This window comes from Megascapheus bottae, chromosome 8, assembly GCF_031878675.1.
Source record: "Megascapheus bottae isolate mThoBot1 chromosome 8, mThoBot2.hap1, whole genome shotgun sequence".
NCBI lineage: Eukaryota > Metazoa > Chordata > Mammalia > Rodentia > Geomyidae > Megascapheus > Megascapheus bottae.
The window spans coordinates 30093225-30165313 of record NC_143516.1 but is presented as its reverse complement, the minus strand read 5'-3'; positions in this window follow the sequence as shown (position 1 = coordinate 30165313).

Sequence of the window (72089 nt, the reverse complement as noted above, 5' to 3'; positions counted from 1 at the left end):
CTCATTTATTCTCTTCCCACACACATTATGTCAAATGCAGTGGCTTGTTTTGTATAGTTAGGTTCAGGGCATTACTCTTCTTTTCCATTCATGGGAGACAGACCTCTTTCAATGTATAATTAATCTTTCCACTGCAGGTCTGAATTTTCCCTATGCAGTGGTTTTTAGAATATTCACATGTGATTATTAGATAAATGTTCACCTCTCACAGTAGAATGTAATTTCTAGGGTACCAATTATTTTGATCTATTTCTAATTCCATTGAATCTCTATGATTTCACAGGTAGTTTAGCACATACTAAGTGCTCAATAAATATCTGTTAACTAAACAAATGAAAATGCTAACACCCTCCAAAGTATGTGACTGTGTAGTGTAAAATCCTTTAGAATCTATTATTATGGTACTCTGGCTCTCAAAATAATTTGAATGATGAATGAAGATGTTCTTGAGGAAAATATATAATTTAACATCATGTTTGAATTCATGGGCTTCCGTAGATAAGTGTTCATTGTCAGAGAAAAGTATTCTTCATACAGTTGAATGAATTGAGACGTATCCTTGGATAAAAGTGGAGACTAGTTCTCATTATTTACAATTCCTAAGTTCATTTTGATAGCTAAAACCTACATTCGTTTTTTGATATTTGTTTAGACAATTTTTCCTTCTCATTTTGGCAACAAAAGGGAATCAGGTTGTTCAAAAAAACTCAATGCACTTCCCAGACATTGCATAAGCCAGAAGAAGGCTCTTTCTGGGTTCATTTTTGGGTTGGTCCACATCTCCCTACTTTGTTGTAGAATTTAGTTGGAATTTTCTGCTTCTGCAAAGCAAGTCAAAACCCAATTGTTCTAAGAACTCTTAAGGTTGGGACTATTTCTCTGTTCATGTGGCAGAAATGCTTCCCTCTGCCCACAAAGAAATGTCAAATAAGACTAGAGGGATAGACAAGAGTAATTCCATTTTTATTTGTTTTATGCCAGTTCTTCAAAGGATGAATTTATAATGTCAGCCCTAAACACAAACTACATATGTAATAACAAATTTTCTAGTAGCCCTCTAAAATGTAAGAAAAGTGATGTCAACAAGGTATTTTATTTACCTCACATAATAAAAGTAGATCGTTTCAAAATGTAATTAATAAGAAAAGTTATTGCAATATTGTGTATTCTTTTTCTGCACCAAGTCTCGGATATCTGTAAGTGTTAAGTGTACAATTTTTGAGTACAAAGTTGACACATTTTAAGAGTTGAGTAGCCGTAATGTGGGTGATATACAATTACATTGGACAATGTAATTCTAGAATATTCTTTTCTGATTTTTTTTCCATTAAATCCAAATAGATGCTCCACATTTGCTTCTGTTTTAGCCACTGGTATTTTATTAAAGAACCAACTGTGAAACATTGAAAATATTTTAATACACTTAATAATTACGGGCTATTCCAAAGCTTCATTTGTCTCCAGGGCCCTCCTACAGCTTTGTTGGGGAGTGTGGACTCAGGTCTTGATCTTGTTGCATCTATCATTATGCTATCCTGTCCAGTGAAGTGTGGCCAGAGCATGAGGAGAACTCTTCTTTGTGTTCAGCACAGCTCAAACTGACCCAGATCTCATTTCCACAGCCCTTTAAAGATGTGCTCAAGTTTATTTCTGGCTTTGTTGTTGTTTCCTTACTCAGGATGACTCTAAATATCCTTCCAGGCAAAGCACCCATAAATATTAGCATACATTATAATGTTTTTAAATAAGATTTTAATAAACAAATCTAACAAATTTGTAAAGAACTGATGAACCAATCCATGTTATTTTGATGACTATGTACATCATCTTGCTTTTCATGTGCAATAAATCATGCATATTATAGCCTGCAGACTGACACGAACATTGGGTAATTTTCTTGATTTTTCAAACTATGCTCCGTAGATCAAATCTGCTGCAAAGCCTTGTACCAGGGAACTGGATAAAGGGTGGTAAGTATGAAAGCTCTTGCCTGCCCTTTTCCATCCTAACTTAACTCCCATCTTCAATTGTTTGCCTTTCCATTCCTTTGGGCAATATCTGGTAGAGATAAATGGTTTGGGTGCCATTTTTTTTTTTGTAAGAAAACCAGCAACCTAGAGGAATTGTCTCTGTTTTGAATCAATCTGGATCTTTTGTGTGTGTGATTTTCACATTGAATTTTCATCCTACCATCTGTGCTGAGCTGTACATTTTTTTTTCCCTTAGAGATTTACCAAGACTAAGGGCTTTCCTTGTGCAATTTCTCAAAGAAAAGCCTTTCAGTACCACATCTTCAATCTCATTTTTATTGTTTTCTGTTTATTAAAATAATATACTCATATTATAGGAAAATTAAAATATAACTAAACAGAAGAAAGAAGAAATTAAAAATCATCAACATGGAGGAATGGTGTTAATAATATGATTTATTTCTTTGTGCACTTTAGTATATATATTGTAAACCAAATTGGAATCACATTTTATGTGGTTTTCATCATTATGATTTTTATCTTGATCTCATTAAAGTTTAATTGGTCTTAGTTTTAGCATTCTTAATTCTGTGTATCAGAGAGAGAGAAAGGAAGACAGACAGAGAGAGACAGAGAGAAGAGAAGGAGAAAGGAAAAAGGAGAAAGAAGAGTAGGAGAGAGACAGGGAAAGAGAAGAAGAGAGAAATTTTGAAAATATATACTGGTATACATACATAAATATATATATATTTTTTGAAAATGAATACTAAATAGCTTCTGTCAAATTAACAGAAGGAAAAGTATACATTTCATCAAGCTTTAGAAGAAATTGTGTCAGTCTTAACTAAAAGAGACAACGAAAAGATAAAATTAAGAGATACAAGAATTTATAAGTCAGTTTAAGCAAGAAGTAGAAAAGATTATTCAGTGAAAATAAGGACTATGGGGCCAGGAGTTTGGCCTATGGTAGAGGGCTTGCTTAGCATGCACAATTCAATTCCTCAGTACCACATACATAGAAAAGCCAGCAGTAGTGCTGGCTCTGCCACTTGAATCATAGTTTCATTTCCTGCTTTTTCTGAGTATTTGGTACCAGGGAATCGAACCCAGGGCTTTGTGCATACTAGGTGAGCACTTTACCACTAGGCTATGCTCCCAGTCTGAGGATTCCTTATTTTTATGCATTTGGTGAGAATGCAGAAGAATATGGTGGCTCAGAGCCGATCAATTCATTGTAGTCAGAGACAAGAGAAACAGAGAGGAGAGGCTGGAACAAGATATAACCCTAAAGGTAAGCCCCTGGTGATCTCCCTCAAACTAAACCCTGTCCCTAAAAGGTTTTTATCACCTCTCGATAAGGTCAGCAATTCATGACTCGAATAATGGACTGATCCACTGATGTCAGACCTTTCAAACACTGGATCTGCTCCTGCCTGCTTTTAAAACATGAGGCTTTGCTTGGAGTGTATGCCATAACAAGGTTGAATGTATTATACGTGTAAGAAGAATACAAATAATTATGGTGTTTTAATCTGATCACATGAAGTGTCTATGGATTTATGATTTTCTTATTGCCAGCCAAATGTAGCAAAACAGAGTCTGCATAATTCTCAATGAATTAATTAATGAATTTATTAACTAATGAATCTTCCATCTTGTTTGCCAAAAATTTTCCTCTTTTCTCCTTTCCATTGCCATGCCACAGTGTGAAGGTCTTGACTTTCCAGAGGCTGTCAGGTTCTAAGGGGGTCAATATGCCATTTCTTTGGCTAAGAACCTCAAGTGAGGTTACAGACAATAGAAAATATATCAGCTATCTTAAGAGCCTTTCAGATGATTTGTATTCAACTATGGGGATATTTACAAATTCTAAGTGCTCCAAGCAAAATAATATGGCCATAACTACTGTGACCTGTCTGAATTATTGACCTATAGCTTCCATGAGAAAAATAAGAACTTAAAAAGATTATTACGTGTCATTAAAATTTTTGATGTAGTTGTGATATAGCAATAGAAATAGAATATCTTTCACAGTCAACGTGGCTAATTACAAACGTGATTGCAATGTCTATGGAAAAGTCTTGTCAATTTCAAATTCCACATTTCTTATGCTTTCTTTTTTTAAATATTTTTTATTGTATTTAATAAAAGGGTTACATGATATTTGCCAGATAGAAGGTGCATTATTTTGACTATAGTCAAGCAAGGTACCTCATGACCATAATCTCACCTAATCAAGAACCAGTAACCAGAAACATCCGAGTTGAAGGCCAGCCCAAGTAAGAAGTTAATTAGTAAGCTGGGCTTGGTATGCCCTTGGTGATCCAACTAAGCAAAGTGTGCTATGTAGGAATATCTATGTCTAAAGCTCTTCTCAGGCAAAAAAATGGGGACAATACTTTCAAAGCAACTAAAGTAAGAGTTCTGGGATTCGTGGATGAAGTGGTATAATACCTGCCTATGAAGTATAAGTTCTAAACTCAGACTCCAGTATAGCCAAAAAGAATCTTTATCTATATCTATATCTCTATCTATAATCTTACCCCTAGTTCTATACAACTCTCTTCTATATAACTCTGATATTTTCTTATTGTTCTTAAGATGAAACTAATGTTAACTCTTCCGCCTACCTCTGCAGTCTCTTACAGTTTCATATCCTAGCCCTGCAAATGCATTCATCTGTCCTACCTGGCTTCCATAGTTCTATTTTTAAATTTTTCTTTGATAAGTATATTCCTTTTATTCTTTCCGCATTTCAAATATTAGATTATTGCTTTAATCTTCTTGGTTCTTCAAGCGTCTTATGTATTCCCTTCTTTTGTTTACCAGAATAAGTTGCTTATTCTTGCCAGAAAAACCAGGACCTGGGACAAGGACAATTACAAAGCATGGAGGGAACTTGGGTTCGGGGCTCTACCAGGAAAGGAGTTAAGGACTTTGGCATATAGAGTAAATGTCTACCAAGTCAGATCTTGCCCAGTGTGGGACTAGTTAAGGAGGAAGAAGACCCTGATCAGCAACTGATTATCAGGAATAAGGCCTACCCTGTTTGTATTCCTCTAACCACAGTGATTGTGCTTTGCATAAGGCTGTCTTCTAAGACTCAAGGACATAGCTGAGCAAAGTATCTCTACATCTCAGATCTCTCCCAGGACAGAGTAATACATAAGCAAACCCTAATCCTTCTAACTTTGAAGCAGAGAGAGATCTAAAGCTCAATAACCCTCTCCCCTCTATTTATAATGAAATATATCAGTGAGTAATTTGGAAGCGTCAAAGCAAACAGAAAAGAGTCAAAACAATAAGGGTGGAAGGCTGGGACACCATGAACCACTTAAGTTCACCAACGTATTTCTTACTTACACTACCTTTCTCAAACCTTCAAGTGAGGTCAGAGCTCTGCTATCATAATATCAAGTGTCTCCTCGGAAGTCACCAACACATTTTAATTATGCATATCTTCCATAGTTCTTAACTGGCTAACTGCTTTGTTTATTCAGTATCAACTTTTGATAGTATATTATTTTTCCTAGTATTCAATGAACTGCTGTGAAAATCTAATATAGATATTGTATTCTAACTCACTGTAATAGTTCATTTATTCTATTTTCATTTTAAAATTTACCTATTTTGGGTAAAAGGTTAAGAGAAAAGTGTTAACTCTTCCATTAACTGTGTGTGTGTGTGTGTGTGTGTGTGTGTGTGTGTGTGTTAACTTTTTCCCCTACTTAACTGTAGGGAAAAATTAAATTTTAACAAGTTTATTTTATTTTATAAAATGTTTTAACTTTTAAAATTAAAATATTGGCTTATAATTTGCTGCTGTGAACTGAAGTTGATCACAAGTGTAACTCTGTTATAGATTATATATTTTTAACCAAAAACGTTTCTTGACAGATAAATGCTTTCTCTTTTTCAAATAATCTTTCCATCTCTGAAGTGTCAAGGTAATGTGCATTTCCTAGCTGACTTTACTGTCTTACCTCTTCCTGTCTTGTTCTGTTTCAGGATAACAAGACCTAATTCTCACTGACATTAAATTCATTTCTCCAGCTGGAGCCTCTGGAGTGCTGGAATTCATCACTACATCCAGCTAATTTCCTCGGTTTTAAATATCTCTTGGTTACCATAATCAAAATAAGAAAACAACATTGGTACATTATTGCTAATTAAAGCTCACATTATATTCATATTTCATGAGCTTTTTAGCAATACCACTTTTCCACTCTAAATTCCAGTTAGGGTACCATATTATACTTCATTGTGTCTCCTTAGTTTCTCAGTCATCCTCTGGTTCGTATGATCTTGATAGTTTTACAGAGCACTGGGAAGTATTTTGTAGACTGTCCTCAGTTTGTATTTGTCTGGAAGTTAGATTGGAGGCATGACTTATTACTGGTGGTGTTAATCTTTATCACCAAAGAACCATTGGCCAGTTTTGATTTTCTGTTGTCAGTATGTATAGAGGGATTAACAGTTACATTCATCAGGTAGTAAGTGCATTACTTCTCACATATTGATACCCCCTCTTATGTTTTTGTCCCCATTTCCCTCCCCTCCACACCCTCCAACCATCTTTTTCCCCCCTTCCCTTCCTTATTTCAAATAAACAAATAAACACATATACAATAGAGCAGGTAACAATTCCGATACAGTAACAATATGAGATTAACCGTAAGTCCATTTGGCCAGTTTTTCTAGTCTGGAGTTTGTTCTTCCTTATCTGCTTCTTTCATAGTCTGTCGTTTGAAAGAAATCATTAAAAAGCAGCCCATAATTATGATTGGGAGAGATTAACCACCACCTCCTTGAAAGGAAATGTATTTTTCACATACACACTTGTATTTTGAGATTTCTTTAATTTTTACTTGACTGTCTAGCCTCTCCACATTTTTGTTGACTCATATTATTTTATTTTTAGTACTCTGCTTCTATAGATGGATTTTTAAAGTGTCCCTATTTATCTTTTATCAATGGATTTCTTTTTTCTTTCTTTTTAAATTTTTTTATTGTAATTAATAGAAGGGTTACATTATATTTCCCAGATAGAAGGTACATTTCTTTTTTTTATTGTAATTAATAAAAGGGTTACATGATATTTGCCAGATAGAAGGTGCATTAATTCACATACATTGATACCCTTTCACATGTCTTGACCCATTACCCTCCCCTCCGCCCCCCCCCCCCGTCTTGGTTTTCCCCCCTTCCCTATCAAATTTCAAATAACCAAATACAAATAAATTCAATATATCAGATAACAAAGTGAGATACAATATGAGATATCCAAGGGAGAAGGTACATTTCTTAACAATCATTGCTACCCCTTCTCATGTTTTTGTCCCCATTTCCCTTCCCCACCCCCTCCCAACTTCTTTTCTCCCATTCCGTATCCTATTTCAAATAAACATATGTACAATAGATCAAAGGATTTCTAAAGACACTTCAACTAATTTCTAAGGGATGCTGCTTGCTTCTAAGTTATTCATCAGAAACACAGACCCTGACATAGCTCATCAGCTCTGGGAGTGGCAGCAAGTTGGTTTGTGTATTAGTGGAACATGCCAGTTGTCTTTTGCTTGACAGTTAAATTCTCTGTGTGCCAAAGGCCTATTTCACATATCACTGAAGTGGAAAGAAGTACTTTTTAAACCTCTTCTGGCAGAGAGAGTCATTCCTAAGCTAAGAAGGTGACCTGAAAAAGAAATCTCTTATTTTATAATACCATAGTCTTTTGGGTTCAAATTTTAATAACCGCCATTTGTGAACTTGTTGTTATTCTGAGTGCTTTATATGGAACATCTCATTTTATCTTCCCAGCTTTCCTAGAGATAAGCTTTGCTTCCATTTTACATAAGACAAAATCAAAGTTCAGTGAAACATTATCTGGTCACTTAGGAAATGGCAGACAGAAAAATTCACTTTGCTTCTAAACTGTCCTCAGTTTCCCCAAAAGAAAGCCAGTCCCTGAAAGTATGATCTTATGTTTCCTGCCCTTCCAGAAGCTTGTCCAAATGTTGTTTATTTAGGTTCATAGTCAAATAGGCTGTTGTAAGTACCCTCCTTTTCCTACCTAAGAGGCATGAAATCAGGAAAATGTTGTCAATGCGCATTGAAGTAGACAAAGTGAAAGTAGACAACAGTAGAGAAGTCACACTGTGAAGTTAACAGGAAAGAAGAAAGCCTACCTTAGATGATTCCAACTCTATAAACATTACATCAACCCCGATCTACATCGATTCTTGGGGAGATACTTGTGTAAACTAAGTGTTGAATATCTACACACAGGAACTCTAATGTCATGATCAATATTTTAAAAGTTGATATTGATAAGAATGCAAGTGTATAGCACATGAGGTTTATCAAGAAAACAAGGAGTATAGTACAGAGAGCTATTTACATTGGCATATACAAACCAAGCATTGCCCCTGAGTTAGTGAATCAGTTGCAAGAGTATTTTTTTAGCCAGAAAACTGTAAGTTTCAAAACACTAAATGAATTTCATACAATTTTCAACTTGCCACATGTCTATAAGTGAGATATTTTATAATTAGTCTACTGATTTATATACTTATAGACACTTCACAGGCCTTTCAAAAGATTACCAAACATTAGCCTGACATGTTGATATTTCTAATATTATTATCTTAATAACTGACTACATAAAGTGATTACAGGATTGCCTACTTTTGATTAGTTCAATTAATGTCTGTAAAACACAAGTTTTGTTGGAAAGATCAAAAGACCCAATTTTTTTTCTAAACTTGACATTTAGTACTCAAAGTATGTCCAAACTTAACCTATAAAATGCATTTGAAGCTAAAAGGTTATAGCATTTTTAATCATAACTATATATACACATATACATATATTATCATTTATCTAGTGAAGTAATTTGAAACTTGGTATTTGTTGAAATGGACATTCAGGCACATATTATCTAATATGGTAGACTTACAAGTTACACCAAGTTTCTTCCATGCAGTTTTTCTCATTCTGCACAGTTTGTGAGTAGAGTTCTAACAGGGACTGGTATTACTAAGATACTTTAAATCTTGGTGTACCAATCTTCAAAGTTTGTGAGGCTTGTTTATGAAGGTAGATAAACAAGCACTGTATTTAGATTACAGATTCTGATGTTAAACTCAGCCTTAGGCGTTTTTATTATGTCTCAAATTGCCACAAATCAAAAAAGATAAATCTTTATGAGATTGTAGTTATTTCTTGTAAGACACTTGCTAGTAAAAATTGTTCCCCACTTTCATTTATTTTTACTTTTAGTTTAAAAGCTAAAGCCAAGCCAGTAAGGGGAAGACAAGATGAGTAACATCAAATCAAGGTAAACAGTGCGTTAGTAAGGGACAGTGTTATGAAACACACCAGAAAGATCACTATCATGCCTACCAACTCCACTCTCCCTGCTCCCATCAAAAAAACATCTTGCTTCACTTGTCTTAGGGAGACTTGCTCTGTGAAATAGATACCACGAAAGGAAATATTTTTGCACACTTGTCTTCCAAACATGTGTTTCATATGAAATGTGTTTCTTTTACTCATTTCCAGCTGATAGAAATATGAAAGATATTCAGGAGGTCTTGACCAAACATTGAGTTGTTTTCTTTAATTGATACTATACTACAGGTTAAAGAGAAAAACCTCAAGGTTCCAGTTTGATAAATATAGACTTTTTGAGCTTATGCCTGTGTTATACAAGTCAAAGTCCCTTAAAGTGTTTATTGTTGTTGTTTTGCAGGTACTGGGGCTTGAACTCAGGGCCTTGATAATCTATGAAACTGGTACTCTACCCCTTAAGTCTTTGCTTCACTTTCAGCTTTTTATTGGAGATAAGAGTCTCTGAGTTTCTGCCCAGGCTGGATTTGCACTATGATCTCAGCCACCAGAGTAACTAGAACTAGAAACACGAGTCATTAGTTTTGAGATTTAAACTCATGAAAATGTTGTGAAAGTTTCCTTCTCTGCCTTATTTTAATCTTAAAATGATTATAAGGTATTTATAAAGACTTCTTTGTCATTTGTTTAAAGATAACATTTTGGCATCTTATTTTAGTACCAGCTGACCTAAGAGCTTGTTAAGTAAGTCTTCAAATAGTGATTCTTTAAAATAGCTCAAAAACTATGAAAAGGGTTAGAAGAAGAAAAAAAATATCCAGCATTTAAATATTTTTATTCTAGTGAATTCTGAAAAAATAAAATAGCTTCATCCCTCTTAACTAAAGCACTGTGTCTCTAAGCTCAATGTTATCTTAATGAGTAAAACCAAGTGAACAAATCAGTAATATAACACAGGGACAAAATTCAAGAATGAGTAAAAAAAATAGTTGTTATGAATAGAGTACTTTTTTTTTTTTTGTTGGTCATGGGGCTTGAACTCTGGGCCTGGGTGCTGTCCCTGAGCTCTTCAGCTGAAAGCTACTGCGCTACTTCTGAGCCTTGGCATTGTCCCTGAGCTCTTCAACTCAAAGCCACTGCCCTAACCTTGAGCCGCAGAGCCACTTCTAGTTTTCTAGAGGATAATTGAAGATAAGAGTCTCAGGTCCTTTTGTGCTCAGGCTGCCTTTGAATTGCAATCCTCAGATCTCAGCCTCCTGAGTAGTTAGGATTACAGGTGTGAGCCACAGTACCAGGCTTGGGTAGAGTACTTTTAAAACAGAAAATTAAATGTATAAATCATGGTAGGTTTAAACCATTTCCACTATATCTGACTTGAAATGAAACTATCTAATGTGCACAATGTTCTTGTTACTATTTAGTTAAATGATCATTTAAATGCCATATTCTAAAAATATTTCTAAAAGAAGTAGTAGTTGGGTAAGCTAACTTTTATTAGATTTTTTGAAGCAGGGGAGAATATTTAATAACCAAATAGAATTTGATGCATATTTCTTACCTTATTAAACATTTTCATCTGACTATTATATGATTTTATTATGTTACCCTATGACTAAGAGGAAATATTTGATTTACAGAATGATAAAATATAATGTGATAAAGGAATTGCACTATTTACAAATGTAAGATACTTTTGCGATTTTTTTTGTCTGTTATGGGGCTTGGACTCTGAGCCTGGGAGCTGTCCCTGAGATCTTCAGCTCAAGGCTATCCCTCGAAACATAGAAACACTTCCTGTTCTCTAGTGGTTATCTAGAGATTAGAGTTTCACAGTCTTTAGTTCCTGGGCTGGTTTTGAACCTCAATCCTCAGATCTCAGCCTCCTGAGTAGCTAGGATTATAGATGTGAGCCACCACGCCCGGCGTAAAGTCTATAACTTTGTATTAAACTTGATACACACACATACACATGCATAATCCCTTATGATAGTTTGTTTTATAAGAAGTATTCTGCTACATAGCTGACAGGTAATTTGTAGCTCAAACTGGCTTCAGCACCCCGAGGTTCTAGGATTACAGCTGTGAACAATGCCCTGGTATGGACTACTTCTTAAAAGTTATAAAATAAGGGATTTTGAGTTATTTTCAAGGAACACTTGTATTTTGTGTAAAGTATGCTAATGCAGATACTACCTATAGAGAACAAGCACCTTTCTAAGGCATGTGACTACTTGCCAGATAAATGATAAGTGATAATGACCAGATCTCTTATTTTTCCTTCTTTCTGTTAATTCATGAGCCATGTCCATATTTGAATTCATTCACCCAAAACCAATCTTTATCAGCTAACAGTTGATGATCCCATGCATAGCCCAGTGGTGTACATGCAAAAAGAAAACACTGATCAGTCTGTACTACCTTGTCCTGAACATTTATCCTGGAGAGATTATCACAAAAGTCTTCCTCCAACTGCCCACCCCCCCCATATCATTGAAGACTTTAGAAACAGCAAATATCTCTTCCTTGATTATGAACTTGAAAGCAAATCCTCAGAAAATAGTAGCCTCCCGACCCTAGCTTGATTGTATTCAGACAAGGCATAAATTTATTATTTAAGTGTTCCGTTATATGTTAGCAAATGAAGTTAGAAATAATGTCAACAGTCTCTGTTCTGATTTTTTGGAAATCACCTTCATTTCTTTCCTAAACATTGGTTCCGAGAAGACTTGAAGAGCAGACAAAATCAGAAAACTAAACTTGTAAGTTTGTGCATGTCATTTATTAGGCACCTAGATTTTTCTAAGCTTAGGACACACCCATCAGCAGCAAATGTCATCTCTCAACACTGAAAGTATCCAGAGTTTCTCAGGGTTCTCTATGTCAACAGGGTAAACAAACACAAACATCTGTGTAGAGAAAACAGTTTCCCTACAAATGTATAATTATGGAAACAAACAAAGTCACTGGACAGAACACTGATAGGATCTCAGCATCCGGGGACAAGGTGGACTGGATACCCTGATCCTACTGCTCAGTGCCCAACATCACAGGCTTCTTGCAGACCTCGATGCCTTCTTCATCTTTCTTTCCGTGTGTATGGCTATATTCCATGTAAAAGGCATTTCACTCACCCTTGAACTAGGAGTTAAAAGAAATGCATGACTATCAGAGTTATGAATGAGCTGTGACCAAAAAAAAGAAAAACAGATTTGAGGCATACAAAGATAATTTTTCCAGGCTATAAGAAATGGTGTTTTATTGACATGATGAGAATTTCCATCTCCTGACTATCTTAAATTCTATCTTCACAACCCCCCTCCTTTTTTTTCCTTAGCAGATATTATGTCTAATCAAGTTGAGTGGAGAGGAAGGGAAGATAGTAGGTGCTAGGTACTTATTTTCCCAGCCTTCATTTGAATCTATCCTGGATCTAATGTAATCAGTCTCAGCTTCTCTGGTATCTCATCTCTGATAAAGGATCAGCAAATGTGCTGAAAGGTCTGTATATTAAGTATGTTAAGCTTTGTGGTCCAAGAGTTAAAACCATAGAAATTATGTAGTTATTTCTATCATAAGAGAGAGGAGAAAAATGATATCCTCTCTTTAATTGACAGAGTTTAAATATAACAAGAACTACAGTATTTAAAATGTTTGAGTAATCCCAAATTATCTTTGTAATACATGTATACTAATGGAAAAAATATGACTCTTTAGGGAGTAGGGAGGAATGACATTCTGCCTCACTATAATTAAAAGTTATTCTCCATCATCAAAATCAGTTACAAATATTCATGTTAATGTTCTCTGTAATAAGATTTTATGTATTTCATTTTTCAGAGTGTTTTCACACAGATAACATTAACAAATTCTGTTACCAACTCCCTACCAGATGATTTTAATCATAGCTGAAATTCAGAATTCATGAACAAAAGTCTATCAACTTCTTCTTTTGATATCTGGCATTCAGCATGTCATTGTACTTCATATTACTCACTTCCAATTGCAGATTAGGGAAAGTTTCTCAACTGTTCAGTCCAATGGATTTTGAAATATGAAATTCTCGTTCCACTTTTATGGAGATCTGAAAACTGCTGTTGCAACGATAATTTGAACTCAGAAAATATACCCATTGCAAAATTTCTTTGAAGACCATCAACTTGACTCCTGTTTTAACTTTTGCCAGCAGGTGGTTTATAATTGTCATCCTAAAAAACATTAGTTACCAAAATGATTTCATTGTGTTGTAGTAATTCCACATATAAACTTGAAATTGTCTTTAACTTTAGACTAAATCCATTAAGAATGATAAGATGCATTGTATTCACAAGCTGACATGTTAAACTAAATCCCTTTGGTATAAATACTTAAATGTAATAAAGTAGAAAAGATGATAAGGACTGTAGGAAAAGCTAAGTTCTAAAGCAATGTAGTGTTCAGTCATATAGACACGAGGGCAATTAAAAAATTTTTGCTAAAGTAGTATAATTTTCAGCTCTACCGTATGATTCCTACTGTTAATTTTTTGGTACATAATTATTTAGATTTTGTACACAAAGTTTACAATACTTATAAGTAAGGCCATGAATATATTTCATCTTCATCATTGTTACACCTTCCATAATTTTCCTTTATTTTTTAAATTGAATGTAATGATTGTATTTATTCATTCATACTTACTTGACTTCTGCATCCCTCATACCGATCTCCAAAATGAGTTTCCACATTAGTTTTAACACAGCAGTTCCAATTTAGACAATATTGAATTAGTGCTGTCTCGACTTCTTTCAAAACAATTCTTGTCTGTAATTATTCCACACAGATTTCTCATAGAACATAATGCTTCAGACCTGCCAAACTTAGCATCGCTTCTTCTGGTAAATAACACAAAAACAATCTGGTAATACCTGCTAATTCACCCACAATTTAAAAAAAAATAAAACTAATTTCTTGCATTTTCAAATAGATATTTTTTGCTTTTGGAGTCAAATAAGTCTTAATGAAGTCCCTATTTTTCCTGAATTGAGAAATGAAGAAACAACTTGTTTACTTAGTTTGGTTGTAGCCTAATTTTCACCTTTTGTTTTGTAAAGAAATGGTGCTGAGATGAGACAATTCACATTAATGTTTTGGGCTCTTTTGAGCCAATAGTTTTTTTTCAGTGTTAAAAATACTGTATCATCATAAGGCCATATAGGATGAGGCTAAATGAAAGGATCTCTAGGATGTAGAAACAAGAGCCATATAATGTGTGACTGTTGTTCTTAATGTACTATGTTATTTCTCATTGCTTTTGTTTTCCCTTGGTTATCTTATATTGTTACAGTATCTTACCTTGTTATCTGATATATTATATATATGTTTAATTATTTGAAATAGGCTAGGGAAAGGGGAAAACAAAATAAGTGGAGGTAGGAGAGAAATGGGGACAAAAACATGAGAAGGGGTAGCAATGATTTTAAGTAATGCACCTTCTATCTGGTGAATATAATGTAACCTTTCTATTAATTACAATAAAATATATTAAAATACTGTGTCATATGCTTAGTTTGGTCATGCTCAGGTGTAGTGTGTCCTTTTTAATATAATTTTTATGTATTATGGAATATTATTTTTCCTGTTTCAGCCTAAATATTCTTGTCATTTCTCCCTGACAGTAACCAAAAATGAGGAGAGTTGAGAAGCATCACTCTAATAAGCTTATTCCTTCTGGAAAAAATAGATCAATTTTTATCTCTCAAATATCTTTATGATTAATGCTGTTATGAGAATTTGAAGGAAAAACATGGAAGAAAGAATTCGTTTCTATACTATCAAATTCAGACCTTGGGTAGATGTGTAAGGATTACCGGTAAGAATGTTTATAGACTTCTTTTCAAAACTTCAATTTAAAAACTTCAACTAGAAATGAAGTGTAATTTTGGAAAGTTTTTCAAATATCTGGGCTACTCAGTGTTACTCATGTCCGCATGTTTAGTGTAAACTTTTGTTCCTATAGTATATGTAAATCAAATATATCTTCATCTTTATCTTCTAAACATATTACCCCTTAGAAGGGGGAAATCTTAAAGAACTGAAAAGTAGAAAAAGTTAAGGAATTTCAGCTTAATTTAAGCCTCTTGTATCTATAAGGTGTTTGGGGGAGGAGACGACACTCAGTTATTTAGATGAAAGGTCAGATTCTCCTTAGAATAATATTGGTGATTTTTTTTCTGGAAAATACATGCATATATGCATGCATTCCTGTGTTTGGAATGCATGATATGGTTTAGTAATCTTACATGTCTGTCTTGATAATGATCATCCACTATGATTATATAATATGAAATGAAGAGAAAATTTCATTTGGAATACATAACAATTTGAGTGGAAGCAATATTTATTTATTTATGATATATGACTTGAATGAAATCTTTTTTCTGGAACAAAAGTAATTCTCATAAACATGTGACTTAAGTCAGGGTTACCATTTGAGTTCCTAGACGTAGAATAGATAAAAAAGACAAACCTTCACCCGTTGAAAAAAAAAAAGCAGTAAGAATATTCCCCCACCTTTTCCTTCCCTCCCTAAAGGTAAATAACCAGAATGAGGAGCATGAGAGATTTATTTCAGGAGTTATAATTATAAAGGAAAAGGGAGTTTAGGAAAAAAAGGCAATTTCCTGAGGACTGAAGTTTAGAAGAAAGGGTAAAGTAGTAAATGAGTGAATCACATTGGAAACATTCAAATTTTCCTTTCTTCTTGTATTATCACCCCCAATTTGCCCATCTCATCATGGAATTTGCATAACAGCATGTTTAGGATGATGTAATCTGGTGATATAACATAGCTGAGGAGGAATAAGATTATAATAGAGGAGATGGGAATTTTAGATCTTTTGAGAGATTGTTTCTTTGTGTGTACATCTATGGTTTCCTACTGATTTTCTAGATGATTTTGCAATTCTATGTGGGTAGAAAACTATTGTGAGTGCATGAGTCTTCACAATGATTAGAGATTTCTAGCCAGGTGCAGGTGGCTCAGGCCTCTAATCCTAGCTACTTAAGAGGCTGAGATCTGAGGATCATGGTTCAAAGCCAGCTTGGGCAGTAAAGTTCCCATGAGACTCTTATCTACCATAATCTACTCATGGAAGTGACACTGTGGCTCAACTGGTGGAGCACTAGCCTTGAGCATGAAGAGGCTAGGGCCTGAGTTCAAGCCCCAAGATTGTCCACGAAACAAAACAAAACAAAAACAAGATTCATATTCTATTTCATTACCTGATGTCAGTGATTCTCAAAAGTGTGAGCCAGTGTCTCAATTAGTCCCAGAGACCCATTCCAGAGGCCTCAAAGGTCTAAAGTATCTTTTTAATCATACAAAGATAAACCTTCCCATTTCACTTTTATTTGATCACAAGTTAACAGAGTTTTCCAAATACATGACATATGATATCACCACAGACGAATGCTGAAGCAAATAGGAGATTCCAGATGTTTTCTGTTAAGCCTGACATTAAAGAGGTTTTACAAAAAAATGTAAAACATTGCCACTCTTTCTGCTAAATTTGTTTTGGAAAATATATGACTAATTTTCATAAACGAATCACTTGTGATTTAATGTATTCTCTCCCACCTCAAAATTGTATAGTCACTTTTGTCTTACTTTACTTCGGGGTTTCTACCTTTGAACTTATTTTTGGTATATTTGGAGTTTATTTTTATTTACATAGCATGAAGTAGGGATTTTTTTCTGTACACGATTACTCATTTGCTAAATTATCTTGTCTTTCAGAGTCACTTCAAATGTCATCATTATTATATTAGTGTCATATGTATAAAACTGCTTCTTTTGCTTGTTGTATTATAATGATCTATTTCTATTCCAATACTAGTAATGAAATCTTAAACTTATAATTATAAAGTGTATTTTAATATGAGATACAACAAAGGCTCTCTCTCTTGGTCCAATACGCACTTCTAGTCCACCTAGCTGAAAACATTTTCAGCTTTTCATAAGGAAACATTTATATTTAAGCCTGTAAACAAATATACAGATTTGATGTAAACTGTCAGCCAATATTGACTGGTGTTTAGACATAGCTGTAATGCTGGCTATGAAAACCTGAAATCCCACATCAAATTACTAGTGCTCAATACATACCTTTAAGATGCTTTAAGGTGCTCTGTAATCTAATTATTATATAGTTTTCATTTGTGACAATAGTTCTATATAATATTTTTTATCAAAACCAATATTGTTTGAAAGCAAGGTGTCATAATTGTTTCTGTTCCATTTGGGGGTGATTAGTGTGTCAGGATTTTGCAGAAACTTTCTCTGGATGTTTCTTCACCTACTCTATACTAACAGCAGCGAGGAAGATACTGATAAGAGACAACCCAAGCCAGGAGTGGTAGCTCACACCTGATATTCTAGCTACTTAGGAGGCTGAGATCTGAGGACCAAGGTTCAAAGCCAACCCAGGCACAAAAGGACCTGAGACTCTTATCTCCAATTAACCTCTAGAAAACAGGAAGTGGGGCTTGGCTCTAGGGTAGGGCTTAAGAGCTCAGGGACACCACCCAAGCCCAGGAGTAGGGTGGTAGCCTTAGGCTGTAGAGTTCAGGGACAGCTCTCAGGCCGAGTTCAAGCCCCATGACCCACGAAAAGAGAGAGAGAGAGAAAAGAGAGAGAGAGAGAGAGAGAGAGAGAGAGAGAGAGAGAGAGAGAGAGATCCCAAACTAGCAATGTCAGGAAGTACTTCTTTCTCCAAAATTATCTATCAACTTGTTTATACAAAAGATGAGCCATATTAACAAATAATAGCTAACTGTCTTTAGTACTAGCAAATTAATTTAGAACATACTTGATTGGCATTGTGAGCATATACTCATTAATTTGTTAAATCCTTCATAAGTATCTTAATCAAGATGTTTTAATGTTTCTTCTTTTATAAGTACTATGAGGATATATACACAATATTGATATGTTTTTCTCACATGAATGTTTCTTTTCTTTATTCACATCTTCGTCATTGCATATAAAGTGTCATTGCATAACTAACTTATTCCACATTTCAATACTTTTGAAATTCCAAGAGGGGTTTCCTGTGCTCTGTTGGCCTTTTCCTGCTGTCTTTCTTCTCTCCCCTACTCACCTCCCCTAGTTCCCCCTTTCTTCTGGGAAGTAATATCAAATAACTATGAGGACATTTGATATTTCCAGAGAGATGATTTTCTTGTTTAAAAAAAAACACATCTTTTTGGAAACAGGAAATAATTTTTAGCTGACCACATTTAGAGTTTTGAAGCTAAACCCTTTGGAACATTCTATTTTATTTCCATTTGATGTTAGCATAATGGAGGCGCCATACTTGATCTAGATGTCTTTCTTGGAATTACTGCCTTTGAAAGTGACTCATAAAACTATTTTTCAGATTATAACTTGATGCATGTGTCAATGACTTGTTTGCTAGCTCTATGTGTTTATTTATGTATATAAATATGTATGTATGAATCTATCTATCTATCTGTCTGTCTATATTTATCTCCTTCCTCCCTTCCTTCCTGTCTTATCTTTTATCTGTCTATATTTATCTCCTTCCTCCCTTCCTTCCTGTCTTCTATCTATCTATCTATCTATCTATCTATCTATCTGTCTATCTATCTCCTCTGTATAGTAAACTATACATAAGAAAGAATAAAGCTATATACTGCAAATAAAACTAGAGTAGCAATGAACAATGATGTATAATGTAGGATGAAAGAATTATACTGGTCCTCTACAGAGAACTGTGAAACATATAATGTACTTTCCTTCATGTATCTGATTCTGAATATGAAAATTACTTTTACAAATTACAAAAATCTTAGAAGAAGATAAAATCATGACAACATGATTTTAATGTGTTAATTCAGTTTACATGGAAATACTTTGCTAATAGAGTCACAGGACGCATATCAAGGTTCATCAAGTTTATGTCATGCAATCAATAGAAGACTGAAATCGAGTTGTAAAAGGTCTCCTTCCTACTTTATCCATATCAAAAATGAAAATTCTCCAGAAAATGAAAAAAATTTAATTAATAACTTCTTTTGCAATTTTTCATTTTGGGTTCCTGTAAACAAGATTCCTCTAGAAGACTGAAACATAAACTAAGTGCTTATCATGCTTTGATAGCCATTTCTCGGGTAATTTGAGTTCCTTTTGTAAGACAAGCTGGAGAAACTAAAGTAAAAAGAAAAGATACATCAACATTTCTTTCCTGTACATTCCATGTATATACGAAGCACAAGGAGAATTACTTCCTTTCGTCATTTGAATGTGGATCCGCCTAAGAACAAGTGATTCTGTTCCAGGCATTGCAAAGCTTGAACATTCTGGTCAACCACAACATTAGAGAGAGATCATCTAGAGGGAACATAGAGTCTAAGGGAGTGTTATCTGTGGCCAGAGGCTAAAGGACACAGTTGCCCTCCGAGGTCATATTCCCGATTCTACAAAGGAGTTCTGAATGTCATAGATATTTGGAGGACTTTGCCAGACAATGCTTTTCCTGTCTCCTGCCACTGAGATCCCATCTCTAGTATCTACTATTTTATCCAGTCTGTAAAACACTATCAGAACCAATGAATGCTTAGAGAGGGTAACAACTGTTACAATTTTCCTTTTAGGCTAGGTGAAGATTATACTGAGCATTCCAGCCTTAAAAGGACATCAGGCAAAACAGTATTTTAGAGCATACATATGTACAGAATGCTCCACGGGGCTCTGTGTGTCATTGATGCTGCTGACTGGCTAGAAACCACTGGTAACCACACAGCAGTGAGAGCAAAAGGAGTTATGAGAAGAATAAAACAGAACTGTGGTAAGCTGTACATTTTGGCTAGATGAAATTGCTACTGACAATGCAACACACAGCATAACTCCCATCTCTCTACTCTGTCACAAGGGACAAATGGAAGATGATGGTGCAAGGGAGAAAAGCATAAAAATGCAGATGAGTTGTGTTTTATATTTCCTTTTACTATGTGACTAGCTTGCATTGCTTTGTGGATTCACTGTAAGTTTAGTCACCATTGCTGTATTTCCATCTCTTTGTGGCTCACATTTAAAGACTTAGAAAATTGGCTGTCAGCCCTATAGAGCTGGGGAGGGAGGGACGGACTCACCTAAGGTCATTCCATGTAAGTAAATATTACGTGAAGATCAAGGGTTTCCCCCTTTGAGAAACTGTTATACACATATGGGGGATTCCGTCAGTTGCTCTGGACTAATTATAAAAGGGAATACCTAAATACAATTCATAGTTTCCATTTCATACATTTTTTTCTTCAAGTTTCCCCTGACTGGGAAATCATATTCTTTTTTTTATAGCTCATTATCATATAGTAGATATTTCCCTTCAGAAAACATCCATCTATGTCAGGGCTGTTTTAAGCACATTGAGGTAAAATTTGTGCGAAGAATAGCTGATATCCACAAGGTGCTGTATAGCAGGCATTCTAAGTTTGGCCCTAAAAGGCTGTATTTCCCTTAAAGGAAGTGACTCATTATGACAAAAGCAGGCGGTAGATGGACGATCGTGACCAAGTTGTGTTTCCAAGTAAAGTATCATTCTTCACTCTATAGCATGACCGACCAAAGGGTCTGGACTGTCTGTTCAAAATTACAGCCTCAGGGTTTCGCTGGGGAAACCCAAAATTGAGCTTTCCAAATTGAGCTTTCTCCAGGTACCAACTTAGCCTCCTACATCCTTTATTCTTAGTTACTATGTTATATTTTTAAAAATGACCACAGGGTATTAGAAGTTTCTCCTTCATAGACAATGTTCACAGAACTACCTGGATGAAATAAAATTTTTTAATGAGTCCAATACAAAACTTCAAGAGACTATCTGAATTCTTCCTAGTGAACTGAGGTGGATACCAATGTCAACCTCTATGTGCTGAGGCTTTTTGTTATTTTCATTAAAACAATACCTTTAGCCGCTGTGTCAAAACCCATTTTGTTTAATTAATGAAAACAATTTGGATGACACAGACCACTAGACTGAAAACAGAAAAATATCATCTTATATTTTACAATGATATTAATATCTTTTCTAGCAAGTTCCACTTTCTATGTGTGGGTTCTGTGTTTTCTCTGCAGTATATGTTAAGCTAATACTTAAGAAAGATACGTTAGCTGCCATGCCAACGTTTTGTACTTATTACATTATTTTACCATCACCTCCATTGTGTGAATAAGGAGCTATATTTCACAGAGGAAACCGAAGTTGGAATAGGTGAGCCAGTGATACAAAGCACACCACTACTAAGGAAAATTGATATCTGCATGTAAGTCTGTCTGCTTTCAATAGCAATTGGATACTGTATGTTGTCAATACTATAAAAAAGGCCTCAAACACAAACAGGGTAAGGAAAGACCATCCACATGACTGGAAGTCTATGGTTACATGCTATGAGGCTTGTCAATTCCATTCAACAGGACCTGCATGTCCTCAGAATGAAAATGTCCTCTTTAACACTGGAGACATTTGGCAATCCCAACTGAGCCACATGTGTGTGTGTGTATTTCTTGCGTGCATAGCAACAAACAGATTTGCAGACAATGCAAAGCTCAAAGGAGCTTATGTTGGAGACTACTTTATCCCAAATGTGACATTCCCATTCTCTGGGGTAATATGAAGTAATTGAAGTTGTATGCATTTCTAGGAAGAGCTCAAGGGGGTTTCAATAATTTTCTTAAACATATGGACAATTATTAAGAAATAGGCTACAGTTCAAATATATTTTCTGTGATTTAAAATGGACTAAAATCTTTGGGTACAGATCTTTCCCGTTCTTCTACAAGGTTTATTATACACACTTTTGCTTCTGTGCAAGACATAGATGGCGTATGGAAAGTCACATGTACCAACAACTGTTCAATGCCTTCATTTTCCTGAGAAGTTGATCTAATAAAATACTGAAAATTGCTACGAAGGTTGCATGTAAGCCAGCTAAGAACTTACAACTGTGCCTGATTAATAGAGTACATTTAAGAAATGTTAGGAGTTCATCACTAGTGCAAAGTAATGGATGGAATCCATAAGCTATAAATATGTATTCTTAGTTTTTATATGAATAGATTTTGTACCTCTCATATTGTTCTACATAATGTAAATATCAGAAAACAACTCCAAACATAGAATAAAAAAACGTTTCTCAACGTTCTTCTCATTATTTCTTTGGTCTTCACGATTTAATGTAGTAAGGAACACACTCATGCTCTCTCTCTTAATTTGCATCAACTTGTAGAGTCATTAGGAATATGAATCATATATGTTCTGCTCTACTAACTAGCCTTGTATCTTTATAGCCTCATGATATTAAGTCATTTTTTACTGTCATTATAATATTTTACTCATAAAATTTCAAATCATGTCTCAAGCAATGAAAACATAAATGGCTAGTCACGGAAACATGACTAAGCCAAATAGTCATTAGAGAATTGGAAAAGATGCCGCCTCTAATACTCCATGTTGCTCTTTTGTTAGTACATGACCTTGGGCAAATCCCTCATGACCTCTGATTCAGCATCTGAAAAATAAACATCAAATATGTTAGTCCTTTTTCCAAGAACATTGTGAAATAAGGTATTATATGTGAAGGCCTTCTGTAGATTGAGTGTGCAATCCCTTGTTTATTTCATCCTTTGTGGTGTGAGATAAGATAAAATAAATGGAAGCTCCCAGTAAGCAGTGTAAAAATGTGCTTGCTGTTTTATAAAAGTTTTTAAAAATGTAATCTCTCCCTCAGGAGGCCCAGGGGGGTGATGTGGGGTATTGCAACACTGTGATGACTTCCAGGAAAGTCAGTACACAACCCCAAGGAATCAAAGGGCAAATGAGTGATCCTGTGAGTGTATGCTCAAGGTGGCCAAGAGGAAAGAGAGAACCAGGCACTTGGCTGGCTGCCTCACCCAACACTCGCAAAGGAGGTGGGCATCTGATTGGATTATCTGAACTTAACCAAAGACAGAGGGAGATCCAGGTTTGAGGGGCAACCTGATCAAATACTCCAGTCTCAGAAGAAGCAAGAGAAGGCACTGGACACAGCAGAACCATCCTGTAGAAAAGCATTGGGAGACAGAACTGGCAAGAACCAGTCAGGCTCAACAGAATGCCAGGAGAATGACTAGCTTTGTTATCATGTATCATGTCGCACTCAAAAAGAGGCCACTGAAAGATTCTTAAGTGGGAGAGTGATGTGGTAAAAGCTGTGAACTCTAGCTTCAGACAAACCCATGTGGAATCCAAACTGTCCTCCTAGCCAATGTTTTCTTAGGCAACACTCACTGGACATGCATGGTGCAATGGAAAAAGTGTGAGACTAGGAGTGAAGGGAGGATATCTGGAATGAGTGGAGTCATTTTTGGACCTACTATTGGGCCAGTGAGGCAGGCAAAAGCATCCCTTCTGTCCTCACTCTTTCCTGATGCTTCTGGAAACATTTCTGACACATGTCTTCTTTGCATAATTCCTCTCAGCATTCATTAGGTTCAGAGTACAAAAATAGATTTTAAGGTGTTTTCATCCCTGAGCACTCAAAAAGATTCATAACTGTCTTGAACTGTCTTGTCTGCTGGTAATTCTTTTTCCATAATTTTATGGCTTAATCTCATTTGCTTGGTCATGTTTTCTTTCCACATTGTGTGCATATGTGCATGACTAAACCACAATTAGAAGCACATGATTACATGTAACTGATCATTTCCTATCCAGATTCCTTGGTCACAAGCAAATTCCAACTCATCTTTAATTCTGGTTTAGTATCAGTAATGTTCTTCATATTGAAAATGAAATAAGTCAAGCTTTTGCATTATATGTTAGAAAATAATTTTTGCTTCTGCCAAGATTATCTCAATGACAATTTTAACTTTTTAATCAAAATTATTGGTCAATTTTTATTGATTACATAGGTATTGACACTAATGGTAAGATTTTTCGTGTCTTTTATCAATTTTTATTTTTTTTATGGGTTATGAGGCTTGAACTCTGGGCCTGGGCACTGTCGCTGAGCTCTTCAGCCCTACCCCTTGAGCCTTAGCTCCACTTCCCATTTTCTAGAGGTTAATTAGAGATGAGTCTTACATTCTTTAGTGCCCCAGCTAGCTTTGAACAGTAATCCTCAGTTCTCAGCTTCCTGAGTAACTAGGATTACAGGCAAGAGCCACTGCCCATGGCTCAATTTTTAATTTTCTAATTAGAAAAAAAATAAATGCTCTGCTGTCTACCTCAGTTGATCAAAACAGGGAAGATAAGTGAACTGAAGTTTTCACAAATTATTTGGTTTTTACCACAGCTTCTGGAAAGTGGTAAATGAATGTTGTCTATGTGCAAGTATAGTGTGGAAAAGAATGTTATTAAAAGTATGTTCCTTAAAACATAACTAGGACCCAATGTATAAATCAGCTATGAATACTGAGCCAATAAATGAGACAGAATAGAGTGCACTAGCAAAGATGTTAGTAAAATTTTGTCCTGAAGTATGAAATAGAGCTTTAGAAAATCTAAATAGCCACAGCTGAGAATGAAAAATCAATTTGAAATTTGTCTTTCTTTCTTTCTCATGAACATAAGGTGTGATATACTGTAACATTCATATTGTGGAATGATAAGGCTATTTTGTGTCCCAAATAATCAAGGTCTAGTTAGGAATTCATTTGAGAACCTTAAAAAATACCAAACAACAGTGAAAAGCCTGTGGTAATTTGGGTCTGGAAACTGCATTATCATTGCCCTCTTGAGATTTAAGTTCTTACAAATGAGCATGAATGAAGAACGCTCTTACCATGACTTACATTATGAATTAGTAACATTTAACCGGTATAAAAGAATATGTTCAAAATTATGCTTTAAGGCTAGGAATATGACACAAGGCAGACTATTTAATCTTCAAGTTCAAGGCTCCTGGGCTGGATCCCTACCACCACTAAAGCTATAAGAAAAAGTGTTTTATGGTTTTTACTTGCTTAAAAATGCACACAGGTGAAGGATTTCTGTTTAGTCTTTTGAGGAACTGCCATACTGCTTTCCATAGTGGTTGAACGAGTTTGCACTCCCACCAACAGTGTAGTAGTGATCCCTCCTGGCCACATCCCCTCCAGCATCTGTTGTTATTAGATTTCTTGATCCTGGCCATTCTAGCTGGAGTGAGGTGGAATCTTAGAGTTGTTTTGATTTGCATTTTTTTTATGACCAGAGATGTGGAGCATTTCTTCATGTGTCTATAGGCCATTCTTATTTCTTCTTCAGAGAAGACTCTCTTTAAGTCTTTGGCCCATCTTAATGGGATGGTGGTTGCTTTGGAGATTAGTTTTGTAGTGATTCAATTTTTTGAGCTGTTGATATATTTTATATATGAAGCCTTTGTCCATTGTTTGGTTAGTAAAGATCTTCTCCCAGTAGAAACCTTGGGCTCTCCTAGCAGAGATTCACAATAGAACAAAATCTAGATACTTAAGTCCATATAGTATGAGGCTAAATGAAGGACCTCCAGGACACAGAAACAAGAAGCATATAATAAGTGATTGTTGTCCTTAATGTACTATGTTATCTCTCATTCTTTTGCTGTCCCTTGGTAATCTCATATTGTTACAATATTTCACCTTGTTATCTGCTTAATTGGCTATTTGAAATAGGAGAGGAAAGAGGGGGATAAAGATGAGTTGGAGGAGGGGGGAGGGAAAAGGGGACCATGACATGAGAAAGGGTATCAATACTTGTGAAATAATGCACTTTCTTGTGGGGCACGTCACATCAGGGAAATGGCTTGGGACCTCACCTGGCTGAGATGGTGCCTGCCAACCGGTTGGAAGGCATGGCTGTGGTTTGTAAGGCCACCTCTGGGATCAAACCCTTCTGCCCTTTTGGATAGCACATGCATCTTACTTCCTCAATGAGAGTACCTCCCCAGCCCAGCCCAGCCCACCTTTGTGCTGATGTTAGCTGAATGGTCCTCAATGAGAGTACCTCCCCTGACCTTGCCCACCTTTGTGCTGACAGGCTCCTGTATCCTATATTAGCTGAATAGACTTCCTCAATAAACGAGTTCCTGCCTTGACAGGTCTTCCTGACATGTTGGATTGTCCTCCAGGGAGGGAGGGAGGGTTGGGTGGGGACGGTCAGTCGGTCCTCTCCTTTCTCGGCTTGTCCTGGTCAGGGCAGTGTTCTCTCTATCCCTCCTGCAGGTTGGGATGGACGGAGGACTAAAAACCCCGACACCTTCTATCTGGTGAATATAATGTAATCCTTCTATTAATTACAATAAAAATATATGGAAAAATGCACACAGGTGAAATTATTTGCGACTGGATATTAAGCTGTTTGACAGGTGTCCTTATGTTTCTATTCTATTTTACTCTGTTTCAATTGAAAATTTCTGGTAACTGAAAAAGGTTTTGTAAACAATAAAACAAAACAAAATATAAAACAACAAACAAACAAATATCTCCCAATTTCTTTAAGTGCTTTGGTTTCTTGATTGAAGAAATCAGGAAACATTACTAAATAAGATTGCAAACTCACTGACTCAGCATAATACTAAAATATCTGTTGTTTCTCTTGAAAGCTATATTTTTGTAAATTACATTTAAAAGCCAGCACATCTCCCAGAGGAGGAAGTCAATTAAAACCTGGATGCTTAATTCAAAGCAGGAATGTTTGTACTGGAGGGGAAAAGTAAAAGGATTGTACTTATTTTGAAGTATACTTATCATTTTTTACCTTTTAAGAAAACACTAACACTTGTCTATATCTGAGGCAGGATCTAATGACTCATAAGTTTTGGTTACCAGGGTTACATTCTATACTTGTGAATGCTACTGGTGCATTCAAAAGTGTTACTTGTATATTCACTGGAGGATTGTATATGCAAAAATCAGAGCACATTATAAGTATATGACACAGGGTGAAAAAGACAAATGAGAAAAAAAGACAAATGAGAAAATAGTCAATGGATTAAATTAGAGAGTTTATAAAATACTGAGAAATTACACATTAAGAGGATAAAGACATGATTTCATAGCAAAAACCTTGTGTCATATATCCTGTGACCCTCCAAAGCCATTCTCCTTTCTCCTCCTTCTGCCCATGGCTTCCAAAATAGACCTGCATTGTCTTCATCCAAATGCCAGCATGGATGGCTTCTGAATGAGTGTGTGATTCTACTTCCTTTCAGGTCCCAGTAACTTCCCTCTTTCCTCAGCCCTTTAAGATTAAAAACAGTAACTACTACTACCAGCCCCTATTCTTACTCTATCCATACAGGGTGACTTTCTTCTACTCAAAGATGTATAATCACTCAGTTGCAACTAAACATGTGTGTCATTATCACTGTTGTACTGCAATCCTGGCTGAAACATTTCCTGGCAATCAGAAATGGCCTCTAAAAACAGCCTTCTTGAAATGAGATGCCGGCCTTGGTATCTATTCGAGGAAAGGGAAGTGCAAGCTATCAGATAGGACGTATGTTATACAGAGGCATAATAAATATCCAAGTTTCCTAGGCAATTGGTGCTAACAGATACTGTCTGTGTCAAAGCTACGCACACATACTTAAGAATATACCGGGGAAGCAGTACATTTCCTGAGCACCTCTGAAGAAGGCGCTCTTGTCATCACAGCTGAAACTGGACCTCCCAGATCCCTTACTCCAAAACATAAGGAAATATCAATGAGCACTGATATATTGTTCCACTGGATGAGCATATTTTTTGGCAGACATGGCCAAAGCTATGAACTGTTCTAGGAAAGGCTAGGCAGTTAGGGATCGACAGCAACCAGGAAGAGACAATGCTCTTGCCTCTTCCTGAGGATCATGGAAGATAGACCTATAGGCCATGATGGAAGCAGTGTTACTGATGACCTTGGAGTAGACCAGCACTGGAGACAGGCACCCTCCCCTTGGTGTGAGGTAGACATATATTCCAGATATCAGAACAGCAGAGACTACCCCCAAAGGAGTATAAAAGGGAGACCCCATGAGTACAACAATGAAATACCAATTTGTGGGTCCCATTTATTGCTATCTTGTCACCCAAAAAGTCTATACTCTTCTCTTCCTCCTCCTTCCTGCCCAGGAAGCTGGACAGGAACTCACACAGCATATGGTAGAGCCTGGAGTCCTAGTTGGGTGCTTATACCAACCTACTAGTATCCAAGAGGACATCTTCATTTTCCCTGGCAAGTTCACTCACACTTTCAAATACATCTTGCATCCATTCCTACTTTTCTTTGTCTCAACATTTTATTTGATGGAGAGAAAAAGGACTCAAGACCTCTAGGTGGCATAACTGTGACTCTTCAAATTCTTTAAAAATTTCCTTGCTTTCCCCAGTGAATATGAATACTGTCTAGATCTACCCCATAGGACGGTAAGGCATTAGAGCTCAGCCCAGGATGGACTGAGGGTACAAAAACTGTCCACGAATGTAGGAGTAGAGACAGGAATCATCTCACTGAGAAAATCCTTTTCCAGCAGAAGAGGAGGCTAGGAAACACAAACTTACGTGGAAGGAGCAGCACGTAGAATTCTCACTTTCTCCCAGTGGCCAGTTGTTGAGGTAGACTGTAGAAATTTTGTTTTGTGGAACTGGATTGTTTATTTCTTGTCCTCTATTTCTTCCTTACGTGGAGAAAAACAACAAGAGCACCAGAAGGGATGTGATTGAATCTGTTTCCTACGTGATGATATGACACTCTCTTGGGAAAACATTAGACAGACACCGAGGGCAAGAAGAGCTAACTCATCTTTTACTACAATAAATAACTTCCATACCCCCTGAAGCTCTTTCTCAAAGGAGAGCTTCACAGAAGGTGGAAGAGGGAGGAGAGACTTCATGTGGAACTGACTATGGGCCACCTCAGCCAAAGTTACCCAGGGCTGTCTATGCCTCCATGAAGGGATGTGTGGTCCTCTTCTGGTAATTTCTTTTTGTTCCTACATCTTTCCTGTTCTCACCCCCTCTGGACTTTGGTTAAGAGAGGAGAATAAATGCTTCTGGCCGGAGGTCTCTATAAAATGCAAGATGCTTCCCTCAAATGCCATTCATATCTTGATCATTTGTCTCTTTGTAAATAAACTTTCTTAAGTTACTCTGCTGTGTATGACCATCTGTTTCCTGTGAGGAAGGTCCCTAACTGACATTCAGATGACTGATAACAGATTTGCCAAAACCAACTTTAGAACATGTGGAGGCAGACTTGGCAAGCCTGAGTGTTTTATCTTTTTTTTGAGTTCACTAAGAATTTTCTTTTATTGTGTATCTTTGATGAAAAATATATCTAAGAGTCATCTAAGTGAACATAGGTTTTGGCCTCCAATTACTTCTGAAATGGTGCTGAGCTACTGCTGACATCTATTAGTGTTGCTAAACATCTCTGCCTGCTAAGGAGAAACAGGGATCTAAAGGAAAACTCCGGAAAAGAGATGAGGCTTCCATCAGGTACATTTCTTTGCAAACATCTAACTATCCATCCCCATTAGTGAAGACAATATCTTCTTGAAACTTTAGAGTTGAACTAAATCCTTCCTCAATGACTACAATATGATTTACTCTAATGATTGCTCAAGTTTCTCTTCTAATTTTATGTCTATATACTTAGCTTGGTTAAGCTTCACATTACCATTAAAATCATGTGCTGTGAGAATGTTTATGTGCAATGGAGGTGTTTACACTTCTAGTCAATGCCTCTGTTTATTTCTCTAGTGACTAAGAACAGGTAACTCATCAACAATTACATTTCCTATCTCATTACCAATCTACTAATGGGTTAATAAACTCCACCAAACTATGGAAATACATTCCTAGTAATTAAAAATCCCTTACACTTTCTGGCTTTTACCTAGAAGTTGGAAACTAACAAAACATAAAGAAAAGAAAACATTGCCCTATGTTAGAATAAAGTTTATTATTTGGGTTTTGTCACCTAATAACTTTCTTTTTCTTTTTCTTAAAATCACTGTTGGTCTCTTAGTTATTCTCTACCAGTTGAGCCACAGCACCACTTCTGGCTTTTTCTTTGTATATGGTACTGAGGAATAGAACCCTGGTCTTCGTTCATGCTAGGCAAGCACTTTACCAGTAGGCCAAACTCCCAGACCTGATAACTTTCATTAATTGAACCCAACATTGACTATCTGAAAGTGTTAGTTTAGATGGTAGATAAGAAAACAAAAATTGGGGCTGGGAGTTTGGCTTAGTGGTTAAAGTGCTTGCCTAGCATGCATGAAGACCCGGGTTCAATTCCTCGGTACTACATACATAGAAAAAAGCCAGAAGTGGTGCTGAGGCTCAAGTGGTAGAGCTCAAGCCTTGAGAAAATCCAAGGACAGTGCTCAGGTCCTGAGCTCAAGCCCAGGACTGGCAAAAAAAAAAAAAGAAAACAAAAATTTTCAAATGATGCAGAGTAAAATGAATTCTCTTTCTGAAGAGTTTCTGGTGAATATAGTAATTATACACCTGGAATCTCAACCATTAGGAAGACTCAAACTCTTCAGTTTAAATCCTACTATTGTCAAAAAAGTTTCTAGTCCAACTAAAAGGAAGAAATCAAGACACAATGAGATAAGTCAGATAAGTGAAACCTGTACGTAAAGGGGTAGTATCATTTTGGTGGGAGATAGTCTAGAAAATCTTGTGACAAACTTAAGAGAAAAGTTTGGGAGAACAGAGATAGATAGTCCAAGAAAAAAAGACAAATTTCTTTCCTCCCTCCTTTCTTCCCTCTCTCCCTCCCTCCCTCTCTGTCTTCCTTCCTTCCTTCCTTCTCTCCTTCCTTCCTTCCTTCCATTTTTTTAAGCTAGATAAACTCATGCAGAGGTATAAATATGAATATTTATGAATATGAATATGACTATATAGGAAATAGAATTATGTATTCAGAAACCTGCCTGAGATTACTTCCCAACTGGAAAAGAGGGGGAAAAGAATAGACATGTAACAGAAATAGGATTCAGATTACTATGGCTTAAAAGTAAGGAAATGGACTGGTTTGTATAACTGAAAATCCACCATGCTGTTGGCTTTGATTAGCTTCATCCCAGCACTCGAGTCATTTTTTCTGTGGTTTACTTCTCTCTGTGTAATTTAATATATATACAATTTAACTTATAAAGGTGATGTACAGAGGGGTTACAGTTACATTAGTCAGGTAAAGAGTATATTTCTTTTTGGACAATGTCAACCCATTCCTCCCTCTCTCTAGGCCCCACCCCCGCCCCGTCCCTACCCAAAAGTTGTATTGTTTTCAGCATAGTGTCTAGTGAGCTCACTACTGCTTTTGTTCACCTTTTGTCCCTCCATTTCTGTGCTTCCCCTTGCCCTCCCAAAGACAGATGAACAAATAAACAAGGCAGAAAGAAAAGCAAACAAAAGCAGCAACAAAGAAAAAGAAAAAAAGAAAAACCTCCTGTTTCCATTCCCTGGAGTTCATTTTGAAAAATATTTTAGGGCATTCTTGAGCAATAAAGAATCATTCTCTCAAGGGGAGAGAACATTTCTCACAAGGCAAATATGTCAAATACCCCAAACCAAACCATTTATACAGATACTTCAGATGTGCTTTATTTTTAACCCTCTGCATTTTACTGCCAACTCCAATTAATGGTCTCTTAACAGCAAGCTTTACTTTTTCCACTGTAGTCAAAAGGTAGCCAGTCTTGAAGGAAAATGTGATGCGAACCAAATGTACATTATTCATGTTTTCTAATAGACTCATCTATTTTTGTCATTTAGTAAAACATCTTTAGATACTTGTACAATGAGATTTTTAATTCAACATGTCAATTTTTGTGTATAATGCACCTTGACTAGTCTCTCCTTCCATCATTCTCTCCCCAGTCCCACACATCCTCTTACATTGACTATATGACTCTTTTCTCCCACCCTTCCTCTCTTTATTCATAGTGGACTGACTTTAAAGTCAGACTTTAAAGTCTCTGGATAATAACTTTTGCATAGATCAGAATTATTTAGAGCATATCCTTTCATAAAGCCTGACTTCTAGTTCCTATCTCATTGTTTGTTGTTGTTGTTGTTGTCTGCCAGGGTAAGGAAAACCCCTTCCCCTTTCCTTTGTGGTCAGAGCAGTTTCCCAGAAGCCTGCCTAGGTGATAGGTTGACTCCAACAGCAAAGGTGTCCATGGTCACCTCAGCAGTCACTCAAGTATGTTGAGATTCTACTGGCCAACAGTGCATGGCCAACCCCAACCATTCTCGATGCTAGGCTGCGGAATAAAGCTCTGTTTAACTTCTGCTTTTGTGTCAGACTCATTCCTTTGATCACGGACCCTAATAAAAAAGCACCATACAAATGCCAATAACTTGATTTTTGCCTTTTCACATCACCGGGAAGAATAATTGAATCTTCAAATACAGAATTATTGTGCAAAGTTAGAAACTGCTAATAAGCACAATGGAATTTAATGTTTTAATTTCATCAAGTATACATTGGTAGCATTAAGATTTAAATAAAATTTCTCAAAATTTTCAGTATGAGAGGTCATATTCTATGCACTGTTCTCATAGCTTAACTTCTTTCCATGTTGATCAGGCATCAGCTGAAGTGTGAACTTCATGGAGCCAGAGACATTCTTTTATTCATTGTTGTTTGTACTGTGGTATGGATCATATAATAGCTACTTAGTAAATGGCTGTTGAAAAGAGAAATGTGTTATAAATTTTTAAAAAAATATTTCCTTATTTCTTGTGTAGAGATATATACTTGTAATCCCAGCTACTTGGGAGGTAGAAGCAGGAGTATGTAGAGTTTAAGGCTAACCCAAGAAAAGTTAAGAAAACTCCATCTCAAAAGCAAAAATACAAAGCAAGATAGAGTATAGCTTAAGTAGAACTCTAGGCCTGGGTTAAACCCACAGATGAAATCATAGAAATATTCCACATTTCTCTTAAATATGCTCCTTTAATCTAAGACATATGAGTAGTTACATATAGTACATATATATAGACAGCAGTAGCTCACACAGCCTTGACAAATTTGCTCTTATTTTAAAATGCCTTCGTCATTCTGATTGGTGAGAATGGATACCTTGCATTAAATGACATTACTTGAATCCAGATAGAGTTGCATGCTTTCATAGTAGTTGTCAATATTTAGTTATTTTATGAATTGCTTATTCAAACCATTCCAGATATGATTTTTAATTCTATAATATGTAGTCATGTACCAGTTCAAGTCACCAGATTACAAAAATAACAATCAGGTGGCAAAGTATTTCCTAAGAAATAATCAACCATATTCTATAATAAAAAACAAAATGAAGATTTCATAACCTTATACACAATAAATTAATATGCCTGTTTGTCACCAGAATTCCAATACAGTTCTCTCTCTCGGAGGAATCAGTGAGAATTTTCATCCATAAAGGTTGAAAGGCACAAGAAGTGCCAGGTCTATGATGGATCTTCTAAATGTGGATTGCATGAAATATTTTCTTCGATGGTTCATGCTGAAATGCACACATTTTATTTCCAGTTCTCACTGCCCGCTGCTTACTTCTTGCCAAGAATTTCTTCATAAGCCTTTAAGGGACTAGCATCTTTGTCATTTAATTTTTCTGACATTTGTATCTCCCTCATATCCTTTTCCATTCTTTATGTTCTCTTTTCTGGTGACATGTTTTGCTTGCTTTTGTCGGAGTGGTGAGGTTTGAGCAGTAGAGTTGTGTGCCTAGCAAATGTGAGGCTGTAAGTTTGAACACCAGTATTACCTAAAATAACAATTGTAGATAATTCTAAACATGTAGGCATAACAAAAAGCAAAAATTATATACAAGATGGCTCTAATATAAAAATCAGAGTTATAGAAATCAGACTTTATTATGTTGACATTATAGCATTCAAGGAAAAATTTAGAAGGTTCTGTGACCAATACAATAAATAACAATGCATAATCAGTAATGAGTTACATCATTCAATATTTGCTTTTTCCTCACAGTGGTTGCTTAAAACTATTTCTATTTCTTTAACTTGTTACCATTTGGGGCTTTTAAGCAAAAAGCAAACTAGTGCATTTTATTGTCTGCCCATGCTTTAATTATATACTTCATATATTGGAAACTTCCAAGGATATGGGTTGATCACCCTTAATTTGATGGCTTTTCTGATGTCCCTGTTCTATTATATTTTCAATCATTACTTTATTACAGTTGTTTTCAAACTGAAATTGTTATTATTATTTAGCATATTGGGGAATTGGGGTAAATTTTTCCCACTTATCTTTTGAATCCAGAGAATTGTTTGCCTTTCTATATGGCTGCCTTTTACAACTATATTATGTTTCTATTGTTTTCTCTCTATGGGTAGGAGCTGTTGCTTGTATATTTTCACACAAAAAAGACAAATTTCTTTAATTTGAAAAGAACAGAAAGTCTGGTGACTTGCTTTTGGTATTGGGAAAACCACTTTATAACTCTACTCCTGTTATCTACCATGAGATATTTGATATATCACATAATTCCATTGGGCCTGAGTTTCCTCATCTGTAAAGAGTTGAACTAACTAATCTTGGAGACCTATTTGAAATATAAAATGCCAAAGTGTGTGATAGCAATAGCCCACAGCTAGCCCTCCTAAAGAGTATCGCGCTGCTAGGAATGTATGCAACCATTCGTATTCAGTACGTTCAGTGTTCATCTGCCACTAATCATCCATGTTAACAAGGCTACAGTTCTGAAGTTTTGCATAGGTAGGTGCTTTGTGTTAGTGAATTTGCTTAATTACATTTGCTTAATGAGTATTCTGAATTAGGACCATTGTGGAGTCCTCTGTCTGCTTTAAATCACTGTATAGCTGCTACACTGTATATGTAAGGTTTTGTTGTTGCTGTTTTGGCATTTTTGTTTGTATTTGAATATTTGTATTTCTTTGGCATAGTCCTTTAGAGTCAGACTTGTTTGGCATGGTGGGCAAAATAGTTCAAGTTGAACGTTTTATTATTTTTTTTCCTTTCTTTTTTTTTTGCCAGTCCTGGGCTTGAGCTCAGGGTCTGAAGACTGTCCTTGGATTTTTCTCAAGGCTGGAGCTCTATCACTTGAGCCTCAGCACCACTTCCAGCTTTTTTCTATATATGTGGTACTGAGGAATCAAATCCGGGTCTTTGTACATGCTAGCCAAGTACTCACCACTGGGCCAAACTCCCAGCCTGAAAGTTTTATTTTGTATTTCTGTTTCTCATCTCAACTTGCAAACCGGTACTGTAGCAAGTGATTCAGCAAATTTCCCCCCAGTTTACTTAGGAAAAAAATGTGTATACAAAAATATAAGAACTGTAGATTCTCAGGTGTATATGTTAAGGATGAAATGTGAGTAAGAATTCCTTTTAGAGTAATTGTACTCCAAAATCTTAAGATTTGTCACTTGCTTAAATGATATGTTTTCTTGAGGTCTACACTCTTGAACCAAATCATGCAAAACACTCACCCCACCCACACCCATATTTTGCTGACTTGCACTTTGGCACTGAGGGTGTGTCTATAAAGTCATAATAAACAGCCTAGCCAACAAAAACTGCTTAACCAGGCCCACCTATAGAACATGACCCAGTTGAGGATAAGCTGCACTCAAGTATTTCTTCTGGCATGTGTTCAAGGGTTGAAGTGGAATGAGTCTGCTTTTGTTTCTCACTGAGCCTGGAAGAAAGAGGACTTGTTCAGGAGGAAGAGGGGTGAGAAGGAAGGAAGGAGTTAAGTTCCAGCCTCTTGGTTCTCCCTCTCCCTTGCTTTCCGACAAGCACATCACACTGAATAGCATGTGGAACATTGGCCTCCCCGGTGCATAAAAACAAACTGGCAAACAATGAAAGGGAAAACGGTGGAATGCTGCAGGATGCTGTTTGGCTTGTCTTGTCTTGTCGGAGAAAGAACACGTGAGGCTCAAGAGGCTTAAGATGAATTTTTACCTAAATGACTGGCTCCTGTTCAAACGTTTTAGATTTCTGAGTAACTTTGTTTACTTGGTAAGGTCTTTTTTTAATGATTCTTCTGTAAATCATGGATAAAAGACTATGAAATTAATATGGGTGAGTAAGTGTCCAAATGTTCCACTTCAGAAAACTTGCTCACTTTTGTGCACGTGTGCGTACACACACACACACACACACACACACACACACACACACACACACACACACACACACGTCAACAAGTAAAAAATCCAACAAAGTCCTAGGGAGAGTTCTGCCCTTTGGTGAAAATAGTTAACCTGTTGTTTTAAAAGAAAGGTATGTCTTTCTAAAGAAAACACTTCTATCAATGTTAGAATACTTTTCTTCAAATGCCAGAGTTTTATTCAGCAGTAATACACTGCAGGCAATAAAAGTGTCTCCAACTACAGCCTCAACTTTTCCTGGTGTATTTAGAATTACACATGGGGCCAGGCTCTGCCATGCAGGTGTTGGTTTAAAACCAAAGCCAAACTCCTGGCGATCTTGTTCCTTGTTGTCTTCCTGGTTTATTGTTTCTTCTTACTGTCTTCTTTTCTTTCTTTCTCCTTTCTTTCCTTTTTTTATTTTGCCAGTCTTGGCATTTGAACTCAGCTGGGTGCTGTCCCTCAGCTGCTTCTGCTCAAAGCTACTTGTCTATCATTTGAGCCACAGCACCACATCTGCCCTTTTCTGATTACTTTTTTTGAGATGAGAATCCACAGACTTTCCCGCTCAGGTTGGCTTCCAACTGCAATCCTTAGACCTCAACCTCCTGAGTAACTAGGTTTACAGGCGTGAGCCACTGACATGGAGCGCTGTTTTGTTTTGTTTTGTTTTTTAAACCCAATAGGAAATACAAATTACTTATTCTTTCAAATCAATGACCCACTGAATGCAGAACAGATCCTCCTCGTCATGCCATCTCTCATGTGATTTGTGAATGAAGCAAACCGGGAGAGAAACTTGTCAGGTAAGAGAACGGATGTTTGATAACGTATTAGCTTCCAGGAAAAGATTATTTAAGCTTCTATTGTAGTGATGAAAAAGTCTCACAACTCCTTACAAAAATAAATGAACTCAAACCAAGACCTTCGAACAGTATCACAGCCTAGCAGATTCCCCGACTGTCAGATAGGCTATTAGTCACTGATTGTACACTTACGTTCCCAGCTTTCAAAATGATTGGACATTAATGTTATGAGGACATACGTGATAGGCAAAACAGCTTAAGGACAGTACCCAGGCCCTGAGTCCAAGCCCCACAACTGACAAAAATGAAAGAAAGAAGAAAAATTCTAGGAGTGTCCATTGAAGCAAATATTCCAAAAAGTAATTATTATGTTCTCAATTGCATTTATTAGATGACTTCTTTGTTTCATATTTGTTAGAAGTCTGACCTGTTCATCAGATACTGCAAGGTTAATAATTGTTGGTGATAACAACAAGTAGTTATGAAAATATTCAGAAACTATTTAATACAAACTTCCAGCTCTCTCATCTTGTGAACCAGTCCAAAATGTTCAGCTTTCACAGGCTAGCTTCACTTAAAGTTGGTATTTTAAGCCAACTTGAATGCTTATTTGACCAAATAGTTTTTCCTTTTTTTGTGGTGTTTAGAATTTAGAAAACCAATGTAATCATTCAAGGTGGGAAAGTACTTGCCCATGAAATAAGTGTTTAATCCTGTTTCTCTAAGATTATGTAGATACCTTCTGTTTCTCTTTCCTTCAAGTAGCTGTATAGCTATGTCTGAAAATATCCTCCATCTTACTTTGGCTCAATAGTTGATCTTTATCTCTACAGGACAAGGTAATTGCATACAACAAGACAATAATATTGAAAGTATTTTGTTTCTAATCACATTATCTTTTAAAGTTTATCTTGAAAGACAATTAGAGCCAGTGAGCGATTCCTACTTTTCCTTTCTTACCAGCTTGGGTTCTTAATAAGAGTCTGTATTTCTAAGGTTAAAATAAGAAAGCATGTTCTATATGAAACATCATTGTTTCCCTTCTGAAAGCATTCACAAATGGTGAGTTATACAAACAGGTATTTCAAATAGCACATTATCTAAAGTATCACAAAGAAGGCTACCTATTTAATTTGACACTACTTAACAAGAAACCAGATGCCTCTTTTAATGTTCTGCATGAAAATCCCTCCAACTAGAGCACTCAGTTCATGAGTATAGCTAATGAGAAGTTTCATTCAATGCATGACAAGGTCCCTTTCTTTCATTATCCAATGATAGTCCTCTATTTTCCTTTACGCTTTCCCAGAAATCTCTTCAAATAGGCCCAAGCTTTTGGTGAAAGTATGATATTGTTATGCATTTATTAACACTCCTTGTAGGTCTCTGTGTTTCCTTCTACTGTTATTCTCACTGATACTTTTTGAGACAAGGAAGCTAGAATCACGTGGTGGTAACCTGGCATCACATGATTACCAGTACCATTATTAATATACCAAAGCAAGAAAAAACTATATTATTGAAAATAAGCATTAAAGATAGTTGTATACAAACATGAAATGTTATAAAATTAATTCATAAGTAAAACTATGAACTTTTTACTTCATATTCACCAGAAAATGAATATTTACTTCAGCCAGATATGTTAATGTAAAAAATATAAGCTTTGTCACTTTTTGTCTTCATTTATTGTATGACATAGCTAGTGTCCTAATTCATAAATAGATAAGACATACAGAGACACACAGAGACACAGAGAGACACACGCATACACACAGACACAGACACAGACACAAATATCAAGACACACACACACACATTTTTGTCAGTACTAGGATCAAATCCAGAGCCTGGTCAATCTTTACCTTTATTTACCTCTACACAAAAAAATTTAATTGCTATGAATGTCTCCAGGGCCGAGTATGAGGACTTTTCATAAACTGATGGAAAAGGGATAAGGAGTACAGTGCAAAGAGAATAATAATTTTGTAGCATGTACCAATAGTTAGAAGGCATAAAGCAATTTGTGTTCATGAGTCTCCAAGCTCAACATACATTATTATCCTGCCTGAGATGGTTTCATCCTCTATAAGATAATTAAAGAGTAGCAACAGGTCATTAGCATTGGCTCAGTAAAGACTCAGAGCTGTGTTCAGGAAGACAAACTTTGACATTGCAAAGAATGCCACCAGGTGCTTTCTGGGTCCTCTCATTTCCATGCCGATGTGAATTTCCAGGAGGTAGACACTTGTATGAATTTCTAATAAGCTCCTCATGAGTTTCTCATGTTGCTGATCCTCAGATCAAAATCAAAGTACCAAGATGCAAGTGTTACCTGCTAAAGAATATAAAACAAGGAAATAAAACCTATAAAACCTACCATCCCTAATGCTTTCAGCAGCTGTCAATAATAACATATTTGAAAAAAAAATCTGGTGTGCTCAATGCTTCCTTTTCTTTTCTTTCTTTTTTTTTTTTGCCAGTCCCAAGGCTTGTACTCAGGGCCTGAGCACTGTCCCTAGGCTTTCTCAGGGCTAGAGCTTTACAACGTGAGCTACAGCATCATTTTCAGGTCTTACTATGCATTTGGTATCAAGGAATTGAACCCAGGTCTTCCTGCATGCTAGGCAATTGCTCTGCCACTAGGCCAAACTCATAGCCCAGTGCTTCATTTTTTCAGCACAATCATTCAGTTCTGCAGGCACTGTATGGATTCAAATGCTATGGAGGGAAAATATGATCAAAGCACAATATAGACATGTATGAAAATGATTGTTATAATTGTATAATTAGTATCTGCTTATAGAAGGAAAGCAAACAATATATGCTAAGCCACTTTTTACATTGCTTTATGCTAAAACGGAAGGGCTGTCAAAATTAGGCACCCAGCAGAACCACAGAAAACTTGCTAAAACACATATTACTGAGCTCAACATCCAATTTTTCAATCAGTAAGTCTAAAATGGAACTATGAGTTTCCAAGTGATATCCATGCTGTCCTTGGAAGACTACAATAATTCTCTTTTGTAATCATTGACATGTAAGAGCACTGAAATCAAGTCAAAAGAAATATACAACAATATCCAATGATAAAAACCAGAAAGTGTAATAATTAAAAAAAAATCTTGAGTAAATCAAACTGATAAAGCAAGTTCTTTCAATTTTCCCAGAAGGAAAAGGAAACAAGTTTGGAAAGTCAACTTCAAAGCCAAAGGGAACTCCCTGGAAAATGCCCCACATCCAAGCTGAGAACCGTAAAAGTATATTTTTAAAAAGTCTTAATCATCTTCTGAAGTAAAAATAACATTGATTCCTAAGATGTGTAAGCATTACTCTTCAAAGTAATACTAGATAAAGACTCATCTTGTGAGCCATAAAAGGAGAGGAATGATCTGATATGTGCCCATAGTAAAACATTTCAGTCTCTGGACAAATATGTTGAAATGAAGCACTCTGGTTTAGTTGTGTGCTTGATGTAACACAGGAAGAAAAGGAGGGGAATTCTGTGACCTTTTTGCCTTCCTCAACTTTTGAATGACTGGAAGGACTAGAGATTGAAGTCATTAGAAGACTAGGGAAAAAGAAGCCACTAGGAGACACATAAGTAGAAACGTTGTCCATGGTAGTTAATAAAAGTATACATTATCACTATTACTACTGTGACTCTTAGGAGACAATATGAATATTAGTAAGCTTCTGGAGGTTTTGAATTATTTTATTTCTAACATTAAGCTGAAAATGACCTAAGCAATTATCCAGAATGGTTCATCACATCAGACATGTGTCTATAACTTTTCTTCTCAAATTTGAAAATCTTGGATTTTTTGTGTGAATTAAACAAAGGAATTTACATTTAGAAATTTGAGGTGATATAGATGTAAGGCAATAAGAACAACTTTGTGCTAAAAGTTGTAAAATATTTTAGGAAGACTATCATAAATTTGCTTTCTAAAATGGGAAATATTTTATTAAATTTGGAGTAATTTTCCAAAGCAGTCTAGGAATTCTGGAAGCTCTATGTCCTTTAACCTTTTATTTTGGTTCTTTTAAATCACAAAATGATTATATAAGTATATAAACTAAAAAAAATTATATATAAACAGAAATCTCTACAACCTCATTTACTAAGGAATGCAATGCTTGTTCTTCTAGAATTTGTATGTTATCTATCACTCAATCCATTTTATATCTATGTGCATGTGCATATGTATTTGTGGGATTTATATGTATACAAAACATGCATAATGCTTTTCTTTACCCTAATTTTTCATGTATAATATCGATCTATATTTATTCTACCTTTTATTCTTATTCATTTTATTTTTATTTATTTTTTTTTACTGAGTACTTTTTTATTGTAATTAGTAAAAGGGTTACATGATATTTGCCAGATAGAAGATGCATTAATTCACATACATTGATACCCTTTCACATGTCTTGGTACCCATTACCCTCCCCCACACACTCCCCACCCGTCTTGGTTTTCCCCCCTTCCCTATCTCTTATTCATTTTAATAGTAGTATAGAATTTAAAATTACAAGACATTTGCTACCTTATCTTCTCATTAACAACTTAAAGTTTTTGCTATGCAACAATTCTGGAATGAATATTCCTAAAAATATAACTTTATAAATCAAATAGTAGCTTCTACAGGTAGTAGGAAAGATGACATTTTCAAAATTCTGACCAATCATGTCAAATTGTCCTTCAAAGAACTTGTACTAGTTTATCACTCCACCAATAATTAGTGACAATTTTCTACTGCATAACTTCTCTCAGAATGACTACTATTAATTTGCTTCTTTGAGGGCATGTTTTGACTGTTAGTTGAGTCAGAAGGAAAATAAAGAATTCATTCTAGGAACATCAGGGAAACAAAAGGAATGAGGTAAAGTAAAATTCAATTTTCAAAGTATATTATCTGAAGTAAAGAAATTAAGGCTTAAGTAGAAATTAGACTCCAAAATAGAGTGGCTCAGAAAAACAATTCCACAATAAAACCTCACAAAATATAGTAGCTTAAATTCTTTCTTCTAGTCACTCTTCTTTCCTCCTCTTCCTCCTCCTTATTCTTCCTCCCCTTCCCCCCATCCCTCTCTGTCTCATGAAATCTCTGGCTAGTCTGAGCTGTCAGGCCCTCTTTTTCTTTGTAGGCATTCAAAACTTCAGGTTTACAGCATTTGTTATCCATAAAGTATTAGTCTTTTCTGTCAGTGTGGTGATGTGTAATGTTAACTTGTGTGCTTTTCACTTTCTCTTTCTATGCTTTTCTCTTGTACGTTTCTCAGTCATGGGTGAGGAAAAAAAACTGCCCTCCAAATTTTCAGTTTTCTTCAGGGAAAACAATGTTCCTGAAAGCTACTGCTCAAATGGAGAAATAGTTGCTTTGCCCTCAAGTTCTACCATGCAACAGAATCTTCAGAATCCTTAAAGACTGATTTTTAAAACTAATTGCTATTTTGGGAGCAGTAGGAATGGGCCTCTCCTAATCATGTTCAGAAATTGAGGGCATAATTAGATATTTACAACTTATTGTCATACTTCAAGATCCATCTATCCTTCTCAGAGGCTAACTGATGAAATGTTTTTCAAGAGCCTCTTAGGAAAGCCTGGTATGGTGGCTCATGTCTGTAATCCTAACTACTCAGGAGGCTGAGCTCTGAGGATCAAGGTTCAAAGCCAGCCCTGGCACTAAAATCTATGAGATTCTTATCTCTAACCACTAGAAAACCGGAAGTGGTGCTGTGGCTCCAGGGATAGAAGGGTAGCCTTGAACTGAAGAGTTCAGGGACAGTGCCCAGGCCCAGAGTTCAAGCCCTACAACCGACAATTTAAAAAAAAAAAAAAAAGAATCTCAAAGAATGGAGTAGTACACTCTGTAAGTCATGAATTTTTCCCTTTGGAGATTCAAGCCAGATTCTTCTGTTTGCTACCCATCTACAGCGAACATTGCCAATACTATGGGCCTCGGACCCCAATATCTGCAGGTCAAAATGGTGTCCGTCATTCCATTTTTGTTTCTAATTATGGCAATTGCAACTACCTTTTCTCTGAGGGTTTAGCACTACGGCATGGTTCTTTCTCACTCTAAATTTCTTTCAATTCCTTTAACCTGAAGGATCTTGAAATAAAGGTGGCATTCCCCCATGTACTGAAAACAACAACAACAAAACACACAAAAAAACATACTGATTGTTACGAAATGCCATTGTCTCCTTGGTCGATTTTCTTAATTTTTATTGCATCAATGGAAAATGTCTGTTTTCTAGCAGTTCTTGTTGAGTGTATAAGAAAGGTTGTAGACTGTGTATTTTTAAATCTATTTTAAGACTCTCAGTTCTCTAAACATTAAAAAAAATGTTCTAGTACTGGTATTCTAAACTGTTCAGAAACCCTAGTATCTTCATATCACACAATTCTTTTAAATGAAGTCCACAATTCAGTAGTCAAAAGGAAGTTACTAGAGATATTTAAAGCTACTTTGACGAAGACACTAAATTCAAAATACTAGGTAAATGCAACTATATGAGGAAATTAGAACAGTTCACCCTGACATTTGTGTTACCTTAGAATATGTCTCCCTTTGTCATCATGTTCCTGATAATGTGGTTCTCAAAAGTCCTTTTAGTTCTAGGGGATGCTCCTGGAAACAAACTTAACAGTCTCCACTTGGGAAATGCTGAAATTGACCGCTCATTTTAGATCTTGACGCAATGGAAGATAGTGTGGGAAGCTCTTGAAGAAACTGGCATTTCTTTGTCAGTCAAAATCCTTGGAAAAACTTGGATTAAGTGAACTAAGTCAAGCCCAGAGAGACAAAAGATGTATGTTTCCTTTCATAAGTGGAAGCTAGAATTAGTTTATAAATATCTATATAGAAAGAATATATAGAGATAGGTAGAGAGAAAGAGACAGATGGACAGACAGATGGATGGATAGATAGATAGATAGATAGATAGATAGATAGATAGATAGATAGATAGATGGACCTGAATGCTTGGGATGGTATGCAAGAGTATACATATATATTAACTGAAATATAATAGATCCATGGGAGAACTCACACAATATAATTTCACAGAAAAGCTAAGATTCAAGAAAATAAACGCCAAGACACTTGAATGATACTTGAAAGGAATAGGGTGGGGTCAAGAGGAAGGAGATAGATAAATGAAGAGAAGAAAGGAAGTGGAGAATGCAGTCAAAAATTCAATGTATAGGGGCCAGGAGTTTGGCCTTGTGGTAGAGTGCTTGCCTACCATGCACGAAGACCCGAGTTCGATTCCTCGGAAAAATGCCAGAAGTGGTGCTGAGGCTCAAATGGTAGAGCTCTAGCCTTGAGAAAGCCCAAGGACAGTGCTCAAGCCCTAAGCTTAAGCTCAAAACTGGAAAAAAAATCCATGTATAGTCTACAAAAATAAGAAAGTGAGGGAAGAGGTAGATTGGGAGGAATGAGGGAGAATGTTGAAAGGGGTTAACATTGACTAAGATGCATTATATAAAAACAAAACTGCTTTGTTGAATGGTAACTCCTTTGCACAACTAAACTAAACTAAAGATGATATATATATATATATGATCTTTGCTATATATATGTTCAAATATGACATACGCCTATATCTATGTATGTTCAAATCCACCAATATACATGGATAATCTCATGTTACTAGTTTTAGTCTAAAACAATGCTTTAACATTATACTGTAAAGGCTTTGAAAATATTATACCTTTATAAAGTGCAGTAATTCTGTAACCTGCATAATTACATTGTGGATTTAGTCCTCAGGCATGTCTGTGTCATTACTAGGTAGAAGGATTCTTTTAATGATATAATAGGAGCTTTCTAGTTCTCTGCTAAAACCTTAGCTTTTAATTTTCAGGGTGTTTTTTATTTCTTTTGCTTTGTTTCTTGAGCTCCCCAGAATAGTCATAGTCAACCCTGCAGTCTTTTTAATTACCACAATACCATAAAAATCAAATGCAAAAGCCATTTGATAACTGACCTTCCATTCTACTCTGGCACTGGCAGTAAACCCAGTAATTACTATGTCTGGTAGTGTTTTCTTTCAAAAGACCATACATTCTTCAGTGATTTAATGAGCAATCACAGAATGCCTTATTGAGAATCCACTTTGTGTGGCTGCCCCTGCATTAAGAATGATTTAATTCACAATCCCCATAGGAAATAAAATTATTCCCGGATGGTTTAAATAAACTGACTGTCATGAACTACTACTTATGGACATGTGTGTAGAACACATATATATTAGACCATCTGCAGAATAACATCAATAGAGAACCTACCCCTCGCTGTTGGGTTCCCCCACTAAGCATCAGTCATCAGGAAAGAAATGTTCTAAGCGATATTCTCTCTTTATCTCATTCAAATTCCTGAAAGCACTTGTGTTTGTTGAGATGAAACAGAAGCCACTCAATGTCCAAACCACAGCAGAAAATAAGGGTCAAAGTGGCTATATGGTTTTAAATTACATAGCTAGTATATGGTTTTACTAAAGACCAGATGTGACTCATGGATATTTATTTTCTTTTCTCTGATCTATCTATTATATTTTAAGTTAAACACATAGATCTGGCCGTGGAAATGAAAAGAAATTGAGAGTAATGGAGTATGGATGGGGAAAAAAAAACCACCCAAATAAAACATGAATGTTTTATATTATTGAAGTAAACAATGATGTGTGCATGTGTCCATGCTTGTGATACAATCTAGCATCTGAACTGTGCCATCAGCACTTTTGTTATTATTTCATTCAAGGATGGCCTTGAACTTGTGATGCTCTTTACTACATCTCTTGAGTATGTGGGATTACAAGTGAATGGCACCATATCTAGGTCACACCTATTTTTATAGTATTTACTATGATCTGAAATTATTTATGAATTTATCATCTGTTGCCCTTATTGGAATATGAGTTTCATCAGCTGAGAATTTTGTTGTTCCTCTTTAATGTTTTACTTTGGGAGCCTAGATCAGTATACAACATTTAGTAAATTCTCAAATACTATTTGTTGAAAAACTAGTAAATAAATGAACAAAGGAGTGAGTGAAGAAATACATTCCTCTGGAAAACTGGTGATACAGAATTGTATCTAGAAATATAAATGCTCAAATGATTCTGAGTAATAGAGATCACAAATTATATAGGTACAAATTCCATTATTCTAAAGTTATATTTTTACCTGATTTTGTTCCAAATTTGACCTCTGTTAATAATAAAGATAGCATCCCACATACAGTAACCCTTTAAATAATTATTCAGAAATATAACATATATATTTCTTTTACTTATGACACATCATTTGTCCCTTCCATTTTCCCTCATGAAATGATCTTCAAGTGAGTTACGTCATGGGTGACTTCCACGAATAGTCTAATTCTTCAATAATTTTATCAAAACATGAAAACAGTGGTATGAACAGTAGAGACTTCATGCCTTGAGCCAGCAAAGATAGCTGGCTCCTTTGTCGTGGAAGACACTCATGACCAGTGAAAATATCTGCATGATAGCCATGTCCTACTGTTACTTGAACTTGGACACATAGGAAGCTAAAAGCCTTGGGCAGTTTCCACACAAACTCTTAAGTGGAAGGTCATCAGTGACATCAGAGATTTTTTTGCTTGCCTCTTTGGCCTCTGAAGGAGACAATATGCTTTACATAGCTCCTGAGATGCACAGCCCGCTACAAAACAATCTTAAGCCTGGGCACAAATACAGTCAACCTGTAGCCCGCAGCTATCACCCAGACAAACCACAGACGTGTGAGTCAGAAAACAAGCACCGGTGGTCATAATGCACTAAACTTCGGAATGGCTTGTTTTGCAGGATTATGGTTGCTGTGGATGATTCACAGTTACCTTGGACTGGGGACATAAAATGAATGTTAAAGCGATAAGAAAAAAAAATGAAGGGCAATGTCAGGAAAAGAGCACAAGAGAGCCCTTCCGTTTTTAGAAGCTGCCAGAGGATGTAAGTCATTAAAAAGAACCAGTACTCTTTTACTTTCCATTCCTGGCTACCTCTCAAGCATTAGATCCAATGGATTGTTTGCCTACCTATATTAAAATTTAAGTTCTTAGGGTATCTCTTAAATGTGAGTAGTGAATAAAAGACATTTACTGTCAAGGAAAGTGGAGTTTTCCTAAGGACCAGTTGGGAAGGGAAAGGGAAGCACACAGGCAAGCTAGAATTCAGTCTCCATGAATCATTCCCTCCGGTGAAATCCAGTGAACCTCTTGACCACTTTTAAATGTTAGAGATCCACTTACAGCGTTCTGTGTATCAGTTTTTGATATCCCAGTCATGGGCTATGGAAATGTTAATATAAACTTGGGGAAAAATGAAAAGGCAGTATCTTTCTCTTAAAAACAAAAGAAAAACTATTGGGAAATGCTATGAGCTGAAGCTTCACTTCAGGTATCTATTTGTTCCTACCCTGCTAAGAAAAGCTGAATGGAAAAACTGATCCACTATTTTTTAAAACTAGGAAATTATAGGGTTACTCTTTAATACTTTTATGGATGTATAACTAATGAGAAATATCGTTTCATTCTTTCATTCCTCTGCCTGCCCTCCCCCTCTCCCTGAAAAGTGATGACTCTAATTTAGCATGACCTGCTGTCAGCTCAGGAAATTTCCACCCTGAGAGTTTCCTAGCAGAGTCAAAATCAGTCACAGTCAGAAACAGATAAAGATTGTTTTTATGGGAGTGCCTGAAACTGCATTTAAATTCTATCTTAAAAAGTTGCAAAGTATTCGGCTAATAATTTTCCATAGTGTCATTTTTAAACTATTTTGGCTTGCTCGGTGAATAGTACATACATTTACCATTCAAAAATTAATAAAAAGGCATTATATTTCTTGGAACAGAGTGTCTTTGAGAAAGCAAACATCCTCCCAGTGCACAGACATTATCCAGTTTATTTGGGGCGACAGATTTAGGCCTGGGTAGACCTTGGCCTGGTTCTACATTGAGAGGGAAGAGAAACCTGATCAAGATGGTCTCGCAGGCTAAATAATACTTGGTTCCAGGTGGAAAGAACACTACATGCCTCTTGAGAATGTCTCCACTCCTATCCCTCAACTGAGTTAACAACACAATCTCCAAAGATGTTCTTTTGGTACAATTCCAGGACAAATAGAAGAATCTCAAGCTGCATCTACTCTTTCTCTCTTTCTCTTACCCCCCAAATGCTGAAAGAACTGCTCAAGGAAATCCAGGAAAGAGAAGTGAAGACAAAATATTTTGGAAATGGGGCTGAGAGTTTGGCCTAGTGGTAGTGTGCTTGCCTAGCGTGCACGAAGACCCAGGTTCAATTCCTTGGTGTCACATACATAGAAAAAAGCCAGAAGTGGTGCTGAGGCTCAGGTGGTAGAGCTCTGGCCTTGAGAAAGTCCAAGGGCAGTGCTCAGACCCTGAGCTCAAGCCCAGAACTGTCAAAAAAAAAGAAAAAAATATTTTGGAAATGCAGTTGTAATGAAGGTATGAATTTATTATTAATTACACAAATATTGACTAAGAAACTAACATAGATTTGTCACCCCCTAATCACTGGGACCATAGAGGATAACCCAAATTATAGTTAAATTAAAAGTAGTTGAATGGACCCCCCAAAAAATAATGTTTATTTACATCATATCCAACATTTGAGAACCAGTTTAGTAGTCTAAGACATCATTAAAAAGGACAAAAACAATTTAAAATTTGTTCAGAGACATTGAGCTTTGATAGGCTTACTCTAAATTATGACCAGAAGAGCTTCTGTTTGTCAGAACTCTACATTTGGATAGATTTTTGCTTTGTCTATTATTGGAATAGGAGCTGAATTAGTGTAAAAAAAAATCAGGTTCTGGCATTCTTCCTTTCTTCAGATTACTCCTTTAGCTTCACACCAACATGGTAACTTTGCCTGAATAGGTTGCTGATCCATTGGCTGAAAACAGCTAACATTATAGGAAAACTGGGACTGAGCCTACCCTCTTTCCACCAACAATATCCAGGCTAACACCCAGCACACAGCAGATTCTTTACTGACAATGATTTTGGAAAATGTGTGAAAGATTCTATAGGCCAGATTATAATGGCTGGGTTTATGAATCTCAATAAACAGCACATCTTTTTCTGACTGGTTTATGAATTGAAAAGAGGGCAACAGAATATGACAGATGAAAAACCAAACAAAAAGTTTCTGCAAAATGACCAAAAAGTCAATGTTCCAGGAGACATTTTCTATCTTAAACAAAACTAAACAATGGACATTATCTCACATCATAAGACTGCCCTTGTCCTTCCCCGTTGGAGCTTAGTTCCGTTTGTTTGCCTTAAAGATTGAAGAATAATTGCTGCATGCCAGTGGCTTAGGCCTGTAATCCTAGATACTTAAGAAGCTGAAATATGAGGATCACAGTTCAAAACCAGCTTAGGCAAGAAAATCTGAGACTCTTATCTCTGATTAACTTCCACTAATCAGTAAGAATCTAATTTTCTAAGCATCAGTATTAAAGAGTCCATTTGCTCACACATTTAAAAAAGACAATTTTGATTAGAAATGATTTTGTTCAGGGCCTGGCCAATGCACCTAAGCCACTTTGTGCTCAAGGTTGGCCACTCTACTACTTGCGCCACAGCATCATTTCCAGTTTTTGAGTGGTTAATTGGAGATAAGAGTCTCATCAGTAATCTTCTGCCCTGGCTGACTTTGAACTGAGATCCTTAGATCTTGGCTTTCTAAGTAGCTAGGATTACAGGAGTGAGCTACCCATGACAAGTTTGCAGAAGCTTTTAATGTTTGCAAATGTTTTTATTCTTAGTTTACCTCTACCACTATTAATAATCAATTCCATGCAGTTGGGAGGCATTGCTAATTTCTGAAACTCTTCTTCATCACAAAGCTAAATCCTGAGCACTCCATGTCTCCTCAAGTGGGTACTAATAAATGAACCCACTGATGGAATTATATACATAAACTGTGAGAAAAGATCCAAATGTCTACAGCAAACTTGATATATGTTAAAGCTCTCTGGGCATTTAGGTATACACAGTAAACTATAGGATATCTTATGCTTAAGTTTTCACATACAGACATTCTAATACCATAAAACATGCAAGCAAATTGTCAAAACACACTAATATAGATTTGTCTTTCAGAACCATGAAAAACAGACCTTACAAAAATCCAACTTTAACTGACTTAAAGGTCAAAAGTCTTTGAAATTATGACAAAGTACATGGTTCTCATCAGTACAATATTCTGGTCAGCCAAAAATTCACCTCTGAATTGTCAAATGGCTTAAAAGGACACGGTGAAGAATTTGAAATTATACTCAAGGGAATATTTAGTCATATTTTACATTTTAGAGTGGAATTTTCTAGTCCTATTTATTTAAAAGCACATAAAACATTTCAAAGGTTTGAATGTTATCAAATGACAGTATCCCTATGAGATGAAAGGATTAAAAAGTTGTACCAATCTAGTAGACTTAGAAACCAAATAAAAATGGCTTCCAAGAGGAAGAGAAAAAATGAAATCATCATGTCTATGCATTGTGATGAGGATATATTTGCTATGGAATTATTTTCTTCTTGAATTGATGCTAAGTCAGTGGAAAGTTTTGATAAAAATCACATATTTAATAAAAACTTGTGAGTAATTCTTTTTCTATTTTTAGATAGTTATTTAACCAATTAAAAAATCACTTAGGCATTTTCTAAGTCTGTGACTTAGTTCTGATTTTGTATATGCCAGTCAGAGTTACTTGAATAAATAAATGAGTCTATTTCTTACTTACATTTCTTCTATCTGTTTTTCTAGAAGAGATTTTATGTGTCCTTGTCCAGTTGTAGCATTATTATTTAAACAGAACATAATTGTGTCCACCATTCCTTTTCAAAATTAAAAAAAATATTGTAATGGTGATGTACAGAGGGGTTACAGTTTCCATTCTTTTTTTACAAAGTCATTTTGAGGAAAAGTTTTTAGGAAGAATCATATTCATGAAAAAATACATGGATACAACAGGAACATTCTCCATTTCTATACCATTCCCTGTCTCTCACATCTCTTGATTTTCTCAATAATTTGCTTATGACATTTTGTTCAGTGTCCCAATGTTAGAAATATAGAACATCCACTAGTCTCATGCTTGCATCCACTCTATTAATGACCTCAATTCATCTTTCATCTCTGTTTCAATCCTAACTTTGCTCTTCCTAAGAGGTTATTTTTGGGCAGAGGTAGACATGTTATTGTATAAATGCGAATGTAAGGTCTTGAGCTTATTCTGAAGCAAATACTTGAACATTTCATTAAAAGAACTGTACTGTTCAGGGTATTGTTCTTTGTTCTGACTTTGGGGACTGTTTATCTACTATAGAGGCAGACGAGCCTCTGATACTCTCAATATCAAGTTATTAGTATTAGTGTTCAGGATTCTTTAGCACTGGAGATTCTTGGAAATAGGTATGTTGATAGTTGGCTATTCACACCACTTCCAATGTACTTTTTTCATTCCTCTTTCTGACTGCTTAGTCTATGGAAGAGCCAATTATTATGAGACTTCTTGAAATTCAGTCTTGACCAGGACATCAAGAGTTAATAAAAGCAGGACAGATAAAACAGTCATATTGCAAGGCTTGTGCATTTCCAGTTCAATGATTTATGCATTTAAAAAACACACAGTCAAATATCAAGTAGTATAATCTTCACTAAAATTATACTAGGTAGTAGAATAGAAATATAATTTAGACAATTGAAAGACAAAACAGATGGTTTGATCAACATGCATGCCTATAATACTAACCAAGTCATAATTAATGAAATAATCAGTAGTAATTAACCACCTGGCACTTTTTCATGGTTATTTTACTAATTAAAATGTTAATTTTGAAGCACAGGAAATAAACATTGAAAACTAGTATTGTAACTTCAGGTGGCAGTGAATCACAGTGAGTGATCCATTGGCTGGTACGCTAACATTTCTGTGAAGTGATATTTCTAAGTATTTCCTGGGTACTTGCATCTTAAGGTGAGAATCCGTTAGTAAAGTTACTTATGAAGAAAATGTTAGAGAGAGTGGGATAATTAATTTTTACTATTATATCATTTAAGAAGAAAAATCAACTCTATAACTTACTTTCTTTCAGTTGACTATTTTTTGCCAGTCCTGGGGCCTGAACTTGGGGCCTGAGCACTGTCCTTGGGCATTCTCAAGGCTAGAGCTCTACGACTTAAGCCATAGCACTGTTTCCAGATTTTTTTCTATGTATGTGATTCCGAAGAATCGAACCTGGGTCTTTGTGCATGTGAGGCAAGCACTCTACAATTACGCCAAACTCCCAGCCCTTAGTTGACTTTTATTAAATACCTGAAACATGTTGATAGAAATTCAATCCATCAACTGGAATTAGCACCTTAAATATTATAAACCAAGCAGCTTAGAAAGACAGATATTTTATGTTTTCAGTCACATGAACAATCTAAAATATAGTACAACATGATGGTTAAAGGGGGAGGTATTTATGGGGAAACTATTGAAAGGGAAGGAGAATGTAAAAAGGAAGGGTACATATACAAGTACATCATATGTACATGTGTGAACAAAGCATTATGATCCGTGTTACAATGTCAATAAAAAGGGGGGGGGGGAAGAGAGTAAGGGAATCAAAATCAAAAACAGTAATATATGTTAAGATTAAACTCTACAGTTTCTAATGCAGAAATAGAACAAAACGATGATTGAAAAGGTACCATCAACTTTTTTCTATCAGTGCAAATGTTATGGTTACAAACATGTGAGGAACTGGGGGCAGGGAGGAAAGATAGAAGAAAAAATGAGAAAATTTAATTTCATCTGGTTCATTCTATTCTGCATTGTTTTGGGGCCCCATGTTTAGTATCCTTATTCATATGAAAGGATCTGATTTTAGACTGATGGAAGAAGCTGTCAGACACTGCTTCATGAACCCTTTGTGGTTTAGGCAAAGCTAACAAATTCTCATAGTAGACAGTGGTCTTCTTTGTATGGAGCATTCCACAGCTACAACAAGCACCCCATTTCAGTGTCTAACGACTGTCGCAAAGCTCTGCCTTATTCTATAAGGTCATTTTCTTTTTCTCCCCTCGTTGCTCTGTGCTCAGATGAGACTGAGAACATCTGGTCTTCATTCCTAATATAACGACATTCCCGGCTCTCCAGTTCCTTTTTATATCACCCTCAACCTTCTCTTCCTTGGGCTAAATTCCAGGTCTAGTCTCTCTTCTTCAGAGATTCAGTGTCCCAGGATTTTAGGCATCTTTGCCCGCTCTGAATCCACACAAAGCCACTTGGCAGTAGTCCAGAATGTGTCTCTTGGCTAAGAGAAGTAGAAAAGCAGAATTGCCTGCTTGCTTTTTGCCTGTCACCTTTGCTCTTCTCTCTTCCACCTTTCATCTTTCACCTTCCATCTTTCATCTCTCTGCAAGCAAACATCCATTCGTTGCCGTCCTCAGACACACACAAGCAAAAGAAATGATTTTATTTGAGGAAGAGATATTATTCCCCCCCCCCATCACCACACCATCATTAGCTTGCCTTTCCCACTCAGTCTCAAGGGGAAGATTGACGCGAAGACTGAGCTTTGGGAGAAAAGTGGCAGACAGCTGTGGCTTCAGCTTCCAGCGGTCACACAGCTCCAGTGCGACTGGAAGGTCAAGGGAAGCGTGGAGAACCACAGACTGTTCACGTGGCCTGGAGGAGATGACCAACCCCTAATAAAAACACCGTCTGCCGGACATGCCATTGGGCTGGCATGCTAATTGAAAACAGCAGGCGTGGGTCTGAGCTCTTTGACTTTAACATTCAGTTTAGAATAATTTCTCCTTCCACAGGAAAAGAAGTGCTCAGCCAGTAAATCTGTGCAGGAGAGAGGGGGGAGATGGAGAAGAGGGAGAGGAGAAAGTAGAAGGGAAAGGAAAAAGGGAAGGGAGAAGGAAATAAAAGGAAGCTAGGAGAAAAAAAAACCTGCCAGTCCTGCTCTAATTTGAAGAGAAATATTTCTTTTTGTTTTGCTGGAAAATCCATATTAGTTAATTTCTTTCTTTCATTAGGACCCATCTTTACGTTTCTGTGCACAAGTGTTTGATCCTGTAGCATGAACAACAGCAAGTCACTTTATTCAGGAGTTTATTATTTTTTGCCTTGCTTATTTTTTCCCAAAGGAAAGTAACACCAGCATACAGTTGAGCTCTAAATTACTTCTCTGTCTTTCTTTCCCAGAATCAATTGCTTTGATTTTTCTGTTACTTCTATTTCTTCAACTGGCATGCATAAGAGTTCGTGTTGATTTCAAACTTAGGCATAATATATTGACTTTCTACTATGGAAAATGAGCATTTAACTTTCATTACCCCACCTCTTCATCATTCAATGTGTGGTTAAATAAATAGGAGACTTGAGGTCCAAGTCATTGGTGGAGGCCTTAGACAAGAATGTTCAAGGCCCTAGGCTTTTGAGTCCCAGCACCACTAAATAAATATAGGAACAAATAAGCAGGTAAGTAATATATTCAGAAAAACGTAGGGAGTATACATATATATGCATATGAAATACATTTACAGATAAACTAAATAGCATAATAAGACTACTCCTTGTTATTTGTGCAACTTGTTTCCCTTGGAACCTAAATTGTTTTCATTTTTCCAATTGTTTGGTTTTCTATATACTTTTCACTAATTCTCAAACATGCTCAAGTCATCTAATTACTATCTATACCTCTCCCTCACTTGATTGTTGTTATTTATGTTCATTTGTTTTGCCAGTCCTGGGGCTTGAACTTAGAGTGTGGGCAGTATCCTTGGGCTTTCTCAAGGCTAGTGCTCTACTACTTGAGACACAGCACCACTTTCAGCTTTTTCCATGTATGTGGTACTGAGGAATTTAATGCAGGGCTTCGTGCATGCTAGACAAGCACTTTTTAGGCCGCACTCTTGGCCCCTCTAACTTGATTTTTGAGACAAGGTTACTCTGTTTTGCAGAGTAACCTTGAACTTACTGCCTTTTGGTGTCAGCTACCTGAGCAAAGGGATTTAGATCTGCAGCACCATACCCGGCTGTAGTGCAAAAGGTCAAAGCCAGAGTTATTTGCCGAGAAGCAAATTTCCCCAGGAAAACAGTAAAAGCTACAGTGTATTAACAAGAAGCAATCTGGTTAGTGTGAGGTTCAGGAAACCACAGATTCAGCACATTACCTGTTATTTTTTTGTTTTGTTTTATGTTTTAATTGCAATAAAAAGCATGACATATTTTGGTAACAAATTTGAAAATGTCTCTGGTGGTATTGTGAAGGATATATGAATGTTGTAAAGCAAACATCTAGAAGTTTTTTTGTGACATAATTCTGTATCCATTTGCTTATTTAGCAAAAGTCTTTCTGGTGCATTCATGTTGTGATAGGATTTCTTCCTTTTGAAACTATTTCATTGTATGTACTTTTACCACCTTTTATTTCTCCATTGATCCATCAATGGGCATGAAGATTGTTTCCACCCCTTGGATATTGTTATTGATATTTCAAAAAGCATATTACTCAAGATGTTTCTTTGAGATCCTTTCATATAAATGGATACTTCCACCTAGGATTGTTAAATCTCTTCCTAGTTCTATTTTTTTCATTCCATACTTTTTTAAAAAAAAGATTTTATTAACATTGACTTTTTAACATCTTATTTTAAATATCAAATTTAATTGACATATTCAAGAATGTGGTCTCTATGTGCAATCACTGGCACATAAATTTAAGAACAAAATTAAAAATTAAGCTGAGAGTTTGTATGTCATAAATACATATCAATCTATATAATATAACATTATGTGTATAGAGTATATATCCCATCACAGATTTTTATGTCTATATAGTTATGTTTATACCTCCAAGATCATGTCAATGACCTTGAGTACCTGAATACTTAATCATTACTCTTGTACTGTTTGGATCTAATATTCATATATCAAGGAGACCATGGACCTCTTGTTCCTTTGGTCTTGACTTATCTCACTCAACATGATTCACTCTAGTTCCATCCACTTCCCAGCAAATGCCATTATTTTATCTTGTCTGTTGGCTATGTAAAATTCCATTGTATATTTATACCACATTTTCTGTATCCATTCATGTCTGGAGGGGCATCTGGGTTGTTTCCATTGCTTGGCTATTGTGAATAATGCAGAGATGAACATGGCTCAGCAGGTGTTCTTATATTCTGGGTTATGATGCTCAGGGTAGATACCTAGGAGTGGTATGGCTGGATCATAAGGAAGGTCTATGTTTAGTTTCTGAGGAACTTCAGAACTGCCTTCCAGAGTGGTTGTACTAGTTTACATTCCCACCAGCTGTGCAGTGGGGTTTCTCTTTCTCCAAATCCCCGCCAGCATTTGTCATTGTCTGAATTCAGAATATTGACCATTCTTTTTTTTTAACTTCAAGTATCCTATATTTTATTTGTCTAAGAATTTTTCTACAGCATACAAAGACAAAATCAAATCTGAACAAGTATGATTAATAAACCACTTAAGGAAACTGTATATGTTAATTGTCTCCTAGAAGGAAATTGTACATGCTAATTGACTCCTAGGAAATAAAATTCAGTCATTTGGTTCTTGCACTGAAGTAGGGTAATACACAAATAGATATAGTCAAAGAATATAGAATACATAAGAATATTGGCCATTCTGATTGGGGTAAGGTGGTATCTTAGAGTTATTTTTATTTGCATTTCCTCTATGACCATGGATGATGAACCTTTCTTTTCTCATGTGTCTTTGCCATTTTAACCTCTTCTTTTGGTAAGTCTTTCTTTAGTTTCCTTGCCCATTTAGTGATTGATTTATTGGGTTTTGGGGGGGATTAGTTTCTTGAATTCCTTGTAGATATTGAATATTAAGCATTTGTCTGATGTATTATTGGTAAATATCTTTTCCCAGTTGGTTGGCTGTCTTTCTACTTGAGTAGTAATGTCTTTGTGCAGAAACTTTTTATTTTTAGGTAGTCCCCATTTGTTGAGTCTTTCCCCAATCTGTTGTGACCCTAGGACTCTATTCAAGAAGATTTACCTGTGCCTATGAGTTGCAATGTCTCTCCTACTCTGTCATGTAGCAGTTTCAGGGTTTCAGGTCTGATATTGAGGTCTTTGGTTGATTTTGAGTTAATGCTTGTGCATGGTGAAAGGCTAGGTTCAATTTTTAGTTTTCTGAATGTGGCTGCCCAGTTTTCCAGCACCAATAATTGAACAGTCTGTGTTCATTCCACTGTATATCTCTGACTCCTTTGTCAAATATAAGTTGACTATAGGTATGTGGTTTTAATTTGGGGATCTTCTATTCTGTTCCATTGATCTTCTGGTCTATTTTTGTGTCAGTACTATGCTGTTTTGTTATTATGGCTCTATAGTAGAATTTGAAGTCTAGTATTGTAATACCACATGCATTGCTCTTTTTCCTGGAATTGCTTCAGCTATTCTGAATCTTTTATTATTCCATATGAACCTTTGGATTACACCTTCTATTTCAGTAAAGAATGTCTTTGGGATCTTGATGGGTATTGAAATTGTATATCGATTTTGGCAGTATGGCCATTTTCACTATGTTGGTTCTCCCTATCCTTGAGCATGGGATGTCTTTCCATTTCATGGTAGCCTCTTTTATTTCTTTCTTCAGGCTTTTATAGTTTTCATTAAATAATTCCTTTACATTCTTGGTTAGGTTAATTCCTAAGTATTTTATTCTTTGTGGGGGGGCTATTGTAAATGATTTCTCCTTCTGTTTGGGTATTGTTGGTGTACAGAAAGCTTACTGACTTTTGAAAGTTGATTTTATATCCTGCCACTTTGCCAAAGTGGTTTATCAGTTCTAGGAGTTTGGGAGTGGTCATTCAGGTATAGGATCATGTCATCTGCAATTAGGAATAGTTTAATTTCTTCTTTCTATAAGTGGATCCCTTTGATGTCCTTCCCTTGCCTTGTTGCTCTGGTTAAGTGTTCCAGAACTATATTGAAGGTAAGTGGAGAGAGTGGGCATCTCTGTCTTGTTCCTGATTATAAGATAAATGATTTTAGTCTTTCTCCTTTTAGTATGATACAGGCTGTAGGTTTGTCATATATGGCTTTAATTTTTTTTTAATTGTTTTAAGTCATTCCATACTTTAAAAAAATTGGTGGCTGTATACATTTTTTAAATTCCCAGGACTCTTGTTTCTGTATTTCCTGTCAACATTTGCTATTTTCATGTACACCATACATAATCTACAAAGCATGGATAACTGTGCTGTGAAGATAGCCACATAGTTATGTACTTTCTTGTGAGTTTGACTGGCATTTTCCTGATGATTAGGGAGAATCTTTGTTGGCTATCTTTCCATATACCTGTTGACTCTGTGTGTTATTTCTTTGGAGCAATGCACATTCAAGTCCATTGCTTTTGTTGCTATGTTTGCTTGTTTGGTTTGTTTTGTTTTAGATAGAACTTCTATCTCGATGTTGACAAGAACTGGAGGTCAGGCATTCCTATTTTGCTCCAGATCATAGCAGAAAAGTTTTATGTTTTGCTCTTGAGTCTGACGTTAGCTATGGATTTCCCGTATCTGTCTGAGTTACACTGAAATAAATTCTTTTCAGTCTTAGTTAATTGAGTAACTTTTTCCTCATAAAACATGTTGATTTTTTTTTGGTAAATGTGTTTTCTGCAATTGTGCAAGTGATTATGTATTTTGTACTTTTTTATTGATATATCACATTAATTGATTTTAATATTAAAGTATTCAAATTCCCCAGAAACAATACCAAGTCAATCAGGTTGTGTTGACTTTATTGTGCCAGAATTTTGAATATTTTTGTATCTATGTTCATTATTAACATGTAGTTTTCTTTTCTCCTTGAGTCCTTTTCTGGCTTGATATGGGATGATATTGGTCTCATAAAATGAGGTATTGAAAATATTCTCCCTCTAGTTTATTGGAATAGTCTGAAAAGACTAGTGTTTATTCAGTGCATTTTTATTGTAATTTTCCAATGAAATTGTCTTATCTATGGCTTTCCTTTCTAAGAAGGTTTTTGATGACTGATGTAATTTCTTTACTAGTTAAATGCCTGTTCAAATTTTCTGTTACCTCCTTATCCATTCTTGGTAGATTAAATCTTTCTGAAAACTTACTATTTCATGTAGGTTATCCAACTTTTGGCATATATTTACTGTAGTCTCATGATATTTTTTACTTCTGTTTCATCAATTATAAACTTTCCTGTTTCAGGATTTCATATATGATTTAAAATCTTTTTGATTCAAAGTATCAATTGCTGATTACATTGATGTTTTCCTATTCTCTATTTCTTTTATTTTTAATCTTTTATATTTAAATCTTTGTTTCTTTCTTTCTGGTTTTTTTTTTTTTTTTTTGTGGGTCATGGAGCTTGAACTCTGGGCATGGGTGCTGTCCCTGAGCTCTTCAGCTCAAGGTTACCGCCATATTCCTTGAGCCATAACTCCAACTCCAGTTTTCTAGTGATTAATTGGAGATAAGGGTCTCATGTTCTTCAGTGCCCCAGCTGGCTTTGAACCTCAATCCTCAGATCTCAGACTCCTGAGTAGGTAGCTTTACAGGCATGAGCCATCCCACCCAGCTTGTTTCTTTGCTTTTGTTAACCATCAGCTCAGCTTGTTTTTCTTTACATAGTTCCTTGATATGTAAATTAGATTGGTTAGTTGAATTCTTTCTTCATTTATAATGTGAGCATTTAACTACTAAATGTTCTCATAATATTGCTTTTGTTGGACTTTTTAAACTTTTGGTATGCTATGTTTTCATCATTTTCACTTGTCTCAGAGTATTTTCTAATTTCCTCTTGACTTATTGGTTTGTTTGGTTTTTTATTCACAAGGAAGTTATTTTAATCCACACATATTCCTGACTTTCAAAAATTTCTCCTGTTACTGATTTCCAATTTCATTCCACTGTGGTCACAAAAGATATTTGATGTGATTTCAGTCATCTTAATTTACTTAGGACTTGTTTGTGGTGTATGTTTTATTCTGGATAATGTAACATGTGTGATTGAGAAACATGTCTATTCTAGTTTTTTGGCTATAGAACATTTATGTTTTTTAAAGTGTATCTGTTAGTTCTATTTTGTCTACTGTGTTGTTTAGGTCCTCTGTTTTTTATCCACCATTTCTCTAATAGTTATCATCTACATTTGAAAATATGTTAATCTCTTCTTATTATTTCTTTTTCGGTCTTGTCAAAAGTTTGCATTATGTATTTCAGGTGCTTTGTAGTGTATATATTTCTATTTATAGCATATTCAGGATTATTTAGTTTTTCTAGTCGATTCCATAGCTTTGGCCTGTCTCCTCCCTTTTGAGTATCATTTGCATGACATATCTTTTTTCTTTCAGTTTCATACTCCAAATGTCTTTAAATCTGAAGAAATTCTCTTGTAGACAATATATACTTTGATTTTGTGGATTTGACTCATCATTGTACTTTCTTTTGGTTGAGAAATCCATTTACATTTAAAGTAATTAGTAGCAGGGAAATATCTATCATCATTTTCCTAATTGATTTTCCTCAGGATTTTTGTCCTTCTTTCTTGCCATATTTCTTTGTATTTCATTGACTTCTTTGTAGTGTTCTGCTTTGAGCCTTTTCTCATTTCTTTTGTGTATCCTCTATAGAGTTTCCTTGTACTTACCAAATATACATAAAAGCAGCAAATATTTAAATATATATATTAAGTGCATGTAAATTTCAATCACATAGGAAAACATTTTTATTCTTCCTATACGTTTTATATAAGTAATATAACATAATTTATCTTATTTGTTCACAGTAATTGAGATAAATGCAATCAGCTTTGTTTTATACTCTCATCCTTTGACTTGTTTACCTGAGTTTACAGTAACTCAAGTACAGTATTTTCTGTTTGTCCATGTAGCTAACTTTATCATAAACCCTATACCTCTGTATGTTTTTGTATTGCTTTTTAAGTTATTTATTTTGACTTGAAGAATTCCTGGTAACATATACCTTAACTCAAATCTAGTGGTAATGTTTCCTTCAGGCTTTATTTCTTTTTTTTAATATTTTTCATTGTAATTAATAAAAGGGTTACCTGATATTTGCCAGATAGAATGTGCATTAATTCACATACATTGATACCCTTTCACATGTCTTGGTACCCATTACCCTCCCCCACCCCCCCACCCCCGTCCTGGTTTTCCCCCCTTCCCTATCAAATTTCAAATAACCAAATACAAATAAATTCAATATATCAGATAACAAAGTGAGATACTGTAACAATATGAGATACCCAAGGGACAGCAAAGGAGATGAGAGATAACATAGTACATTAAGGACAACAATCATTCGTTATATGGCTTTTGTTTCAATATCCTGGAGGTCCTTTCAATTCACTTCATACTATATGGCCTTATGTATCAAGATTTTCAGGCTTTATTTCTTGATTGGCATAATTTCAGCAATTTTATTTTATTTAGGGGGAAATGTGGAGGAACAGTTTTTGTTTTTTTTGCAACTTTGTCAATATATTATCATACCAACTTCTGGCCTATGATGTTCCTCCTGGCAAATCTACTCATAGTCTTATGGAGACTTTCTTGTATTTGATGTAATTTTATTCGCTTTAATTTTTTTGACCTTTGACAATTACATTATAATGTGTCTCAGTATTTTCTTCTTCGGATTTCATTGGAGTTCTTGAACGTATATGTTTATTTTCATTCTGAAATCAGATGTTTCATCCCTTAGTTTCTTTAATAACTTTGTTGTTTTCATTTTTCATATATTTCTAGGGTTCCTGTGTGCTCATTGCATTATGTTCTCTGAGTCAATTAGATTCTCTCTCCTTTCCTTCTTCCCTTCCCTTCCCTTCCCTTTCCTTTTCTTTTTCTTTTTTCTTTTTTTCCCCAAGTCCTCGTACTTGTACTCAAGGCCTGGGCACTATCCTTGAGCTTTCCCAAGGAGGAAACAGCTGTATCCCTATCTTAATGAACTGGCTTCATACACAGAAGTATCTTTACCAGTCAGCCCGGGCACAGATTCTGGGAACATTTCAAATAGTCTCTGTTGATGTATTTTCTCTGAACACATATCCTGAGAGGTTTTACACATTTATTAGGATCTGATAACCTCTTACTCACTCCAGTATCTGTCTATGGTATAACATGTTCTTTGGAGCATTTGTGAACTCCTTGGTTCATTTTTCTTTTGGTGGCCCACTAAGATAATCTAAATTAAGCTGGACTTATCAATGTACTAAGGCTGGTGAAACAGAAATCACACCCTTAAACCTCCCACTAAAAAGTTGAAATACTAAAGTCATGCTGCTTTCTTCTCTCTCTACCCTGTTTCTGAAGGGGGAAGAAACCCTGTAATGCCATTTTTCCACTGCTAGATCATAGGATCTGTGTAGCATCAGCAAACTCCTCGTCTCTATTTTTGTTCTCAACAGTTCATAGTCATTTAGAGCTTTCTAGGTCCCATCAATGCTCTAAGATATGTGAGACAGAAACCAGTCACTTCTGACAACCCCCTTCCCTAAAAGCCAGAACATTGGATGCATAGTTCATTTCTCCACCCCCTATCCCAAGGGGAAAGATGCAGAGCTGGATTGTCTTTTGTCTGCTGTTCTGCAATTCTTTTGATGTAGCATCACACTGTCCAGATTTTTTGGTTCTCAGTGGCAACCAAGCATCTAGAGAATTCCAGGTGCCATCATTGCTGCAGGTCATATAAGACAGAAACTAGTGTGGAATATATAGTCTGTTCTTCCCTTTGCCCTTCAATGGTCAATTCAAGTTTATTGACATCAGTTGTATCCTTGGCCTTTTGGAGAAACAACCAAGGATCCACGTCTCTTTTGTTCTCCACGGCCCTCAGGCATTTGGAGTATGCCAGGTCTTGCCAAAACTCATAGGTAAGAAAGGTAGATGTCTGTTGGGTAATTGTCTGACAATCTGAATGGTTAAGATACATGTTCCAACTCATTCTGTTCCCAGGAGGAAGTTGAGAATTGCAAGATTTTTTTTCCTAATTGGGTTGAAGGTGGGGCAGGTAATAATTAGCAAGAGTCTCCTAATTTAAAATGTCACCTTTGTTTTCAGTGGTCTCCATCATGGTACCCTTTCCTATCAGTTTATATTGAAGCAAGACAGAATTGTCTCAGACCAGCAGTCTCTCCATAAAGAATTTAAGATATATGTTCTAGTCTTTTTCTTCCCCTCCCCTGGGAGTAGGTGAGAATTTCTTTCCATTTGTAGTATGTTGTATCAGAGAAAGGGCTTGGGACAGTGAGTATCACACATTTTTCCTACTGGTTTTGATGCAGCTAATTTCACCTCACCTCCCTAAATTTTTCTGAATTTATTATTACAAAGGAAACTCATCCAGGTATTTTGTTGAATTAGCATCTCCATTAGGTAAAAAGCAAAGGGACTGCAGAGTCCCATCTTGTCCTGTTTTTGATCTCTTTGAAAGCTGAATTAATTTTTACAAATAGGCGTACATTTCTTTAAAATGTCAAGTAGAAATCATCGTATACAGATAAAAGTTATGAAAGGGCATTTTATAAAAGCAACTCCTAAATCTCCTCCCCTGCCTCTATTTTCTCTTCTTACACTGTAGCTGAACTTGAGGTTTAGATTATAAGGAGAAGTTTTGAAGAAAGGGGGCCTTACAAGGAAATTTTACATGAGGTCCTACTGATATTTTTAGAGCACCCAAAATAGGTTTCTGATGAAGTAAGTTTCTAAAATTTTATGTCTTTTCTTTCCTTCATTACTCAGTCTTGAAGTTGGAAAACTTCATGTCATTTTAGTAATCTTATAGAATGTCAGATCTTGGTGTCTGACATTCACATCACCTCAGTTTCTCTGCTTCCCTTTTCAAATGCCTTTGCATGGAAGGATGTAACAACTGCAAGATTTGTATTAGCTGTCAACTTTCCATTGGCCAATGATTCACTTTCTCATTTAATAAATCACTCCTACTCTGTCACACAATAGGCAATTTTTTGGTGAATTTCCAGGATATCTGAAAATAGTCTCATGTTCTCAGCTTCTCCATGAATAAGTTGAGTGAAGCTGCTGCAGAACCTGTCCCTGTCGAGTACTGGATTGTGACATCATTTGTCAGATAGCCAGAGAATCAAGTAGAAGCAAATAGAAGCAAAACACAGTTTTTTAAAAAGCATTCTGCTTGCCAAAAGAAGAAAAACTGATTACAACTGAGTCACCCAAAAGCCTTATATGTGTACACATAAACCGTAGCATGTTAGTAACAACCATTTACATTCTACTATCCTTTCCTCAGTTTTAACCTTTTGGGATAGATTACATTTCTATACTGTCTATTCTTTTAGAGTTTTCATTTTTTTTACTTCCATTTTCCAAAACTTTTCAGGGTGATAAACTACAATATATAACTTAAATAATCCAGGCAAGAAAGGTTAATAATAGACAAATGGGTTATTTAAATCTCCACTACATAGATAAGTATCTGCACATGAAAAAGTTAACCTAATTTGGTAGGCCATGTAGTCCTAGATATTTGGAACTCCTTGAATATAATGTTACTGATAGAATTCTATCCAAATTCTAATTTAAAAAATAAGATTTATAAACAAGCAACGTCTAAGTAATATTTGTTGCATGTTTAATCTATTCTGGGGACCATTCTAAATTCTTAGCTCATATACATATTGTCTAATTGCAATGATCAGAGAGGAAAAAGTTAAATAATTTGCCAAAAGTCACACAGCCAGCTCTAGAATTGACAATGAGCAGAGTAAAGGCTCGAGCGCATAAGCATTATATTAGTCTGCTTTAATCTTGATATTCAATGAATAAAACAGAGACTTTTTACTCTACAACCTTAATAAAGTGATGTGAGAGCAAAAGAAGAGTTATAATAGCTCCAAAACAAATCTGCCATCCTAAGAGCATAAATTATTTCATGTGTTTGCTGTGAAGTTTCCTTCTCTCTCCCTACCTGTCCCTCTCCTTCCATCCACCTCTCTCTCTCTCTCTCTCTCTCTCTCTCTCTCTCTCTCTCTCTCTCTCTCTCTCTCTCTCTCTCTCTCTGTTCCTCTGTCACTCTCTGCCTCTGACTGTTTGTCTGTCCATCTCTATCTCTTTCTCTCAATCTGTCTCTCTCATCAATAGGATCCTCTAATGAATAAGTTGTATCCACTTACACCTTCTCAGAACTCTATCCAGAAAAGAAAGTTCATATGCCTTTTCCCCTTGAAATGGCAAATAGCCCAGACTTTTTTTGTTACTGTTCCACAGTAAACACTTGTCTCTCCAATCACCCAGATTCATGATTCATTTGTTAGGGGCTTATTGGGCACACCTTGGCTAGACGCCTGCTGTGTGCCTGTTCTGGACCTCAAGTAAGATCTGGAGTGAGGAAGTTACTTTTTCTTTGACCATACAAGAGCATGTGCCTGGGCTCCCTAACCAGACACAGTTTAGCAATGAGATAGGTATGCAGCACAAGATAGGCCCAAGGAGACACCTTGCCCATGAATAACCACTTTGGCCACCCACTCAATTTGGAGCCTAACGGCTGTGACTGGACAGAGAAGGAGCACAGCAGTGACATTATTTTGTTTTTCCTCTCTAAAGGCTGGATGAAACAAAGGTGGAATTGATTTTGGGTCCTGTCACCATGAGAAAACAAGTGAACCAGATCTCAGGCTGCTCTGAGGACTGTGTGTTTCCCTTGTTTCATAACCATTTGTAATGGTCGTTTGAGTTATACAGCCTTATTATTTTTCACTGAAAGCTCAGGACAGCCTTCCATCCCTGAGTCCAAAGATCTACATATAATATCTCCATCACATTCCACCTCCTTGCAGCTCATTTTGCTTTGCCTCCAAAGGAGTCATTGTATAGAACAATGGCTATGTGAAGCTTGTGAAACATGGTGTGGAAAGTTCATGTAGAGAAAATGAAGAAGTACCAGGGTTACAGCTTTTCATTTTCTTTCTATTTCTGTGTATTTGTTTCTGGGGTTTGAAATCAAGGCCTGGGCACTCTCCCTGAGCATTTTTTGCTTGAAGCTAGCACTCTACCATTTGAACCATGGTTCCACTTTCAACTTTTTAAATAGCTTATTGGAAATGAAAGTCTCACAGACTTTTCTGTCTGGGTTGGCTTTGAGCTATGATCCTCACATCTCAACCCCTTGAATAGCTCGGATTACAGGTGTGAGCCACCAGAATCTGGTTTTTCGTGTGTGTGTGTGTGTGTGTGTGTGTGTGTGTGTGTGTGAATTCATTTGTTTCTTTTCAGTGAATGCTTTCTGTGTGTAAGGGATTATAGGAGAGCCAAGAGGGGAAGGAAATAACTTTGAGCCACAGAAGACTTGGGAAAGGTAACTGAATACTAGCCATTATGCATAGCCTAATACAGGAAATAGTTATAACATGCCCACATAACTGGTAGGCAACACTTGTGAGGGAGAAAAACAAACATAAACAAGTTAGATATTCCCACATAGATTGTGTCAAATGGATCCCCAGCCAGACCTGTAGCCAAACAAAGAGAAACAAACATATGCCCTCTGTCCTCTTCTTCCTTTCTGAACTCAGAGCTCTTTCTTGAGTATAATAATTCCAGTTCAAAATAATTACATTTAATAGCTTTCAGGTGGGGAGAGGCTGTAATTTGAAATATTTCTAAGAGAAGTAATGTTTGAAGAGCCAAACCATTTACAAGCAGATTTTAGGTCTGTGTGCACCTACATAGAATCATGTTCATTCATCTTCCCTGGGATTTAGCTCATTGTACAAGTATATTTTTAACTATATCAGTGGATATGATTTAGTGATCTACGTAAGGGCAAGCTGTGTATGGAGTAAATTTTCATTTATTTTTTAGTATCTTTCTGAATAGACTTAACTCAATCTACTAAGAGAGTTTTAATATTCTAAATCCTTACAACTATTAAGTTGATTGCATACACAAAGTGCTTACTCCTTGTTATTAAATCGTGGTGCATTCCTTTAACTTTAAAAGCTTATAACTCATTATCTACCCTTTTCTTGGTGGAAAGTTGTGCTTATTTGTTTTTATTTCCTTTTTAAGAATTCTCTTTAAGTAGTCGTACAAAAGGGCTTCAGTTTCACTCATCAATTTATGAGTTCAGTGCACCTTGATCTGTCCCTCCCTCCTCCCCACCCCTATTCCCTGTTCTTTCTTTGTCTCTTAACCTCACCTAGCTCCTCAATTTGCTTGGTTCCATTTTAACCTATGTGTGTTCTGAAAACTGTAATTGCATTTGTCTGTCTTTTCGCTTTCCATTTGTCTGCCTTCTAAGGGGTAGTTAAGGAGCTTTTTCAACTCTTATGAGATTATTTCAGCTACAGCATTCAGTGTACATGTACATTCTTGTGAGTAATTTTAAGTAATTTGTTGCAAGATCTACTTAATTACTTCACAAAAAAAGTCATTCAGACTAGTTGCTGTGATTATGGCACAGGTACATTCTTGTTCTATAATTTTCATCTTTCAAAAATTCTCCAATCCAAATGTTTTATTGGGTTCAATTTCTTTCTAGGAATTAGGGTGCAAGCATTTCAATAAAGTCACAAGCCTCCATCCTTTGTTGTCTGGGATTTGAATCTAAGAGATGAGTCAGAGTCGTTGTTGTATTTGAATTATCATCATTGAGACTCCCTACCAGCACAATTGCTGATATGGAAAATCTGTGGTGACATGAAAATCAAGTGCAAAATATAGCATTTCTCAAAATGTTACAGAGTTCATTGTGGTCAATATTGTGGTTTCCATTTATATTTTCTTAGTTATACATTTAACAGTCTAAGATGACTGACCTGAGAAAATTTAAATGATATTGTTTATCAAATTGTAACAGATAGAATTCAGATATCCCGGAATGGTCATTAATATATTTCAGAAACCCCCTTGCTTTGCAAATGCCACTCTGAAGTTCTTTAAGCTATAAATCCTCCAGAACCTCCAGAGGAGGGTAAATCTGGCTCTACTCCTTACAAATCAGAACTTGCAACTTGACAATATTTGTCAAACCTCAATGTAGGTAAAATGAGGGGAATAGATGGAAAATGGACCTGTGAGAAGCAAATGAGATTCCCCCCAAAAGTCACTGAACAAAACTAAGTGGCCAGAAAATAGCAGCTTCATTATAAGTGGGAACTGTGTCACTACATATACAAGGAAAAAAACTGCTGTGTAAAAATGAGCAAGTCACTGTGCACAATTTGGTGAATCCTCAGCTTAAGTCTTATGAAGCTTGTGATAAACTGTGGCCTTCTCATCATTTGGTGTTTCGTGTAGGAAATATGTGTTCATAATGTCTGAGAGATTTAAGCTAGGTTATCTATTTATTTTCTATTCAATAGAAAATAAATGGCTATTTGAAGGATGGAGTATCCTGTCCAAGGAGTTATAATGAATAGGAAGAATTATCATGCCTATGTATTAACTCATGATGGTTTTACCTTTCTTGGTTTGGAGATGGCTTGTCTTTATTATCCGTACACTTTCTGAAGATAGAAGAAATTTTATTGGAAAGTGTGGGAAGGCCTGTCTTAATAAATTATCCTAGATTTGTGACCTTCAGTATAAAAGGCCAGTTCTGCCCGTGGCTTCTCTGTTGGTAACATGGTCTACTTCAGGTAAAGAAAGACTGTGTTGTCTAGCACAACAGCCTACAGGAGCTCCTCATTTGTTTTGAGATGTAATTTCTTTGAAACTCAATTTATCAAAGTATATGAGGAACCCTTTTCATATGTAAACATTTCTATCCAGTTCAAACTCAGCACAATAATTCATTCACCAAAAAACAACATAAGGAAGCAATGCAGACAAAATAAATGAAAGCAGTACTATTTAGAGCAAAGTTGAAAATGACCTAATTGCTCCACAGGAGGAAAATGGTTGGAAAAATTTCAAAGTAATGAAACATTATGTAGTTGCTAAAGTTCTAATTATGAACATTGTGTAATAACATGAAAATGTCTTGGTATAATGTTAATTAAAAATCAGAAGAAAGCCTGTATTACTTCACAATTTCAGAAAATATGTGAACATAAATAAGTACTAAGAGTAGAAACTCAAATTATGTTACTTTGAGTTTGCACTTTTTCAATTTTCCACTTGTCTTAACTCTGGTTGTAAAAGTAAATATTGAATAAGAAATAAACAATTAAACATGACCTACAAGATATACAACAGTCGATGTACACTTTATGGTCAGGTCTACATGTCAAGCTTTAATTTGAAAGAATTTACTTGAACTATCCATAATTATATTGAATATTCACAACTTTAAGAGTTGGATTAGAATTGTTTGTTTTTTTAATGCCTATAGTCATTACTCGAATCTCCTTTAAGGTTTACCTTCTCTACTTCAGTTACGTCTTACATGCTAATAACATTAATTGCTACTACTATATTTACAGGGAATATTTGCAATTAAATCTTAAACAGTCACCACTGTTAAAAATTTCTTCCTAAATTCCTATCAATACCAGGAATTTTATATTTGTTACTACTTAAGGTAAAACATATAGGTAATCCTTCCATCTGAAGAAGAAAAATAGTATATTTTATGTATATTTTAACATAAAATGATTTCATTCATGATTTATTTCATTTCATTTATAAATTTAAAAACTGTCGTTAAGAAATTGTGTGGAGGTTTCAGTTCAACACTCAATTTTAATTTTACAATTTAAGATATTATAATTTTCTTATGAATTAAAATTGATAGCTATACCTAGTTAAGAGTTGGTAACAATTAGAAATGATTTAACTAATTTGCTTATGAATATCAAACAAACTAATCAGAAACTAAAGGAAGCTCTGGAAAGAAACTTCAAAGAATCTTCAAGACAAAGCATTCTCATTACTTCTGCTTCAAGACTGATGAGAATAACTGCAAACAATGACTACAAATGGCCTGGGGATCACTGAGAGCCAGCTGGCTTTTCTGTATTTTCATTGTCAGGAAGAAAAAGAATTGCCTCCAATTTGAGACTTTGGTAATTACTGAAATTCAAGAACCTCTATCTATAAGGAAAAGAAAGCATAGGGCATAAATTCTGGTCAAGTAGCATTTGTAGCTTTGATCTTCAATGAAATGTCTGCTCATTTCTGAACAAGTGTTCATAATGAATGCTGTTTGTAGCCAGGTCATTTCAGGGAGGAAACCCCACCTCTTTCACTCTGATTCTTTCTTAGTTTCACGTTCATGTTTAACAAGAAACTCTGGCTTCTAGAAATAAACATATACATTTTTATCTGATACAGCATGAAGTTAAAGTGTTCAGAAAACAGATGTTTGAATGAACTACACACAGGAGACCTTATGAGATCCAAGCATATTTTAGTATAAAATTGTTCCTCAGTTTCCATTGCACAAAGCCACATACCCATAAGCTACAAAATATTGAGTGATAACCATACATATATTTTTTTAATTGAAGAAAAGACAAAAGAAATTATGATATATTCAGCATCAGCAACGTAAAAATTAAAGAAAAATCATAGGCTTTGTGATTTGATTATCTAGCCTAAAATATGAATTAGATGAGAGACACTCTGGACATATTATCTTAGATGATACATCTTTAGGGTAGTATTTGTGATATTAAAATATATAGTATTCATGGGCAAAGAAAGGTACAGGGGGAAAGCTGATTAAATAGTGCGGATGGGGAAACAGAGTGACAGAAAAAAATGTCTTCCAGAGAGTAGAGATGCAAGTAGCCAAAACAAAACAAGACAAAACATGTTTGAGGTATGCGTCTTTACCAACCCAACATTTTATTAAGTTCCTCTCACTTAAGGGACACTGAGCAGGTACAAAATTTGGTAATGACTATCAAGACAACAGAAGGAGAAATTCTCAGGTCTGAGCCATAGGCCAAAATAACAACTGACTAATTCCATCTAACTTTTTGTAATTCTGTCGTTTAGATAGCTGGCTCTTAATCTAGGACAACTGAAACAAGGTTAAGGAAATTTTAGAGACTAACAAATACTAACAAGTACCTTGATGTTTGTCTCTTGAATTAAAAAAAAATAAAATGTCACTCAATGACATTGATCTAAACTGAAATAGCTACAACTAAATCACTTCTAATTGGAAAAAAAATGTTTGGTACAGATTCACTGTGGTTGAGAGAGTAAGGGGAAAATGACAATTAAAATGTTTTTCTCAATTTAGGAATTTATTTCTCCTTTCAATGAAATGAATGGCAAAATCTGAGCAACATGCCCTTTGTTGTAACAATCTTCCTGCTTGAGCAAAAGCTTAGATCCAGAAAATGCAAGAAGGTACACATGTTTGCAAGGTTTATCTGAGAGGAATTTTCCTTTACCTTTTCCTTACTTGAATCATCCCTTGTAAACCTGTGATGCCATAAGGAGCCCGGGTATCTGAGATTCAGTTTCTAAATCTTGGGAGTAACTTTTCAACCTATGTACATATTGAGTAGTTACTAACCTTTTGAATTCTGGAAGAGGATTTTAAAGACAAGTACCACTGAATTATATGCAATCAATTCTATTTATTTAGAATAGGATGTAAAGGTGTCCTTTGGGGCCACACAATGTATTCCAGTGGAAATTGAATGGAAGTTTGGATTTCTTCACTCCCATCTGAGTTCTTTCTTATTCTGGCTTTCAAGATGCAATATTACATGTACGACCTGAGGGATTTTTAATGACAAGCTAATCTGCTGGTAACTAGCAAAAATTAAGCATGGGACCCCAAAT